This window comes from Cynocephalus volans, chromosome 7 (assembly GCF_027409185.1).
Source record: "Cynocephalus volans isolate mCynVol1 chromosome 7, mCynVol1.pri, whole genome shotgun sequence".
Classification (NCBI taxonomy): Eukaryota; Metazoa; Chordata; class Mammalia; order Dermoptera; family Cynocephalidae; genus Cynocephalus; species Cynocephalus volans.
The window spans coordinates 91,291,345-91,363,433 of NC_084466.1; positions in this window are offsets into that span (position 1 = coordinate 91,291,345).

Here is a 72,089-nt window from a genome sequence, read left to right on the forward strand (position 1 = left end):
TGTGTTCACAGAATGGTTGCAAGGCAACTAAGAAACGGAGGCTCAGAGATCTACCTGAGCCTAAGAGATCTACCTGAGCCTAAAAAGAAGTGGCAGGGTTGATCTGATCATTTCCAGAGCCTGTACTTTGGGATTTGCCAGCAGCAAAACTTAAGTGCCCCTAGTTCTGACCCTTCACCCCATTGCTCAGGGATGTGTGTGACGCAAGATGCCAGCGGCTTCTCCCCCTTCCAGTCTATAGCTGTGCAGACTGCACTCCACCTGCCAAACCTATGAGCCTCTATTTGTTGTGACATTATAGATTTTTTTGTTTGTTTGTCTGTTTTTTTCCTGTGGCAAAGGATTCTGCTATCACAGCAGCATGTTATGACTCTGGCTTGGGAACGAGTGGTTGGAGTCCAGGAATCACCAGGGAAGGAAGTGCCTGTGGCAGGAGAGCCCGTTAACAGCAGCTATAAAGCATCCTGCAGACAGAGGAAGAGGGCAGAGCCTCCCGAGAAGGTGCTGGCTCAGGCACTTGTCAGTCACCCAGGTGGGCTGAAGCCTCTGACGCTGCCCTGGAACACGTAGGAAAATCAGAGAGCTGGTTCGATGGTGTGTGGCGCTCGGGGGATTCTTGAATAAAGAGGGAACGTTCTCTTTACCAAGCACCCACTCCATGCCAGAAGCTGTGCTAAGAACAGTATCTCGTGCCATTCTCACAGTGTTGTCTCTAGAGGAATTTCTTCAGGGTTACAAATGTCGTATATGTTCATTGAGAGGAAAAGGTAGAGACAGCCCAAGAACAAAACAAAGAAATCACCTCTAATTCTATCACTCAGAGATGGCAACTTATCAGTTTGCTATATGCACTTTCAGAAACTTTAATAAACATCATGGTTGGGGCATAATTGACATACCATTAAATTCACCCATTTTGAGTGTACAGTGTGATGAGTTTTAGTAAATTTATACTGCTGAAAACTTTTCAGCACGATCAAGTTTCAGAACACTTCTATCACCTCAGAAACATTCTTGAGTGTTTCTTTTTGTCTCTGTTCTCACCCCAACCCCAGGGAAACATCGATCTGCTCTCTGTCTCTTTCTTCCATTTTCTAGAAATTTCATATAAATGACATCGTCTGACATATAGACTTTTGTGTCTGGCATCTGATGTTTCTGAGGGTTACCATTTTGTTGCACGTATCAGTCATTCATTCCTTTTTTACTGCTGAACTGTATTCTATTGTATGAATGCAATGTATTCGCTAGTGGATGGACATTTGGGTTCTATCCATTTCTGGGCAATTATGATTAATGTTGCTGTGAACATTCTTGTGCAAATCTTTGCATGGACATATGTCTTCATTCACTTAGATAGACAGGAGTGAATTGGTGGTCTATATGGTAGGTGTATGTTTAACCTGTTTAGGAAACTGTCAAACTGTTTTTCAAAGTGGTGTACCGTTTTATATTCCCATAGCAATGCATAAGGGTCATTCTTTCTAACATTTGGCATTGTCAGTACTTTTGACGAGAGCCATTCTAGCAGTATGTGGTGATATCCCATTTTGATTTTAATTTACATGTTCTTAACACTAATGATGACGAGTCTGTTTTCATATGACTAATGGCCGTTCATGTATCTTCTTTGGTGAGAGGTCTGTTTAAATATTTTGCCTTTTTAAAAAAACTATGTTGTTTGCCTTCTTATTGAGTTATAGGAGTTTTTGAAATATACTCTGTATACACATTCTTTATCAGATGTATGACTTGCAAGTATTTTCTCTCAGTCTGTGAATCATCTCTTCGTTTTCTCAATCGTCCTTAGAAAAGCAAAAGTTTTTTATTTTGATGAAGTTTAGTTTAAGAATTCCTTTTCAGTAATTTTATGCAAATATATTTTATAGGATTGTAAAGGTACAATCGTGTTTTCTCTTATTTTTAATTTGATAAATTGTGCTAATAGATTTTAAATCTAGCATTCATTCTAGATTATACTCCACCTAATCATGGCTCGTTATTCTTTTGATATACTTCTGAAATCTGACACATACACATACTTATTTAGAATTTTTATATATTACTCACTGGTGATAGTATCGTGTAGATTTATTTTTTGTATATTTGTTAAACATCGTTTCTAGTAATATTCTTTTTTTTTTTTTTTTTTGTCTTTTTTTTGTGACCGGCCGCACTGCGCTCAGCCAGTGAGCTCACCGGTCATCCCTATATAGGATCCGAACCCGCGGCGTGAGTGCTGCTGTGCTCCCAGCGCCGCACTCTCCCGAGTGCACCACGGGGTCGGCCCGTTTCTAGTAATATTCTAACTTGTAGGTTGAATTGGGTATCATTTCATCTTTCTTTTTTTAAAAACATCTTGGAATAGTTTATATAGCTTAGAAATGACTTATTCCTTAAAATTTTGAAGGGAAAAAAAAAAACACTCTATAAAACTATTTGAGCTTATTGCTTTTTAAAAAGATGCAAATTGTTTAGAGCAGTTATTCATTAACGTTTACCCCTGATATCTTCCAGAGTTTTGTCTGATGAAATTTTCATTTTTTAAAGTTAATTTTAGCAACTTATATTTTCATGGTAAATCATAACTTGATTCTGACTTCACAATAGCTTACACTGCTGAGACACATCTTCTCACAATGTGTTCCGTACAGTACCGGTGGTCATAGTCCCTTCTCCAGTCCTAATTTTGAGTATTGTTTTATCTCTATTATTTTTCCTAATTGAGCTAAATAGTTGTTTTCCTGTTTTGCTGGGTCCCATGTTCTCCACTCCCCTCCTTCCCACCCCTGGCTTTGATCATCTCATTTGGTCTCTAAGACAGGGCAGTTGACAAATTGTTTTTTGCAAATTTCTGAAAGTCACAGCGGTACTTTCAAGGAGTTGTCATTTTACAGATGAAAATACCGAGGTTCAGAGAAGCCACAAAACAAGGGAAGTGGTAGAGCCGGGATTGGCTGCAGGGCCAGCGCGTCTTCCTCCAGATCGCGGCTCACCCCCAAGGAATGATGAGGTTGTTGGGGACGAAATGTCCATCCCTGCTCCCCCGCAGCACACGCTATGCCATCAGGAACAACCAGTGCTGGGGCAATTATCCTTCATCTCTGAGGGGCACGATCAATCCCAAAGCCCCCTTCCCTACGCGTGGTCTGTGATGATCATCCCAGCCTTTCTCTGTGAGGCGACAGGGACAGGACTGCTACTAAATCCCCAAGCTGTAAATGTGCAGATTGAGGCCCAGGAGCATCAAACCATGTTCTTTGCACTCACTGTCAGGGACACGACAGCAGGTGTGATATAGGTGTGCGCGGGGCTGTGTATATGAAGGGAAGGCAGAAGTCTAAGCCTGGACAGGTCCCCAGCAGCAATGCCCAGAAGAAAGAGGTCGGCCAAATCTTCGGCAACATCAAGTATCATGATCTCTGAAAAGCGTGCTCTGATAGGGGGCGAACCCTGCCGTAGCCTGCTGCTGTCTACCCCTCCAGCCCCTCCCACCAGTCCTGTGCTCTGATTCCAGGCACAGCTGGAAACCTGCTAATCACTGCTACGTCTCGCAAGTTTTTTGACACTTGGATAATGTGCACAGTCTGGTTGTTGTGGACCTCTTCCCCCTCTATGAATTAATATGTAGTCTTTGAACTTCTAAAGGACACAGGAAGACATCGCATAATTCACAGCCAGACAATCCTCAAAGCTCAGAAGCTTCCTCCTCCGTGATGCCGTCCCAGATTCTCGAGGTGGAATTAATGCTCTGGCCTCAGCCCTCCTGGGCTGTTTGGTCTGCCTTTCTGTTGACTGTCCTCAGGGTCTGCCTTGTGTTTATTCATTATTCTTTCATTCAGTATTCACTGAGATCCGCCTGCACTATGGGTGGGCTACAGTGGCGTATGAGTTGGACATGGTGCCTGCCCTGGTGGGCCTCGTAACTGGTGGCAGAGAAAGAACGTGCGTAAGTGCTGGAGACGAACCATGCGAGGTGCTCTGACAGAAGGAAGTCAAATGGGAGCTTTATCAGATGAGGTGACCGGGGAAGGACCTGAAGGATGGAAAGACCCAGCCGTGGGGAGAGTGTGGGGAGACCACGCCAGGAGGAAATCCTCAGGGAGGGAACGGACAGCAGGCCAGTCTGGCTGCAGCGCAGAGGGTCAGGGAAGGGTGGTTGGAGGAACAGAGAGCCCTGGCTCTCCAGAGTGTCTTGTCCATCCCTCGGGACAGCCCTGTCACCTACACAAGGAGGCCTGCTTAGGTGTCCTCCCCGGGCTGGGAAGTGAAGACTGCTTCAGCACAAGAACTGGGCCGAGTCGTCCCCAATCCCCAACCCTGAGCATGGCTCTGGCTCCGAACTAGACCACACTGAATGCATGAGCGGAGTTGCCGGGCATCCCTCTCCCTGGTGAAATAAACACAGCATTTATCTGCAACCTGGTTAGGACCACTTCAAGCCCGGTCAGAACCCACCAGGCAAACACGCCCAGTGCCTGTGCCTCTCTGAGTCCTGTCTCCTCATCTATCAAATGAGAGCAGCTCTGCTTGCCCTGTCTGCCTCCCAGGATCCTCTGTGAGCTCATGGTCCAGTGAGAGCATGTAGAGAGCCAGCCGAACCTCAGAGCCACATGACTGTGGCAGGGGATGGTCCATGCCCCTTATTGTCCCCATGGTGTTAGAGAGAGAAGCCTCCAGACCAGCTTAGTCTTTCTCTTGTCCCACTCAGGCTTCTGTGCCCTGGCACGGAGATTGTCAGGTGACAGTGGCCCATCTCTACCCTCTTCCCTGGAAAAGGTGTGGGGGACACCTGCACAGAGGGGACCCATGAGGAAACATCCTTTATGTAGGAAGAAAGCCTTTGAGGTGTGTTGGGAAGTGCACAGTTGACGCCCTTCCTCCCGGAGGACTGAAATGGAATCAGCAGCAGTGAACTCGATCACAACAGGAGTTCCTCTTACATCCTGGTGTGGCCACAGACCTGGTGAGCAAGGCTTCCTGGCCACTGAGAAGCACCCTGACGTCAGCAGGCTGCCTCAGGTCGTCGCAGCTGCATACACACTGGCAGCTGGATTCAAAGAAGGCATCAGGCTCAGATCGGGGCTGTGGCATGATCAAGGTTGGGCACCTGAGCCCCTCGTGCCTGACACACTGGGCGGGTCAGCTGGGGAAATCCATCTCTCCTGAGGCAAGGACAGGAAAGGACGTGTGCTCCAAAATGTGAAAGTATGATATGGCTACCTTCACAATGAATTATTCACCTATCGTGATGAATTAATAATCTACACTTTGAATTAATTTAACTGGGTTTCCAAAAAAGAAGTAGAGCATTTTAGAGGCCAGAAGGAAGCAACAGGACTCCCCTGTCCCCCATGATTAAGAGTGCAGACACACAGGCTCACGCACGCCAAGTCACTCAGAAGATTTCATTTTTTTTCTGTGTGGGAAGGTGATTCATGGGCTCTATTTTTAATAATAGAAATTACAATAGCCCTAATTGTCCCAGAATCTTCCCCTGTGATAGAAGTAAAAATTTCAAATTAAATAACTTGGCTTCTTCGCCAGGTTGGCAAAGACAGCCTTGTAGACACAATCCCTCTACACTTGGACGTGCTGAAAGAATCAAGGCAGACAGCCCCATCCTGCCTCGCCTGCCCCACACCTGCCTCCTCTGCTCCCACCCTCCTGGCAGGGTCCATGACAAGTTCATTGCTGCATTCACCAGAGAGTGGTCAGCAGAGTTTTGCTTCTGGAGAAGTTAAGCACAAGCCAGCAACTCCTCAGGGGCTCAGTGAATGAAAGGCTACAAAACAGGGTCTGGAATCACTTCACAGAGAGGGCCCACATCTACATATACATCAAGAGAAGTATTGTTTGGGGAAAACAAGTTGCATTGGAGGTTTTGGGAATTGCAGAGAGGTTTTGCAAGAATTCAAAGAAATAAATAGGGAATAAAATGCCAACATCTATTGAGTGTGTGCTATGGGGTAGGCTTCGTGCTAAGCCCTTTCAAGTCATTGTTTCGTTGAGTCCCTATAATCCTAGTGGACTGGTCACTCTTATTAACCCACATTAGAAGTTAAATCATTCTCTCAAGGTCACCCCACAGGTAGGAGAGCTGAGACTCAAACTCGGGCCTGTTTGGACCTTATAGCCCATAATTTTCATCTGCAGGCAGATCATGAGGGTCTGTAGAGAGGAAAAGAACACAGGCATATGCACACAACACACACACACACACACACACACACACACAACTGCAGTAACAGCAGCAAAGAATAGAGAGCAAAAAAACCAGGAGCCCGGGACTCACATCCCACCCTATCAGAGTGTTGGGACACTTTAGAAGGGCCCCTTGTTGCACTGGGCCTCAGTTTTCTCACTGGTGAGATGGGCAAGTTGAAGTACAAGGTCCCTGAGGCCCAATCCCGTACCCCCTCCTCTCCCAGGCCACATATGACCACAGTTTGGCTCAGGGACAGAGCAAAAGAATTTTGTGGCCAGTCTGGTCCAGCCAGTCCCGGGGGCCTTGAAGTCCTTAACAATGTGCCCAGGAAGTCCAACCCTGCTGTCAAGCCCCCCACATGCACATGAACGAGGACCAGGGCTGTTCATGCCTCCTTCCAGGAGGGTGGAAACAAAGTCTGCTCCCTGCTGGCTTGAGCACCACTGGTGTTCAATAGTTACTTATTGAGCAAATGAAGTATTTTTAGCATGACTTCCCTAAGTCCTTGCCACATGCTGGCACTGGCAGCAGCACTAAATTCCTTGTCACGCTGTATTCTCTTCACCCAGGGTCACCAGGATACTCTTCCACAGCCAAACACTTGACCACCTCTGTCCCTGAGACCGGGGGATTCAGGACAAGTCTTGACTTAGTTTGATGGAAAGAAACATGTGTCTAGAAGTAAAGAGTTGGAGGCAGAGGAAGGGTGTGGGCTGGAATAAATTGCGTGCAACATGGTGTTTGGTGGTTTGAACCGTTTCTAATGCTTACTGGCTGTGTGATCCCAGACACAACTGCTAACATCTATAATCTTCGTTTTCTTCTCTGAATAATAGAGGTGTAGAAATCCAGCCTGTTGAATAAAGCAGTGGAAAGGAAGGGTGTGTGTGTGTTCTGGATGCTTATTGCACTGTCGTCTGTCGGTGGGTAGACGCTGAGACGGCCAGGTGAGTGCCCAGCGGGAGGGGACCGGGAGGAACCATAGCTGTGCCTCTTTCCCACAGTGTGGAATGCTGCGCAGCCTTCCAAAAACATACACCGGCTGACACGGATGGGTTTCTAATGCAGAGAAGGGTGTAAAACGATCCCATTTCATAAAATTAAGAGTATCAGGAAGTATATTTATACATGATTATATGAGCATTGAGGACAGTATGTGGGGGACGCACTTCCGATGATTAGCTCTTGTGGCCTGGGGTTTGGAGAGATGGTTTGTGAAGTGAAGTCAGAAGGTAGGAGGAAAACAGAGGATGGAGAAAGGAAATGATAAGTAAAAAGGAAGAGTGAATTAAGGTGTCCACGAGCCAAGTGGCATGTCTGTTATGGCATTTGCATGCAGCTCTGCCCAAAGAGATTGATGAAAGAATGTTCGATAAAATGTGACTCTCCTAAATAGGACACAATAATATCTGTCTCAGAGGGTTGTCACAGGAGTCAGATGATGTCATCATATGTCAGGATGAGAAAACTGTCCAAAGTCACATCTTAGGAGGAGATGCAAGACTTGAATTCCAGTCTGCCGACACGCAGGCTGGTGTTTTCCCTTCATGCCACAACTGTCTCGCTAAATAATCATGAACCAGACATAGTACAGTGATTGACTTGTTGAACATGGGACATTGATTATTAGTCATTCTCTCAGACTAAGAGCGTGAATCAAAACAGATGACAATCCCCTCACTTTAGGTGGGAGAATGTCACCCAGTCAACCACTAGCGCTGTAATCACAATGTCAAAGCAGCAATCACATTTCAGTTTTAAAATAACTGAAATGCCCACTTGAAGTAAGCACGTGACAAGTGCGAGTCTAGCGGGTGGTACCAGTTGGATGATTTCTGACACTAAGCCGTGGTCAGACATGTGAGCCCAGGCCTGTGAGAGCCGGGGAGAGCCTACTCTATGCTCGCTGCTCACTCTGTGCAAAGCATGCTGCATGCATTCGTGGAATTAATGCTGCCCAGAATCCCACATGAGCTCTGCATTTTACAGATCAGGAAGCTGAGGCTCCGTGAGGTTAGGCAACTTGCTTAAGGTTTCAAAGCAGGTGTGTGATAGGACCAGGAATAAAATCCAGGGCGGGTTGACTCCAGAACTCACACTTGCAATCCTATACTACAACAGGGCGACTCCAAATGGGAGATTTTCAGGCTTTATTCATTTAGATTGCTCTGTGTGTCCATAGTGATTCGAACACATCTTTTCAAGACATCAGTGGTAACTTAATTATGGTGTGCCTCTTGGTATTGCTGGAATGTGACATTATTCAGTGTATTCATCTGCGATGGGATATGACTCGTAGGTGTAATTTATGCGTCCTTTGGTGTGTTATTAATGTGTGCTCTCAATGGAGGTTTAATTTTGGAAGTGATTTTCCATACCATTATGGAGACTTGAGAGAAAATTGGAGCAGCTCCCCTTGAAATGACGACAAATGCCCTTCTGCTCTCTCAAAGGTCACCAGTGGCTGCTGAGACCCCAGGCCGTAGACTGGCCTCATTCCGTTCCTTCTTCACTTCGATGCAGCATGGGACACTGTGGCTGTCCCTTCCCTATTACTATCTCTCCCCCTCCCACCTTGGGTCTTCTGTGAATGTGTTTGTCCTGGACACAGACGTCTGGAGGCAGAGGGGATCCTGGCACAGTCCTTACCTCCCACGCTCAGCCAAGGCCCAAGCCTCCTTGGGGAAACCCCTGGTAAGCTGGTGGTCGGCATCTGCTGGGTCACCTCTCCTGGTGGGGACCTCACCTCCTCACTATCTTCCAATACAGTGGCTCCAACTTTGTTTTTTTATTTTTTATTTTTTAAAAATTTTTTAATTTTTAATTTTTTTTTTTAATTTTTATTTTGTCGATGTACAATGTGGTTGATTATTGTGGCCCATCACCAAAACCTCCCTCCCTCCTCCCTCTCCCCCCTCCCACCCAACAATGTCCTTTCTGTTTGCTTGTCATATCAACTTCAAGTAATTGTGGTTGTTATATCTTCTCCCCCCCCCCCCGTTTTTTTCTGTGTGTGTTTGTGTGATTTTATTTATTTATTTTTAGCTCCCACCAATAAGTGAGAACATGTGGTATTTCTCTTTCTGTGCCTGATTTGTTTCACTTAATATAATTCTCTCAAGGTCCATCCATGTTGTTGCAAATGGCAGTATTTCATTCGTTTTTATAGCTGAGTAGTATTCCATTGTGTAGACATACCACATTTTCCGTATCCACTCATCCAATGATGGACATTTGGGCTGGTTCCAACTCTTGGCTATTGTAAAGAGTGCTGCGATAAACATTGGGGAACAGGTATACCTTCAACTTGATGATTTCCATTCCTCTGGGTATATTCCCAGCAGTGGGATAGCTGGGTCGTATGGTAGATCTATCTGCAATTGTTTGAGGAACCTCCATACCGTTTTCTATAGAGGCTGCACCATTTTGCAGTCCCACCAACAATGTATGAGAGTTCCTTTTTCTCCGCAACCTCGCCAGCATTTATCGTTCAGAGTCTTTTGGATTTTAGCCATCCTAACTGGGGTGAGATGGTATCTCAGTGTAGTTTTGATGTGCAATTCCCGGATGCTGAGTGATGTTGAGCATTTTTTCATATGTCTGTTGGCCATTTTGTATATCTTCCTTTGAGAAATGCCTACTTAGCTCTTTTGCCCATTTTTTAATTGGGTTGCTTGTTTTTTTCTTGTAAAGTTGTTTGAGTTCCTTATATATTCTGGATAGTAATCCTTTGTCAGATGTATATTTTGCAAATATTTTCTCCCACTCTATTGGTTGTCTTTTAACTTTATTAATTGTTTCTTTTGCTGTGCAGAAGCTTTTTAGTTTGATATAATCCCATTTGTTTATTTTTCCTTTGGTCGCCCATGCTTTTGGGGTCATATTCATGAAGTCTGTGTCCAGTCCTATTTCCTGAAGTGTTTCTCCTATATTTTCTTTAAGAAGTTTTATTGTTTCAGGGTGTATATTTAAATCCCTAATCCATTTTGAGTTGATTTTAGTATATGGTGAGAGGTATGGGTCTAGTTTCATTCTACTGCATATGGATATCCAGTTATCCCAGCACCATTTGCTGAAGAGGCAGTCCCTTTCCCAGTGAATAGGCTTGGTGCCTTTGTCAAAGATCAGATGGCAGTAAGTGTGTGGGTTGATTTCTGGATTCTCTATTCTATTCCATTGATCAGTGTGTCTGTTTTTATTGCCAGTACCATACTGTTTTGGTTATTATAGCTTTGTAGTATAGCTTAAAGTCAGGTAGTGTTATGCCTCCTGCTTTATTTTTTTTACTCAGCATTGCTTTGGCTGTGTGTGGTCTTTTATTATTCTATATGAATGTCTGAATAGTTCTTTCCATTTCTGAGAAAAATGTCTTTGGAATTTTGATGGGGATTGCATTGAATTTGTATATCACTTTGGGTAGTATGGACATTTTCACTATGTTGATTCTTCCAATCCAAGAGCATGGGAAATCTTTCCATCTTCTTGTATCCTCTCTAATTTCTCTCAGCAGTGGTTTGTAGTTCTCATTATAGAGATTTTTCACATCCTTGGTTAACTCAATTCCCAAGTATTTTATTGTTTTGGTGGCTATTGTAAATGGGCAGGCTTTCTTGATTTCTCTTTCTGCATGTTCACTATTCGAGAAAAGAAATGCTACTGATTTTTGTGTGTTGATTTTGTATCCTGCTACTGTGCTGAAATCATTTATCAACTCCAAGAGTTTTTTTATAGAGGCTTTAGGCTGTTCGATATATAGGATCATGTCATCTGCAAACAGAGACAGTCTGACTTCTTCTTTTCCAATCTGGATGCCCTTTATTTCCTTCTCTTCTCTGATTGCTCTGGCTAGTACTTCCAACACGATGTTGAATAGGAGTGGTGAGAGTGGGCATCCTTGTCTGGTTCCTGTTCTTAAAGGAAAAGCTTTCAGCTTTTCCCCATTCAGGATGATATTAGCAGTGGGTTTGTCATATATGGCTTTAATTATGTTGAGATACTTTCCATCTATACCTAACTTATAGAGGGTCTTTGTCATGAATGAGTGTTGAATTTTATCAAATGCTTTTTCAGCATCTATAGAGATGATCATATGGTCCTTGTGTTTGAGTTTATTAATATGGTGTATCACACGTATTGATTTGTGTATGTTGAACCAACCTTGCATCCCTGGGATGAATCCCACTTGATCATGGTGAATAATTTTACATATGTGTTGCTGTATTCTGTTTTCTAGTATTTTATTGAGGATTTTTGCATCTACATTCATCAAGGATATCGGCCTGCATTTTTCTTTTTTGGTTATATCCTTACCTGGTTTTGGTATCAGGATGATGTTTGCTTCATAGAATGAGTTTGGGAGATTTGCGTCTGTTTCAATCTTTTGGAATAGTTTGTAAAGAATCGGTGTCAATTCCTCTTTGAATGTTTGGTAAAATTCTGCTGTGAATCCATCTGGTCCTGGGCTTTTCTTTGTTGGGAGCCTTCTGATAACAGCCTCAATCTCCTTTATTGTTATTGGTCTGTTCAGATTTTCTACGTCTTCATGGTTCAGTTTTGGGAGCTTGTGTGTGTCCAGAAATTTATCCATTTCCTCCAGATTTTCAAATTTGTTGGCGTATAGTTGTTTATAATAGTCTCAAATGACTCCTTGTATTTCTGATGAATCAGTTGTAATATCGTCTGTTTCATTTCTAATTTTTGTTATTTGAATCTTCTCTCTTCTTTTTTTTGTTAGCCATGCTAATGGTTTGTCAATTTTATTTATCTTTTCAAAAAACCAACTTTTTGATTCATTGATCTTTTGTATTGTTTTTTGGGTTTCAATTTCATTCAGTTCTGCTCTGATCTTAATGATTTCTTTCTGTCTGCTAACTTTAGGTTTGGATTGTTCTTGTTTTTCTAGTTCTTTAAGGTGAAGTGTTAGGTTGTTCACTTGCCATCTTTCCATTCTTCTGAGGTGAGCATTTAATGCAATAAATTTCCCCCTTAATGCTGCTTTTGCAGTATCCCACAGGTTTTGGTGTGATGTATCATGATTTTCATTAGTTTCAATAAATTTTTTGATTTCCTGTTTGTTTTCTTCTTGGACCCATATGTCATTAAGTAGAATGCTGTTTAATTTCCATGTGTTTGTATAGTTTCCAGAGTTTCGTTTGTTATTGATTTCTAGTTTTAATCCATTGTGGTCTGAGAAAATACATGGGATAATTCCATTTTTTTTGAATTTGTTGAGACTTGATTTGTGACCTATTATGTGATCTATCCTGGAGAATGATCCATGTGCTCATGAGAAGAATGAATATTCTGAGGTTGTTGGATGGAATGTTGTGTAGATATCTGCCAAGTCCAATTGGTCTAGAGTATTGTTTAGATCTTGTGTTTCTCTGCTGATTCTTTGCCTAGATGATTTGTCCAATATGGACAGCGGGGTGTTCAGGTCCCCTGCTATTATGGTATTAGTGTCTATTTCCTTCCTTAGGTCTAATAGAGTTCGTTTTATAAATCTGGCTGCTCCGACACTGGGTGCATACATATTTATGATTGTTATGTCTTCTTGATGCATCAGTCCTTTTATCATTACGTAGTGTCCCTCATTGTCTCTTTTTATGGTTTTTAGTTTAAAGTCTACTTTGTCAGATATAAGAATAGCTACTCCAGCTCATTTTACTTTTCTGTTTGCATGGTAAATCTTTTTCCATCCTTTCACTCTTAGTCTATGTGAGTCTTTATGGGTGAGGTGGGTCTCTTGAAGGCAGCATATAGTTGGGTCCTCCTTTTTAATCCAGTCAGCCAGTCTGTGTCTTTTTATTGGGGAATTTAAGCCTTTTACATTAAAAGTTGTTATTGAAAGGTGTTGATTTATTCCTAGCATTTTATTGGTTGTTTGGTTGTCTTAGGTGTCTTTTGTTCCTTGCTCTCTGATTTACTGTTTGTTTTTTGTGTTTGTTGGTTCCTTATGTTGTAGATAGCGTTTTTGTTTGTTTGTTTTCTCTTCATGAATGCCATTTTTATTATACTACTGGGTTTTGATTTTTCTTGGGTTTTTATGGCAGTGGTAGTTATTTTTCAGGAAACAAACCCAGTAATCCCTTGAGAATTTCTTGTAAGGCTGGTCGTGTGGTGGTGAACTCCTGCAGTTTTTGTTTGTCTGAGAAATATGCTATTTGCCCTTCATTTCGGAAGGATAGCCTTGCAGGGTAGAGTATTCTTGGCTGGCAATCTTTGTCTTTTAGTATTTTGAATATATCATCCCATTCCTTTCTAGCTTTTAGGGTTTGTGATGAAAAGTCTGATGTTAGCCTGATTGGGGCTCCCTTATAGGTGATTTGATGCTTCTCTCTTGCAGCTTTTGAGATTCTCTCTTTGTCTTTGAGTTTTGCCAATTTGACTATAACATGTCTTGGAGAAGGCCTTTTTTGGGTTGAATACGTTTGGAGATCGTGGAGCTTCCTGGATCTGAAGATCTGTGATTTTTCCTATACCTGGGAAGTTTTCTGACACTATTTTGTTGAATATGTTTTCAATGCAATCTCCGTTTTCCTCCCCTTCTGGCATACCCATGACTCGGATATTTGAGCGCTTAAGGTTGTCTGATATCTCTCTCAGATTTTCTTCAATGTCTTTGATTCTTTTTTCTTTCTTTTTGTCTGCTTGTGTTATTTCAAACAGCCCATCTTCAAGTTCAGAGGTTCTCTCTTCAACTTCCACAAGCCTGTTGGTTAAACTCTCCGTTGTGTTTTTTATTTCGCTGAATAACTTCTTCAGTTCGGCAAGTTCTGCTACATTTTTTTTCAGGACATTGATTTCCTTGTACATTTCTTCTTTCAGGTCCTGTATACTTTTCCTCATTTCATCATGATGTCTAGCTGAGTTTTCTTGTATTTCATTCAGTTTCCTTAGAATTATCACTCGAAATTCCTTGTCAGTCATTTCAAGGACTTCTTGTTCTATAGGATCTAGAGTTTGAGATTTATTAACTTTTGGTGGTGTACTTTCTTGAGTTTTTGTATTTCCGGTATCTTTTTTTTGATGTTTATTCATTGTGGCAGGGGGTTTCACAGTCCACAGGTTTTACACTATTGACTAACTAAGGTGTTGCTGTGGTTGCCAAATTGGTATGGCTACATCCGTGACTGCTCAGTTGGCCTCTAGTGTCTTGTGTGTGTGGTTGCCTTGGGTCTTGGGCCTCTCCGGGGAGCCACCTCTCTAGTCAGCTTGGACTCTGCTGGGCTGCTGGATCACGGGGCGGTACCACAGGGTGTGTGGTCTCTGCTGAGCTTCCATTTCCTGTGCCCGACTTCTCCCTGTTCCTTGAGCTCTGGCCCGGGCTGCTGGGATGCACTGAGGTGCCGCAGAGTGTGTGGTCTCTGCAGAGCTTCCCCTTCCCCTACAGGATGTCTCCCTGCTCTGTGCGCGCTAGGCCAGGCTTGGGATGGTGCCAGGTGGCAGAAGTGAAGCCTTCCTGCTGGATCACGCGGTGGCAGCCCCACAGGGTGTGTGTTTTCTGCCGAGTCTCCGCCTCCCTAGCCACAGTGGCTCCAACTTTGGGCAAATGTATTGTTATTCTTTGACTCGAAATATGGAAGGACCCCAGATAAGGAAGTTTTCTGCTTCTTGATGCTAATACCCTCCCTTGGGAACAGGTGCTTTGTTTAATCCCTTTCACTGGACAGTCCTCTAAAGAGTTGAAAATATGTGTTCCAGGCCTTCTGAATTTTCTCTAGGCTGAGCAGCTACCCTTCCTTCCACTCCTGTACTGCTGTTTCAGCATGTTCTAGATTGTAAGTTTCCCCCCAAGTCTTGGGGCTGAATACAAGACACAAGGGAGACTCAGGAGACCTGACTAGGCAATCCTTGAATGGAGTTTGACCTTCTTTGTTCTACACTCTCTACTTCTGTTTGTGCAACCTCAAGTTGCTTTTTCCCAGGGAGAGCTAGAGAGCAATGCTGATGCATATTGAGCAGCTTAGGATCAAAACTCTTTTTTCTTGCTCAGACTGCTCCCAAGACAGCTCTCACACCCTGTGCTCATATAATAGGGGTTTGGGACACAATTGCATGAGCTTGCTCTTCCCCATTATGTTTTCTTGCTTTGTAAATTTTGTTGCATCACCGTCGCCCATCGAGAGCTCTTTGGATTGGAATTCTCTTATCCACCTTATTTTCTCCTGTTCCTTCCTAGTTCAGTGGCATCCACAGTTTTGATAAGGAGCTTTCTATGCCTTCATTCAAGTATTTGAAAAATTTGTTTTAACAGGAGAGAGTCAAGGACAAAGCCTTATCTCAGGTCCCCGGAGAGCTCCTGAACTGACAAGCTGAACAGGAATGAATTAATCAGCAAGTACTGAGTATGGTTCTTGAAGTGGTTATAAGTCCACCTTCCTGATTGTATTATTACCTTGACTAGTGCTTTTTATGTTACCCTAAAGGATATCATAAAAACTTTATTATCTACATTTTGGATATTCAAATATACTGTGCCCAGTTGCATTTTCCTGATCTAATTATCTAATAATTACGACACACACACAAAGGGAAGGAAGAAAGAACAAAAGGAAGAAAGGAAAGAAAGAAGGAAGGAAGGAAAAGAAAATCCGACTGCTTTGCTAGGACTAGTTTTTAAGTGGATACCCTGATTGAACCAATGTAAGTTTGTGCACAATGCGAACCCGTTCCTTTCATTGCTAGATTACTGCTCAGGAGCATCCTCAGGCCTGGGCCTTTAAATGTTACCTTCATGTCATTTTTGAATTCTGGATCAGCCTGGCTCGTCTCCATCCATCCCTCAAACTTTTTCGGGGACCTACTCTCTGTGTGGCACTGGGCCAGCAGCCGAGGTTCAGAGGAGGGGAATTCACAGGCCTGCATCAAGATACCCAGTGTCTTCGCTTCTCCCGACTTCACAGCTCCTTCAACATCTTCAGCCACACATGAGTGACTTCGTGTTCAAGCTCCCTTTTTGCCCAGTGGCCAGAGGTCTTGAATTAATTTAAAACTGCCACCCACTCAGAAGAAAACCGTGTGTTCTTCTCTTTCCAGAACCCTGAGCTCTCTCTCCAGTCCAAACAGCATTGTCTTGGGCTGGAAAGAAAAAGGTCACGTCCATCATCAAAACTGCACTATATCATTCATCTTGAGCAGCAGGTTCATTTCTTCCTCATCCTTCTTGCTCTGAGTATAAATTTTAAACTCATTCCCCCCAGATCTCAGTTTGCCCTGGATGTGGCCTTTTGACACTAGTGTATTAGGATTCTTTTACTTGCAGTGATAGCAAACCAAATGCAAAAGAACTTAAGCCAAATGGAAGTTATCTGTTCGCATAACTGAAAAGTCTGAGGACAGACCATTCTTCAGGAACTGTGTTCAGGGGTGCAAACAGCATCTTCAGCACCCGGTCACGCTCTGTCTCTTGGTGCTCCTTCGCTTCATTCGGGGCATCTGTGGCCTCCCAGAAGCTCTGGGCTTATATTCTTCACTGCTGTAGAGCACAAAAAGAAAAGTCTCCTTCCGGATCATGTAATTAAACTTACCAGGGTTAACACTGGTTGGAACCTTTTTGGGTCACATGCCCACCCCTGAAACAGTCACCATTGCAAGGAAATGTTGTGCTCTGACTGGCTGGGGAAAGTCACATGTCCCCTCCTGGAGCTGGAGTCAGAGCCAGATCTGCCTGATGCTTAAACTGAGTGTGGGTCTGCAGAGGAACATTCGGTACTGCTACTGAAAGAAAGGGAGTAAATGCTGAGTTGCCAAAAAAAAACCCCAAAAAACCAAAACCTAGAAGAGAACCTCAATGCTTATAAGGTGGCTGGCATAGAGTAGTTCCTCAGTAAGTCTTTGGTGGATGATTTTAAAAGATCCTGGCATTTATGATACTTTTACATATCCATCTTCCTCTGATGTCCTCACCAATGGTGCCCCAAAGTCAATCCTTGTGGCTGTCTACAAAAGAGCCACTCTCCCTTTCTCTCTTATAAATAAAGCCTGATTTACACGAGGGCTTGAGTTCTCCATGCCTCACGGAAGATGATTCACTGGGGTAAAACCCGACTGATCTAAACTCCTGGTTCTCAAACTTCGGTGAGCTCAGAAACACTTCGAGGGCTTGTTGAAACAGGCTGCTGGCCAGTTCAGGGCCACATTTTTACAGCCGCATCCTAGAGAGACGACTTTAGTGCCAGGATTGAGGACAGCTAGATAGTGGGAAGGGACACCAAGTGGGAAGAGCAGATAAGAGGCCGCCATCATCACAAGGTTCAAAGTGAGGGGGAAGAGGAGGGAATGGGAATGGTGGCCATGGCGATGGACCAAGGGCTACATGGGAGGGTTGACATCACAGAGGCAAAGGCAGTTAGGCTTGTCAAAAGATTTTCTATGGAGGCTGAGAAAGGAAACAAAGATGACCCCTAAATGTTGACCTTGGGTAAAGGAGAATGGAGAAGCTCACAGAAACAGGGGACAGAGAGAGAAGAGGACTTTAGTGGGAGTGAGCTCAGTTCTGTGCATACAGAGCGAGAGGTGCTGGTGGCCGCCTTGGTGGAGTGGCCCGGTAGACTCATGGGCGAGTGGCAGAGAGAGAGGTCTGGGTCAGAGAGACAGATATGACAGATTGAAACCAGCCTGTCAGTGACCGTCGGGAGGCAGGGGTGTTTGAGAGGCTAGGAAAATGGTAAAAGAAAAGGAGAGGATTCAGAATAAATGACCAATGTTTAAACAGCAAGAAAACAAATCATGGCATGTATACTCTATCTGTTAGAATGGCTTTAGCTACAAGCAGCAGAAAACAAGGTCTGAATGGGCTTGGACAATAAGGGACAACCATTGTCTCACTTACTAAGTCCGTGGGCTTGGGTGCCCAGGGTTGGCTGATTTCATGGTTCAGTGACACCAGAAAGGAACCAGGGGCTTTCCATCTTTTTTTTTCCACAATGAGCTGACTTGGTCCTGCTGGTCCCCCCCACAACTGCAAGGTGGCTTTAACGGTCCCAGGCATCACACTGGACAAGAAGATTTCCGGACAGAGAGCACCACCTTCTCTTGGGGTCTCTTCTTTAATGTGAGGGATCCTTTCCAGAAGCCTGCAGCAGACTTCCCTGACTGCACAAGCCTACCCCTAGTCCTATGCTTGTGGGGTCGGGGCAGGGGGGATTTCCATGTTAGACCAAGTATTGTCTAAGAGTGGCCACAGACCAGCAGCTCCAGCAGCACTTGGGGACTTGATAGAAATGAGGACCCTCTGGCTTCAACCCCAAGACTTACTGTATCATCGGAATTGCTGGGGTGGGGCCTAGCAATCTGTGTTTAAATAAGCATTCTGGTGATTCTGATAGAGCCTAAAGTTTAAGAACCTCTGCTCCAGAAAAAATTCAAACAAACCAACAAACAAAAAAGTCTAGGTTGGATAGTGATGATATATCTTGGCTACAAAAAGCTCAGCAAAAGCCCTTACACAGTCGTAAAATAAAACCCAGTCCTCCCTAACGGGGATTTCTCAGCCACCGCTTACTCTTCAGTGCCAGCTCCCTCTATTGCCTGGCATGTCGTTCTCTCTGGCCACATAGAACCATGATGTTGCATGGATTTATGCCTTTGCTAGAGTTCTCGCCCATCTTGTCCACCCACATACCCTGCACGGTGAATCCTTCCCTAGAAGCCCATCCTGACTCCCCGCGGCCGTAACCCAGTGTCTGTTCCTCTCCCGTGAAGCCCTTAAATGGGTAAACCACCACGGCTGCACCTGGGTGTGTCTCCCTGCCCTGGACGCAGCTTCTGGGCAGATGTCTGTCTCTTCTGATCATCCAGTTCCCAGGACAGTGCCCAGGACTAAGTTGACCCCCACTGAAGATTAGTTGCATGAGAGGAGCTCCCTGAGGGCAGGAACAATGTCTTTCACCTGCGTGCCCTTCATCCTCCAGAGCATGGGAAAGCCCTGTACGAACAACGTCTACAGAGTCAGGCAACTGAATGGCCACCGCACTGGAAGTCATGCCAGGAAGCAGAAGGCCAGGAGCTTCAATGTGAACATCGGACAAAACAGTGTTTGATCCCGGTTCTGCTGGTTGCTAGCTGTGTGACCCTGGGCAAATGATCCATGCTTGCTAAGCCTCACTGTCCTCATCTGTAAAATGGGAGTATTGGTGGCACAAAACTTAGTATTATTATGATAATGTGAGTCAAGGCACCTAATACCCTAGGCACCAGGCTGTCACACAGTAAGTCTCCATAAATGCCAGTGTTCATTATTACTTTGTGACAATTGTTTAAGTATTGCAAAGAAACAAGCACACCAACATGGTCAGCTCTGGTTCAGTGGTCTCAGTTCTAGGAGGGAATCAGCACAAGATGAGGGGTTCATATAATGTGGCCAGAGGTTTTTAGACACTGTTTGACATAGCTGGGTGGACCCAGATTCACCAGGAAGTCATTAAGTGGTGCCCAAAGTTGTTCTAGGCCATCTGTGTGTATGTTGAGGGGGAGAGGACCACAGACACCAAGGAATGAGGGAATCTCTATGGAAACACCTCTGCCTGCTTGGCAAGCTCTTCTTCATCCCTCAAAATGTAATCAAGACATCCCTGCACCTCAGAAGGTCACTCGGCTTCTATGTCACCTCTGTCTCTGGTTGTTATACCTGCTTTAGCCTCTTCCCCACTGTGTGATGCATAGTTGAAACTGCATCTGTCTCCAGCAGTACACTGGGAGCTCCCCGAGCCTAGCCCAGGGCCTGGCATAAAGGTGGTGCCAAGCTGGCAGTCTCACTCCTCCTCTGGGGAGCTTTATGTCTCTTTGGAGGAGTCTCTATTGACCCACAAAATAGCCACAGTGGTGGCTTTAAGTGGTGTGGTGCTTATTAAGGAGCCTGGGCTCAAGGGCCCATCAATCCTGTCATCAGAGCTTTGTGGATGACAGGGAAGGCCTGGGTGGTCAGAGGAATTGGATGCCAGGGGATGAATGGATTTATGGAGGGGCAGGAGATGGGAGGATAGCCAGAAAGAGAGCATGGCCCAAGAAAAGGCAGGGAAGTGACCACAGGACAGTGAGGTCTCTGCCTTCTGCCCAGGCTCTGTCCCAGCTCCAGGGCAATCGAGGCACCTCAATCCTGTGACACCTCCTTCCTCCCGTCCCATGTGGTTGGGGCCCAAGTCCTAGTTAAAGTCATCTGGGGCCTTTGTTTACTGGATTCAAGCCCTAGCATCCTCTAGCTGGGTGGCCCAGGGCAGCAGTTTGCCATCTCTGATGGCCAGTTTTCTTATGATTTCTGTCCTGTGTCAGAGAGCAGCTGCAGTGTGGCGAGGAGCAAAAGAGGTGGAATCTGACAGGATTCGAGTGCTGTTACTCAGGCGCCTTAACTCTTAATCCTGCACGCTGGGGAGGGAAAGAGGGGCATATTGAATGGAAAAACCAGTAATGAGTTTCTCATCATGGCAGATCTTAATATACTCACCTGAGCCTTTCCCTAATCCTTCCTGCCCGGCCTTTTCTTTATTTCAATCTCTAATACTCATAGGTGACCCAAACTGCCAGAAGTCCATGCCACCACAAAAACCAATAAAAGGAAGAAGAAAAATGGGCCATTTCTTCTTTTTGTTAACTCAAAAACCCCATGACCCACTGTATGTGTTGTTAGAAAAGGTATCACAGAGGCCAGTTCACACATCCATGATCCCGATGTTTCCATCACTGGAATCATTAGAAACGGGATCTTCAGTTTGTTTGGGCAGAACCACGTCTGCACTGCTCACAATAAAAGTTGCTATGTGTTTGGAGGTGAGAAATTTCTTATCACAGCAAAGGTATAAAGCTTCTGCTCCACCAGCTTCCAGCTTTTTGCTTAGTTGTAATCAATTCTCCTTAAAATGAGAGGGAAACTGTGTGTAACCAACTTAAAAAATAAATAATGCCCAGTCCAGTTTCCATGGTGGAAAAGTAACACACTCACAAGCCACAAAACGCCAGTTGAGGAAGCACGAGGCTGACTTCTTGCCTGTCGTGTCTTTTATGTTCTCTTTCCTCCCTCCTGTCCTTCCCACATACCAGGATGGTTACAGACACAGTGTCACTTGTACAGATCAAGCTCTTCTTGTAAGTTTCCAGTTAAACATTCTTTTGTAGCTGACACTTATTAATAATTTAAAGTGCTCGCTCGTTTGAACAATGATCAAAATTAAGCTATTACCCACAGGGGGATATTTACATACAGTTAGTCAGCAGCTGTTTAACAGCCTTTCCACTCAAGATTTCTCGTGACCCTCACATATCATTAGTAAGCAGAAGAACATTTGGTTGTCGTATGAGTTTTTTCTTCTGTACATTTGATAAACAGCCACTGGGAATCACTCAGGAAATAAATAAGGTAATTCTTTGTGATTTCTGCAGGCTGCTGAAGTTTCAGGAGAAAGGCAATTACTTTTAGATCTCTCTACACGCAATTTACTAATAAGCCACAGAATGTGGAAACATGTAATTAGTAATTACTATAGTATGTAGTGATTCGGGGCTTACCCAGTCAGTCTATGGGCCTATAATCTAGTGGCAGAAAATGAAATTAGTTTAGTACGCAACAAGTAAACCCTGGTATATTTGAAGAGAGTCGCTGAGGACCAATTTAACTGATTTTTATAGACCGCATGTGGAACAGGAAACATGGTTACATCCAGCCTCTTACCTGACCCTCACCCCAAGGTTGATGTGAAATTACCTCCTTGCCTCCATTTTTAATGAGAAGACAGACCCCCAAAATGTTGAGCAGCTGCCTAAGATCCTGGACTAATGAGCGTGGACCCGTCCCAAATCCTGAGCTTCAGGCTGCAGGCCCACCCCTGTCAGTCACACCATGACATTGCTTATTCGTGATACCAGAGAAGTATCCACGTCCTAGGACAGACGTATGTAGGACTCAGAATCCAAAGGAATATAATCACAATAGAGTTGCAGGCTGTGAAGAGAAGGGAAAAGAAAAATGGATCTGAAACAAGTATCTAATTTTGAGGGGTGGGCACTGGACATTTTATGTGTGTTATCTTCTTTACAATAGCTAGGTATTATTGGGCCCATTTTTATAGGACAGAGAATTACGGTTCAGTAGGGTCATGTCATCCGGTCAGACATAAGTGGTGGTGCGGAAATGTGACCCTGGGTAAGTCTGACTTCAATGACATCGATCTCTCCTTCACGCCAAGTTCTTCTGGTGGATGTGACTCCTTATTCCAGCAAACAAAGTGTTTCTGCATCAAACTTCTCAAAAAAGGTAATTTGGGGCAAATGAGGGAGCTCACAGACAGCAGGATCTGAGGGTGACTACTTTCACGCAGTAATTCCAATTTTAGGAATTTACTATAAAAAAGGGTGATCCACAAAAGTGCAGATAAGAGTTTAGACACAGAAATGTTCAACAAAGGTGTTATCTATAACAGCAATACCTGGGGACAGAATTTGAACACCCAATCACACAATAATAGAGAAGCAAGCAAGTTACAATAATAGCCATGTAATGGAATATTAGGAAACCATGAAAAATAATGAAGAGTTTTTAGTAACATAGAAGAGCCTTAAAACCTAATGGAGAGTGAGGCAAGATACAGAATTGAATTTACAGTAAGCACTCATTTATGTAAAATGATATTAATGGAAAGAGAGATATAGAATAAAACTTTGTGTGGTAGGTTCATGGGTGACTACTTTTTAAGTAACAGCTTAATCGAGATATAATTCACATATCAAAAAATTCACCCATTTAATATGTAACACTCACAAATTTCAGTGTAGAACTGTACAACCATCACGGCTATCTAATTTTAGAAAAACTCACAACCCCCTACACATTCACAGTCTATGCCCATTCCTCCCACCTCCACCCCCTGATGAGCAGGAATATATTTTCTGTCTCTATAAATTTGCCTGTTCTGGACATTTCGTATGAATGCAATCATACAATACGTAGCTTTTTGTGATGGGCTTCATGCACTTACCATAACGTTTTCAACGTTCTTTCATGTGCCAGTGCCTCATTCCTTTCTAAGGCTGAATGACGTTCCATTGCATGGATGTTCCACATTTGTTTAATCACTCATACATTGACAGACATTTGGATTGTTTCCTTGTTCCCATTTTTTGGCTGCTATGAATGTTGTTGAGATGAACACTGACATACAGTATGTTTCCAGCTCTCTTGGGTATCTACCAAGAAGCAGAATTGTTGGTAACTCTATGTTTAACGTCTTGAGGAACTGCCAAACTATTTTCCAAAGTGGTTTCACCATTCTGTATTCTTACCAGCAAAGACTGGGGGTTCCAATTTGTCCACACCCTTGCAAGAGTTGTATTATCTGTCTTTTAAAAATTTTAACTATATTAGTGGGTGTGAAGTGGTATCTCATTAATGTTTTTATTTGCATTTTTAAATAACTAACCACGTTGATCATCTTTTCATGTGCTTGTTGTCCATTTGCAAATCTTCTTTGGAGAAATGGCTATTGAAATTCTTAGCCCATTTTTTAATTGGGTTATTTGCCTTTTTTCTTATTGAGTTGTAAGAGTTTTTTACATATTCCAGATACCAGACCCTTATCAAATATATGACTTGCAAATATTTCACCCACTCTATAGGTTGTTTTCTCACTTTCTTGATGATATTGTCAACAGCACAAAAGTTTTCAGACTTTAGAGAAAGTCCAATTTATCTATTTTTGATTTTGTTGTTTGTGCTTTTGGTCTCATAAAAGAAACCATTGCCTAATCTGAGGGCATGAAGACTTGCTTGTATGCTTTCCTCTAAGGGCTTTACAGTGTCAGACTTACAACCTGTTTTATACAGTGTGAGGTAGGGGTCCAGCTCCATTCTTTTGCATGTGGATATTCAGTTGTCTTAGAATCATTTATTGATTTGACTGCTTTTCCCCCATTGATTTGTCTTGGCATACTTGTCAAAAATCAATTGACCATCAATGTACGGATTTTATTTTTGGACTCTGAACTCTATCCCATCGATGTAGACGTCCGTCCTCATGCCAGTTCCACACTGTCTTTCAAAGTTTTGAAATCAGGAAGTGAGAGTTCTCCAAGTTGGTTCTTCTTTTTAAAGATCGTTCTGGCTATGTTGCAATTTCATATGAATTTTGGGATTGGCTTGTCAATTTCCCCCAAAAGCAGCAGGTGGGATTTTGACAGGGATTGTACTAAGTCTGTAGATCTGTGCATTGGGGATTGCCATCCTGTTAACAAAAGGATCACTAGACCTACTTTAAATCCTGTGGCTTATTCTGAGCTGTAAGTGAGCACCTTCCTCGCCTGGCAAGAGCCCTGCAACTCCATGCAACGTTAAGGCGGGCTTGGAAATTACATCTATATGGAAATGACCTATTAGGGCAGGGCAGCTGCTCCCCTGACGCCAGTTCTCGGCCACTCCATACACCACGCAGCTCCTATTACTTAGTCCAGCAAGGCTTTAAATACCTCCAGGCACCCCCTCTGCCATTTCCTGTGGAATACTATTTCACAGTCTAATAGATCTTCCTAAGGGAACTTCCCCGGTTACTTAGCCCACATTTCCTTTTATGTTTAAGTCCATTGCTACCTCAGGACCACGCCATTCCAGACTGATGTGCCTGCTTGGGATTCCCATGTTTCACAGCCTCAGGGGCCATTCTCTTTTTGGGTTGGTCAGTAAATGCTGGGTTTCACAGATGAGGGATTGCAAAGGAGGCCCAGGCCCGCCTGGGCTCAGGAAGCCAAGAGCAAATGCAGTCAGTCCAAGGAAACCAAGGAGCAAAGTCTTCCTCACTGGGAATTTGGAAAGCCTTTTCTGCAGTTTGGGGAAGAATGACTCACCCCCACTTTTGTTGTATGGAAGCTGGGGTTCTAGTTCCCCCAAGGTCTAGCAAGGACAAGGTGTTGGGTGACAGTCTGGTGCCTGCTTGGTAAGCTCACAGGAGAGCTGGCCCCACAGCCAAGAGGAGCTCATGCGTCACTCTAGAGAGAGACCAAGGGGGACTATAAGGAGTCTCCAAGGAGCAAAAGGAGCCAGAGAGGACGAAGAGGAGGAAGGAGCATGTCCAAGTGCCTTCTGTGCCCAGGATCTGTGCTGGGGCTTTCCTACGTTGTCTACTAGATCCTGCATCAGACCACCTGGCTGAGGGTCCTATGGGGGAGACTGCACTGCACAGAGAGGAAGCTGCAGCCTGAGCCATGCAGCAAGCAAGGGCTCAAGGCAGGGGCTCAGACCCATGCTGGTTTTCTCCAAACCTGACGCTCTTTCTGGGGCATGGTTGCACCTCGTTGTCCTCATCTATGAAATGGAGCTGATGCAATATCAGAGAGCTGCTGAGAACCCAGTGGGAGGATCGAGGTGAAAGAAATCAGGCTCCATGAATGTTATATTGCTTCCCTCCTTCCTTGCCCCTGGATGGCTGATCAAGGCCATTTCTCCAAGTAATTTAGCAAGACGAGTGTCTGCAGTCTCTCTCCTCCCTGCCTCCTGCCCTGCACTGATAAGTTTTATTAGCAAAGAGGGAAGGGATTTTCTATGACCAAATTTCTTCGGGGCTTTTCGGGGGAAATTGATGGAGCTGCCTGGTTCCTTGGCCGGCACGTCATCCTGGCGGGATCGCCTGGCCTGCGCGGGGGCTGAGTGCTACAGAACCTTCCAGCCCGGGGAGTGCAGACCAGACAATGTTATTCTTCTGAAGGGGAAAATCATCATTTGGCTTCTTGGGTTTATGCACCCTGAGTGCCAGGGAAGCAGCTGGAATTTGCCTGGAAACCACAGTGCTGTCTGCTTGGTTCTCAACAGGCGGCTGGGGACATGACTGCGTTTGACAGTCCCTCACCTGCCTGTCTGTTCTGCATAATGAGAACCAGTTCTTGGGTCATCGCCGTGGCTCTGCTGAGCTGGCTGCTATTGGGTTTCCTGAAGAGGGTGTGCGTGCGTGTGAGTGTGTATGAGTGTATGGATACATATGTGCGTATGTATGCATGTGAGGTATGTGTATGTTTATGTGTGCGCACGTGTCTATGTATGTGAGCACATCCATGTATGTTTGTGGGTGTATGGGTACATGCATGTGCATGTATGTGTGTGACGTGTGTGTGCACGACTGCATGCATATGTGTACATGCACATATGGGTATGTGCATGTGTGTTTGTATGTGAGGTATATATGTCTATATGTGTGCACATGTGTGTATGTATGTGAGTGTATGTACATGGGTGTGCACAAGTGGATGAGTATGTATGTGCCTGTGAATGTGAATGCATGTGTGGGGAGCACATGTATGTTTGTGTGTGTGTGGATGTGTGTGTGTGTGGATGTGGATGTGTGTGAATGTGTGTCTGGGGCACAAGTATGTGTGAGTATGTGAGTGTATTTACCTGAATGTGTTTATGTGTGTGTACATGTGTATTTCTAGGTGCTAGATGGGGGTCCCAGGGACATCCTGAAGAGTGAAAGCTTGGGGAGATGGAGACACACAGATGTGGATGCCCTACTCATCATGTGACCTCGACCTGCCTTGAGAAGCAGCGGGGTGCAGCCACTCTGAGTCCTGCCTCATACAAGCTGTATCTCAGGCAAGACCTCCTGTCCCCTCCCCGCTGGTCACCACAAGTTCCCTCTTACTCATTCTTCACAGTTCAACTTGTGCCCATCTTCCACCTTCTCTGGGAAGCCCTCCAGTTCTGACTCCCACTCCATGCCTGGATTGAACTCCTTTCTCCGAGCTTCCGCCTATGTCAGCACTGTAGATTCCATCCTGGATTGGCACAAGGCTCTGTCTACACATCTGCTCCCCACCCTGGGCTGTGAGCTCCCTAGGAAGCGGGTGGTGGTTGGCTCTTCTCTGCCTCCCAGGGCCTAGGGCTGAAAGGCACCTCTTAGACACTCAATCCACGTGCGGGGAATGTGTAAATGAACCAACAAAAACTCTTGGTGTCTCAGTGCCCTCTTTTCTAAGTTGCAGGTAAAAATATGTCACATAGCTGCTGGGAGGATTATCTGAGATGAACTATGTGAAAGCAGGCTTTAAAATGTCAAGCAACACAGCAAATCAGCCCTGTTGGGGTCTAGGGCACCCAGTAGTTGAATGGGACAGCAGGCAGCAGGCCCAGGAGGAGAGCAGGCTCTGTAGTCAGAAGCTCCTGGTTTAAGTTCTGTTTCCACTACTCAGCATCTGGTGTACCCTGGGCAAGCCTTTTCACCCTCAGCCCACATCTGTGCAGCTGTGGAAAGGAGCTATTCACACTTTCCTTCCACGTATAAGGGACAGCCTTACAAATTGCATGACACATGGAGGCATCCAATAAATGTTGGATAAACAGAGGAATATGCACAGGAGCGTGGGCACTGATAACAGAGTTGGAGTATGTGCAAGGAAGTCCCAGGAACCTTGAGCAGGAAAAGCAGGAGAGGCGTTGGGTGGGTGGGCCCGAGTGAGCATGTGGTGGAGGATGAATGAGGGCACATAAGTCTTGGGGTTGTATTAGTTTGCTATTGCTGCTTAACAAACTACCGAAAGCTCAATGGTTTAACCTAGCTCTCATTTGTGAGCTCACACTTCCTGTAGGTCAGAAGTCTACAGTCTAAACTGGATTTTCCACTCTGGGTCTCACAAGGCTGAAATCAAGGTGTCAGCCAGGCTGTGTCCTCATCTGCAGGTTCCACTAGGGCATGATTTGCTTCCAACCTCTCTCAGGTTGCTGAAAGAATCCTCCTTGGAACACTGGAAGTGAGGTTTCCATTTCCCTGCTGGCCATTGGCCAGGGGCCTCCCTCAGTTCCTAGAAGCAGCTCGATTCTAGTTGCCTGTCTGTGTCCCAGCACAGCAGCTTGCTCCTGCCTGGCTTCTTGCTCACTCTACTGATTCCCTCTGTAAGCACTTGCACCTGTTTAGGTCGGGCCCACCCAGGATAATCTCCTTTTTCCTGAACCCAAAGTCAACTGGTTTTGAACTTTAATTACATCTGCAAAATACCCTCACCTTTGCCAACTGTAGCTTAATCATGGGAGGGATAGCACATCTTCCTCACAGGTTCTGCCCAGGCTCAAAAGAAGATTACCCAGGGCTTATGCCCGAGGCGGTGGGAGGTTTTCTTATAATTCCATGCAGCAGAGGGTGGCCAAGTTGTCTTGTCTGGCCATGCCATGAGGCCAGAATTCTGCGAAGAAGCAGTTTTGCTGTCCATTCTCTACCAACCCCCACAGCTGACAAGACCCACAGTGGAAAAGTGACACTCCATCCCTCCTGGCTTCTATAGTCCCGGTTTATGCCTGTTTTTTAGGTGTGATTACTAACAGTACCCTTTTTTGCTCTCAAAACTGACCCAGATTGGAGGAAGAAGGATATTGTCATTGGAGTTAAAAGAAGCTTCCCTCTAGTGTCCCAGGCTCTTTTGGAGGCATATAAGCTATTATCATGGGCAACATGATTATACATGACCCAGCCACAGAAAAGCTTTAAAAGGAGAAGGTCAGAGGTCAGCCTGTACAGAGGCTGTCTCGTTGCCAGGTGATCTGGATTAGGTGTCCTATTGCACCCTCACCACAGTCCTGTGAGAAGACAGCATAGCCCCAAACTTACAGCTGAAGAAACAGGCTCAGAAGGTGGCATTGACCAGTCTAAGGTCCCCCCCCCCTAAGAAGTGGGGGAGTTGGAGTTCAGCTTGACCTGCCTGGAGCTCATGTCAAGTTGGCTGCACCTGCCCCACCCTGCTGCCTCCCCCTCCATGGCTATTCCAGCAACTTGCACAGGACCCCTCCTTTTACGGTCATCTCGCTCTTTTTGCATTTTTTTCCCACTGAGAGACACCAAGATACAACACTGAATTCTGAGATGTAAGGAACTCATATCATAGATACTGGGATCTGTTCTGCTATAGGGAAGATCCACCAACTCTCAAGCATCGGATTTTCTCCTGAGAGTGAAATAAACAGACCCTTTACACCTTAGAATGGATTGTGAATGTCGGCTCCACAGGAGCAAAAGCTACGTCTTCCTCATCTCTGCGTCCCCGGTGTCTAGCATTGCTCTAGTATAGTACGTGATACTCACTAAATATTTGTTCAAAGGATGAGTGAATAAACCCTTGACTCAAGGGAAACTTAACTTTAATATCAAAGCCAACTTATCTCTTTGAAAATGCATTCCGACAAAGAACCAGCAGTGCCCAACGGTTATTCCACCTGTCTGGCTAAACCTTCCTTTCGTAAGACTGGGTACCATGAGAGTGAAATAATACACATTTTCAAATGACGGCTAAGACCATCGATTTACATGAGTTCTTCAGGTCTGAGAGTGAATTAACCGTCAACGACCACTTCAATCAACTCCATGGGTGATTCTCGTGAGAGATTTGCAGGCTTTCTGAACAACACACGTGGGTGTGCTGGGTGTGTGCTGACTCAGAAGGTTCCACGATTTGTGCAGCATGGCCTGCATAGAGCTGGCAGGTCAGGAAAGCTCCTGGGAGATACTTTGTATGGGATGACGTGATGGTGCTGCTTACTGTCTCACTTTGTGTTCTCACAGGTGGTCCTGATTGCAGGATGACGCAAGGGGAGCAAGGGCCCCTCCCCTGCTGAAAGCGGATGGCATTTGTCACAAAATCCCTCCTGATTAACCAGGCAGCTTCCATCTGTGAGCCAGAGTTTCTCCAGGAGAGAAATCTTTCCTTGAATGGAGTTTTCCTGAACTCCGACGCCACTGCAGGTAAACTCTTCAAAAAGCAGAGGCAGCTCCTGGGAAGCCAGGCTTCTTTGTGCTGGGACACATACTTTGTGAGAAGAAAACGGCTGCAGAACAAAGGTGAGAAAGAAAGAGAAAGAAAAGCTCAGGGAATTTGACTTCCAGTTCTCAGGGATTGGGGAAGCCCTGGAAAGGACCCTGTATTTTGCTCTTCAAGGCAATTTTATGTAAAGGCAAATGTATAACCTCTGGGCTCTCTGGAACCCAGGTTCGACACCATTTCTGATACTTATTAGCTTGTGACCTTGGGTGAGCTGTAAATGCTCTGAGCTTTCGTTTTCTCATTTTTCAAAGGGAGAAAATAATAACTACCCCAAATCCCAGGGTTTTTGTAGAATGGCATACGGCATGAAGATACCTGTGTCTCATAGTGGGCTTTAAAGGCATCTTAAAGTCTTTTCCCATTAGGCAAAACAAAACAGCATTAACAACAGGTATTATGTAGCCTGACGAAGACTATTTTTAGGAAATGTTACAAATACATTTGTATGAATAGTCTTACAGAGGTATACAAGTGAACTTACATTGAACATGTTATTTTTATCAAAAATAATAGGGTTACACAAAAAATTTCAGAAATCCAGAACACGTAGGGCTGCCCTGCCCGCATGGTCTGCTGTCCTTACAGTGCTGTGGCCATACATTCCCAGACCTGTGTCTGCAGATGCAAGCAAGCAAGCCAGCCTTCACTCTTTAGCAGAGCCAAACTGCTGTGCAGCCAGGCCCTGGGCTTTTCCACCAGAAAACCCCGCCGGGCTGCAGGGATCTTGGCTGGGCTCCAGCATCTGGGCTGGAGTCTTTTCCCTACCGCTTCCCGGCTCCCTGCTTCCTGACCAGTTGCTGGTCTCTCCCATTAGTGACCCTCTGCCATCCCTGTACTTCACCTCAGCTCTGCCGTTTGGAATATCCCTGCTTCTGGTTCTTTTGGGAGCTCTGCCTACTCCATTCAAGGAGGGGAATCAAACCATCCAGGGTGTGTCTTCCCGGGGACAGAACAAAAAGGACATTGCTCTTTGCATTGACCACAGGTCAGAACCTTCTATTTCTTCTTAAAAAGCATGAAGCACAGATCTGAAATCAAGGGAATTGGAGAGTCAGTGGGCTCTGAAAGGCAAGATCCCTCCTGGCCCCATAATAGTCACAGCTAAGCCACCCAGAAGCCTGCCAGGCAACTGAGTATTTTTTTAATCATTATTTCTCTCTTCCAGGGGGGAAAAAGAGTCATTTGTAGCCTGGCAACAGAGATCTGCATGTTCTTCCTTCATGCCAAGCTATAAACACAGCCTTCCCTCTGCTCAGCCTAATGATGCTAAAAGGCCAGTGACCAGGAGAGATTAGGTGGTGGCATTGATGGCTGCAGGCATGGGTGGTGCAAACAGGCCAGGAGGGAAGGTCGCAGAAATTGGCACCGTAACCTATAGGCTCCTGGTAGAAACCCAAGAGGTCATCGGAAGAGTCCCAAGTTCAGGGCGACAAGGTCCCACCAGAGTTGAGACTGTTTCCTGCCCTAGTCAGTGATGAGGTTGAGGAGCCCGTTGTGGGGAAGCATGCTGGGGAGAAGGGCTGCGAGTGGTGGGGTCGGCCCTGGCAGGACACTCTGAAGCCCTGCCTCTGCTCGGGAGCCCCTCCTGCTCCCTCCTGGCGCACCCCCACTGATTGCTGCCAATACCACCCCCCCATACATATCCATTCAGTTTTCTTCTCTTGGGGTTGCTGTGTGGCTAAATGAGATTGTGCACTGGACTCGTTTAATACAGTTCGTGGCACAAAAGTGGTTCTGTAATCAGTGATACCTATGAGTCTTTCAACGGGCTAAGCCTGCGAGGGATGAGACTGTTCCTTGCAAACGATTGTACTCTGTTCCCCACATGGAGCCAGGCACACAGCAGGTGCACAGGAGGACATGTGCACAAAGAGTGCCTCCCCACAAATTAATTCCTCATCACAAAGGGAGAAACACTAATTTAAGAGTGGAGAGAACAAGCAGACACCACCTTAACCAAGGGGTCAAAGCAAACAGAACCGACATCATGAGCCCTGATGGTGTTTGGATGTTTTGTCCTCCCAGAACTCATGTGGAAATCTGATCTCCAATGTGGCAATGTTGGGAGCTGTTGGACTTGTGGGGGTGGATCCCTCATCAATGGATTAATGTTCTCTCTAGGTGGTGGTAGTAATGAGTGAGTTCTCTCTCTATTAGTTCCCACTAGAGCTGGTGGTTTAAAAGACCCTGGCACCTCCCCTCTCTCTGTCTTGCTTCCTCTCTCCATGTGATCTGCCTGTACCCACCAGCTGCCTGTTGCTTTCTGCCATGAGTAGGAGCAGCCTGAGGCCCACACCAGATGCAGATGTCCTAGAATCCTAAGCAAAATAAACCGCTATTCTTCATAAATTACCCAGTCACAGGTATTCGGTTATAGCAACATAAAAAGACTAATACAAGCCCCCTGATCAAATGCACTGGGAAGGACACTATGGCACTGTGGTGGGATTCCAGCCAGGACTGTGAAAGCTGAGTTTGACCTTGAGAAAACATCTAGTGGACCAACTGAGGGACAACTGGCTTGTACTCAGAACTATCGTGGTCAAGAAACAAGAAGAAAGGCTGAGGAAGTGTTCCAGATCAAAGAAGATTAGAAAGACATGACCATCAAATGCAATGCTGGACCCGGACTGGATCTAGGCCTGGGAAAAAGTGGGCATAACTGACGTTATTAGGACAATTAATAAATTAGAATGTGGGCTGTGGATTAGGTAATGCATTAATGTTACGCTTTCTGATTTTGATCACTGAACTGTGGTTACATAAGAGACAATACTTAGTCTTAGGAAATACACATTGATATATTTACATATACACTGAAATATTTAGGAATAAAGGGGCAGAAAGTCTCAAATTTTCAATGCTTCAGAAAAAATTGTATATATAAAAAAATTATGTAGAATATATATAATTTTTTTCTGAACTGTGTACATATATCCAGAGAGAGAGAAACAGAGACAGAGAACTATCCCAACCCAGTTATTATTACTGAAGCCCCAAGGACATCTCCTTTCTTGCAATCATTTTCAGTTTTGCCTGTTTGGGGACTTTATTTAGATGAGATGTAATTTCTTCTGTGTCTCATTGCTTGACTCAACAATTCTGAGATTTATGTGTCACTGTTTAGAGAAGTGGTTTGTTCATTTTTGTTGCTTATAGAGTTCCATTTTTCTGTACATTCTCCCCCTGATGTGAATTTGGGGTGTTTCCTCTGTTTAGCTATTAGCAGTGATGTGGCCTGGAGCATTGCCACACATGTCTTTTGGTGGACATATGTGTACTTTCATGCTGTGTCGATTCTGGGAAGTACAGCTGTGGACTCCTGTGCTATGTGTATGTTTCACTTTAGTAGATACTGGCGGTTTTCCTTCTTGGGGAACATTTTACACGTCCACCAGTAGTCTATGAAAGTTCCAGTTGCTTCATATCTCTGTCAACACTTGGTATTGTCAAACTCTTTGAATTTTAGCCATCTTAAAGGGTGTGTAGTGGTATTTTCTTGTGAGTTTAATTCGCATGTCTCTAATGACTATTGAAGTCGAGTCCCTATGTTTATTGGCCATTTCAGTATACTGTTTTGTGAAGTGTTTATTCAAGTGTTTTGCCCATTTTCCTGTGGGCTATTATTTCATACTGATTTGGAAGAATTCCTTACATATTCTGGATAGAAGTCCTTTGTCAGATACATGTATTGTAGATGTTTCCTCCTGCTCCGTGGCTTGCCTTTTCCGGCTCTTCATAGTATCTTTTGATAAGCAGAAGTTTTCATTTTAATGAAGCCCAAATTATCAAACTTCTCTAGAAACCCATATTCTAGCCTTTATTCCCTTAAAGGATTAAATTGAAGAGATTATAAAAAGTAAAATCAGGAAATCCCAAATCTAGGTCCCAGCTGAAAGGGTCCTACCCAGGAGGTGTGAGGTTAAACTAGGCGGATGCTCTCCCTCCTCAGGTCCCCCCAGGTATGTGTGTGGTGTTGTGGGGGTTGGAGGCGAGGAGACCAGGGGAGAGAGGCACGACTCCTCCTCCAGGAAGTACATAAAATCTGGGATTCAGAAGTCCCACTTTCTCCTCCCCAGGCACAGTCCCCTCCAGGGTCAGGCGCAGTCCTGCCAAAAGGGAGCCCTTGGTGTGGACAGAGACAGCAGCAATATTGCAGTTCATGTCACAAGGTCAGGGCCCCAAGGGTGAGGGATCTTTTTGCTGGTGGGGGGTGAGGAAGGGGAGTAGATCAGTGAGGAGGGGACTATTGGGATGGGTTTTGACAGGTACACAGGGACCTGCCAGACAGACAGAGGACAGAAACGCATTCCAGGTAGACAAGCACTCAGTGCCCAGAAGGAGCTAGAACACTTGCAGAAACTGTAGGGTGTCAAATAGAGAGCAACCATGGCCCTCAATTTCCCCATCTACAAGTGGGATGTTTGAAATGACCGATCTCCCTGTGACATATCCATTCTTCACCGGCCAGTGTGATGGCCATGGAGAAGATTCAGGTATAGGCCCTGTCTTTGAAGAGGAGATAGGAAACAGCATAGCTAAGAACTCTGAAAGTAGGGAGGTCAAATCCTCCAAGGTTCCTTAGAGGAGGTGTCACTGGAGCTGGGCCTGGAGGATTCCACTATCCCCTCAGCTGTGGAGGATGCATGGGCGGCGGGGTGCCATGCTGCAGGTCACCAGGAAATGTTGAGATGGTCCCCCCATGTGGCAGTGAGGGCTGTAAACTCTCCTTCCAATTCAAAGTCCCCAAGTGGGGACCCAGGAGGGAAGGGGTGGAAGTCTGGGCAAGATGGGTGAGCTTACCTGAGAGAAGCAACTCCCATGGACTGTGCAGACCTGGCCGCGTGTCAGGAGCTTGCATCGGCTTCCTTTGCAGAGTGGTAGCCTCAAGTTCTAGCCGCTCCACAGAGAGCTTGCTGAGCAGAGACGTGCTGATGGGCCTCTCAGGCCTGAGCTGGGAGTCTGATGCAGGTCAGCAACAGCAAGCCCTGCATATAGAAGTCAAATGCTGTTTCCCCACAGAACACAGCCCCCCACACATGTGCACATATGCACAGACACAAACATGCACACCCCTGCCCCTGCACTGTCTTCCTCCCCCAGCTGCCCTAAGCAGCTAAAGCCTGAAATTGGAGTCACAGTTAAAGACTAGAACGCTTTATCATCCTTTCTCCTCTATCTTCTAATGACGCTGTTTTTTTTTTTTTTTTTTAAGTTTTTCTAACTGGTTTAACAAATCATTTTCAGATGCACAACCTGCCATCAGAGTGTAATTTTTTTGCTTGTCTGTCTGTCTATGTGTATATGTCTCTCTCTCTCACTTCCCTCCAGGTAGTAGAGATGGGACCTGGCCCTACACATGGGTGTTGCAAGTGTGCACTGAAGCCAACTCATACAGATTTGCAAGAGCTCTACTCTTCAACTCTATAGTCAGTGACATCAAGTAGGGAGCTTGAAGTTGACCTGTGCTGAGTGTTTACACTACAAAAATTGGCAAATGCTACACCTCCAGCCTTTTCATTTTTCTGGGAGAGCTGGTTCTTCAAGCTTCACCAGCACACCAGTGGGACAGGTGGCTGGCTGTCACCTGCCTCACCACCAGGAGAAGCTGGGCCCAGGTTTGAGGTCTACCCCTTGGTGCCCTTGTGTGTTGCCAATCCAGATGTTTTGGGTTGAGCACAGCTCTGTATGACATTTACTGGAACTATGCGGAGGTGGAATATGCAGAGAGCGAGTCTGGGGTGACTGATTCTGTGGAACCCTGCTTCTCCAAACATCCCTGAGCCAACTGGGAGCCCCAGGCAGGCCACAGTGCAGCATAATTTCACACCAGTGTTTTCCAAATATTGGTTTAATGGGAATTTAGAGGCAAGGCAGAGGATGCAGAGTGGGGAAGAGAGAGGCTGTCTTAGTTTCTGGGACTCTCTGTCCCATGCTATCAGCTCTGGTCCAAACTTGCACACTGCACGTAGCAGTCAGAAGTCCTGCAGCCAGTGCTGTGCCCGCCCTCCTCAGAAGGCAGGGGAGCAAGGGTGCGAATACTCAGGCCTACCCTGGGGGTCTCTCTGTCCCAACTCCTCCTGCAGATGCTCAGAGTTGTCTTCCCAAACCACTGGCGCTAGCCCCAGGTGGCAGGATTTCCTCGTCTGGTTGCATTTCCGGGGGTGTTTTAGGGCTCCTCACCAACTGGCACCCTATGCTGTTATCCAGCTGGCCTGGGCCTTGAACCAGTCTTGTAGACTTGGAATGGATGGAGTGGCTCTGCCCTCTTGACCTCTGGGTCAGCCCAGCTGACCCCAGTCTGTCCCTCTTCTCCTTGCTTCTCACTTCCTGCTCCACCTCCTGACTACCTGCTTCTGCCCTGTTCTCCCTGCTTGGATTAGTTGAGAACATGAAACAAGAGGGAGGGCTCTGCTAATCCTGGCCCTGATCAGGCCCTCTGGCTGGGCCATTTGGCTTATGTCCCCAGCTACATCCCAAGCCCCTCATGTCACCGTGGTGCCAGGAAAACAGCCCAGTGTGATGAGAGAACACCCATAGGAGTGGTCTGAACTCAAGGGTCACTGTGGCTTAGATTTGAGCCGCAGGAACTGACTATAGAACTCCGGGCAAGATGCCTTGCTTCTCTGAGCCTCAGTTTCCCCATCTTCAAAGTGGGGCTGGTAATCCACCTGTTGGGTTTACCAAGAGTCTTCAATGAGATCATGCACTAAAGGCATCTACTCTTTCATTCAATAAATATTTTGGGGCAACTCTATGTATCAGGTGCTGAGCCAGGAGCATAGTAGGTGCTTAATTGATAATTAGTTCTCCTATGCCCTTCTCTTCATCCAGAGAGATTGCAGAGATGGCAAGGAGCTGACAGAATGGCCCTGTATTTTCTTCTTCTGGGCAGTGCTGGAGGAGAAATGTGTCCAGCATAGCTCTGGTGTCACTGTCCGAAGTGTGCAGAGCAGAGTCTCATGTTTTCACTGCCAGGAGAGGCATCCCTTGAGTGACCCAAGCCTCCAGTCTCAGCGGCCAGCCACTGGGTAGCAACAAGGTGGGGAAAATAGCTGCAGATTCCTTGAAAGTCTAAACTCTCAGCCACCACTTTACCAGTAGGCTAAGGTCTGGCCTGAGTTCAGAACGGAAGGTCTATGCAGGTTCCAGGGCCTGAAGGCTTGAGGGTGGGGCCTGGTGGGGCAGCAGGTAGGTGAGCAAGGACGTACTGCACAGGACAACCAGCCCCACTCATGGGGTTCTAACCAGCGCTGGGGCCCAGGCTTCAAGGGGTGGGAACATTTACTGTGCTTTGCACTTTCTGCACATGATTTTATCAAATCGTTAATGAGCCCATTTTACAGATGAGGAAGGTGAGGATCAGCTGGAGTCAATGACTTGTCTGATATCACCTGAAGTGTTTAGAGATGTGATGAGAACTCAAACTGGCCACCCCTGTCTGCTACTCAACACTGACCTGGACCGCTGAGGAGGTATTTCATCAGCACCTTAATGAAAACTGGACCCGGAGCCAGAACCTAGACTGATCCATATCTAGTCAAACAATGTGAACAGAACCAGTCCCTTGACCCTTTCCCAAACACCTAATTAATCTGCATAGACAAGAACCACACCCACATCTTTTATTATTTAACTGGAGTGTAAGTATTATTAAGGTGCCAGTGCCCTGCTGGACTCAGAGGGGAAATCCGTAATCCTTGCACCCCAAAGAGCACACGGTCAGGTCATTTGGGCGGAGAATGCTCATAGGGCTGGGCTTGTGGAGAGAAAGTGCAGAGAGGAATGCCAGGGAGGGAAGTACACAAAGAAGGGGTGCTGAGCTCAGAACTAACCAGCTCTGCGTTCCAAATCGGAACATCGTCATCAGCATGTTGAAACCCCCTGTGGCCCACGGTTCGTGTGCCAAGTTGGGCAACAGCATTTTTATTTAAAGAAAATCACTAGCATGAGCTTTTCACCAAACCTAGCTCCCAATGCATATTTGATCTCACAGAGATCCAGCCCGGGGACCCCCATGCCCAGCCCGCCACGGCCTGGGGCTGCACAGCTTTGCTGGTCCCACCAGCTTGTGTGGGTGTTGGCACCGGGGGCTGGCAGTGGCTCTAGAACTGGAAATCCCAGGTGTATCCAGGAGCTGCAGCCTAAAGACAAAACGTTCTCTGGCTGTTCCCTAGCAACCCAAGCTTCTCACAGCAGACTGCAGTTCCACAGCTGACGCCCTTGCACCCCTTTGCACAGAGGCATTCGGTTTTAGGTGCTCCGGGACGCTTCCTAATGTCCCTTCAGTGATCCACGAAGCCATTTGCTTATACAATCTTCCTCCCCCCTCCTCCTGCCCTACCCCCTGCCCTTACGCCAGCATTTAGTGCAGTGAACTCTCTGCAGCAGATGCAGGGAATGGAACCCTAGGTGGCTTGTTGAACAAAGCCCTTGTTCCACGGTGGCAGCAGCAGTGTGGGGCGACTTCCCTCGCGGTGGTGCTGCCCACTGGGGGCTGTGCTGCTGCGGGTAGGACAGGATGGATGGCATCTGGAAGACAAGAAGCAAAACAAGCCCAGCACCGGGCAGGGGAGGGGAGGACGGAGGGGGATGGGGAGGGGGAGGAAGGAGCGGAGAGGGAGGGGGAGGAGAGGCCACTTCATTTATTTATTAGGATGCCAGTTGTAGTGTCGGTCTCATGTGTGGGGAGCAGACTGTATTTTATGTTTTAATCCTCCAAGCTGTGTGTGTGGGCTGGGGATAATTACATTGAAAAATGTGTGTAATATGTGGAAGGTTCTTTTTGTGGGGAATGGGAATGCTCCAATGGAATATCTTCCTCATGGCAACCAATGCCTTTTCCATAAGCTGCTCAGAAGGTGCCAGTAATTGGGAGCACAGTGGAAGCCCGGGCTGGCCCAGCCGGCCGGGTCCTCCTCTGTGGTAGGGGAGCCGGCATCTGAGGAGCAGGGCCTGAACCTTCCTTAGCCCTGCCTGCCCACAGCCTGGGATGACAGGCAGGACACAAACGGGGGGCCTGATTTCTTTCCTGGCAGCAGCCTTGGGGCTCTTGCTGAAGAATGCAGGGGGTGCCGACAGCCGGCTGCTAGGAGGCAGAGCCACCGCATGCATGCTGTGAGCAGCATACACGCTCACAAATGCGGGCACACATGCACGGGGCACACGCATGCAGTCCCAACCCTCATACACACACCCTCACACAGCCGCACATCCACATGCCACACCCACGTGTGTGTGCTCACGCTCACACCTTCACACACAATGCATACACGCATGCGCACAAGCACATTCGCACACACGTGAACGCACTTGGATACCCACAAACTCACTTTCCCGTGCATGCACATTTATACAAATTAAAACCACATGTTTTCACCCATCGTTGAGCATGTGTACGTGCACGCCCTTCCATTCTCCCACACACTCAGACATAGCATCACATGTATTCACATACACACAAGCACATGCACTGTTGCTTGCTTGCATGGGCTGACAATTGTAAAGTGGTATCAGAAATATTGCCAGTGACATTTTTATTTGGAATTAAAAAAAGAAGAAATTGACATCTGCCTTCCTTAAAAGGCCACAAAAGAATATCCACAACCCTGACATCCTAAATGCTTATTTTTCAGTACACATGCTTTAGTGACTGCACCGCTCACCTAATTTAAGCCACATGGCGAGTATGCAAACTTTCCTTTGGCTCATGCCGACTGCTGATTTGATGCCTGTTTACCCAGAAACTGTAGATCCAGTGGAAAAAATACCCCAATCCATTGAGATGCCAATTAGTCTCTCTTTCCACAGTGGGCCAGAATCCCCACAGGAGGAAATCCACAGGGTGGATGACAAGGTCCTCGGAAAGCCCGGCCATGATGAATAGGGCTTCTGGCTCCCTTGGGACTCAGCTGGTTATATTGTAGGAAATTGAATTTCTTGGTAAGTTGGAAGATGTGCTAATGAGCATTAATGTGGGCTCAGGAGGGTTGGGGTGGGCTCCAGCCTAGATATCAGCTGTGTCAATTTCCACTTCTGCTTCTATGACCCCTGGATCCTTCTCTCCCTGTCCTTCCTTTCCTGGCTCTGACAGCCAGACCAGCACAATTGCACATAACCCCCCCACACCCAAAGCAAGCATTTCTCCCCAGGCACTGGACCGCTCTAGTCCAGGTCCTTCTTTTCTCTCTCCTGAGAGTCTATGTTGACCCCAAACTGCCTTCCCTACTTCTGGCAACACCCAAACCTCCCTGGGCAGAAGCAGCTGTGACAACCTACAGCCTACAGAATCCAGCCACAATTTCTCAGCCTAGTACTTACGGCCTCTTCACTGTAGCTGGCCTGCCTGTCTAGCCTCTACCTCTACTAGTTCTCTGCTCTGCCCTCTTCGCTGGCCAAACAGCACCAGTCATTGTTCCCTGAGCTCACCTTGTCCTGCACCTTGGACTCCACTGGTCAGTCAGGGAAGGGTCTGCACCCTTCATTAACTCCTGTCACAGTGAGAGTAGAGGTCTCAGTCCCTGGGTGGTGGGGGATTGACAAGGCCTGCAGGATCTGGCTTTCTGTGGCTGCTCTGTGTTGCCTCTGTCTGTGACTCACCACACTGGCCATGCTCAAATGCTCCAGGCATATCCCTGCTGCAGGGCCTTTGCATGTGCCCTTTCTGCTGCCTGGAAAGTTCTCCACCACATATCCACATGACTCACTTTCTACCTCGCTAGGCCATTCTTGTACTGTCACCTGCGTGAACCCTGCCTGGCCAGCCTGTTGCAAGTGGCACCCTGCCCCATTTCCTGGTCCTCATATCCCCCTTCTCTCTAGCCCTTGCCACCACCTGACCCACCGTTCCTGTCAGTAGAATGTGAGTTTGAGGAAGGTGCACACTGCGTCTGTTTTAGTCACTGCTGTATCTCCCGCACCTGTTGCAGGACAATGTACTTAGAAGCTGCTTCACAGCTGTCTGCTGAAAAAAACAAATGGTGAAGATATGTCCAGCCACCAGTGTCCCCAGCCTTCCCGGCCCATCTCCAAGATGGCCTGTTCCTGGGTCCATTGTAGGCTGGCAAGAGGAGCTTAGCTTTTCTTCTTTCGTGCTCTGAACGTATGTTGAAGGTTCTTGCTACATGGTGACCCAGATACAGACCCAGATTTTTTTTTATTGAACATATACTGAGAATTTATATTTTACTTGCATTATCTGATTTGCTATTCACAAAAATGCAGTGACTTAGGTACTATTATTATCTCCATTTGACAGATGAGCAAACTGAGGCTCAGAGAGATGTGGTGACTCTCCCACGTGACACAGCCTCTACCTGCCTGTGCTCTTCCTGCTAGACTCCACTGCCAACACTATTTAAACCCTGCTCCCAGGTGGATGGTGATGTCTATTCCTCAGCCAGATCCAGCTCTTCACATCAATCTAGGCCGTGTCTAGAAGGCCCTGCTCATCAGGCGAGGAGGGTACCACCATGCCTGCCTCACAAGCAGAACATTCATTCCCACTGAAGGGTGGGCTTCTATGTGAGGGTCTCTGATCTGGCACTTCCTGGCCATGTGACCTTGGGCCTATTTCTTTACCCTTTGAGCCTCTGTGTCAATATCTATAAAATGGGTTTAATACCTGTCTTCAGGGTGGTTGTGAAACAGCACGGTTTATTTGTTGCAACCTCCAAATGATCTCCTATAAATAATTTGTGAATTCCTGACTCAGGGAAGTCCTCCCTAATAACTCTTTCATCATCACCCAGGATCATTTCTGTTTTATGAGACAGCCACCCTACCCTATGGACCATGGTATTAGCAGCCAACTAAAAGTGTCACTCCTTTTTCCTAGAAGCTGCCCTATAGCACAACTAACTTCCCCACCCTTGAAATGCTGCTGGGTTTTAGGATCCTCTCGTAGGATCCCACAAGCATCCCCAAAGAGGGATGTGCAGGGTGGTGATGGGGTTGAAATAAAACCCAAACAGTAGGAAGGGGATTGAGGACCAGATCCAGGCCAGGGCGGGAAGGCAGCAGTGGGGAAATCTTGCCCTGGGGGCCGGCAGAGCCCCCTGCACCTCCAGCAGGGAGAAGGCTCAGGGCCCAAGGAAGAAAGCTGGTGGGAGACTCATGCCTTCCCAGCCCCAAGCCTGGATCCTGGGGAGGTCTCCACGCCGCAGCCTCCCAGCCACTGTGTAGCAAACAAAGCCAGAGGTGCTGCTGCAGACATCGCACTCGGAGGCTGGGAAACCGGGGCCGTCTGTACCTTTCAGTGCTCTCATCTCATTAATCTTGTACCTCTGCAGTCCTTCTGAAGAGCGCACTCACAGCGGCTCATTCATTACGGCTCTAATAACAGCGGCAGGCATTAAAGCACCAGGCTGCCGGGGAACTGGCCTCTGCAGCTGCAGAAAGCCAATACCTTTTTAAATACATTTACACAGCAATAAATAAAAGCGGTCTCAGTTTACCTCTTTATTAAACTCTATTTGTTCGTCAGAGTTAAGGGCCGCATTTGTGTCTTGCTATTCAAATTTATTCGTGTGCATTTCCTAGGCTGGTCGCATTTATTCCATCTCCCAATAATGGTGGCTGAAGCTTAAGGGGGCCTTTCATCACCAAGCAGCCCTCATTAAAGGCTCTGCTCCAGGCTCCTGGGCTCAATTTGGCCACATGAAGACCACTCCCATTATCCAGAGGGGAAAACGAAGGCCGACTATTATCATGCCTTCATTAGTCTCGCTCAGCAACCAGCCAGCTGATGGCCAGAGGCTGAGGAGATCAGCGTCCTCCAAATTCTGGTGCATAGAGATGGTCCCCTAAAGGGGTTGCTGCATCTTACTGCAGCCCCACTGCCAGGACTGGGGATTCACGGGTGTGCAAACATGGTAAGGACTGAGAAAGCATGGAATCTGTTCAATCTGAGTTTGACCTCGGATCTTCTCTCCCTGTCTACAGCTGGTCTGTTTCAGGACACTGTGTACCAGTTTGTAGGAGGTGTGTGATTTACAATCCGGAAGGTTTCCCCCATCGCAGGCATCCTCACTGCTCCCATCATAGACAATTTCTTTCCTAAACAGGCAGTTCAAAGAGTTAAGTGAGATTCCCTTGCCTCTCCTTCAGGAACTTGACTTCTTTGAGAAACCTGGACTGTCTGAAAAAGACTCCAGTGGATGAGCAAGCACCGGCGCTGACAGTAAACCCCTTTCTTGAAGCTCATGGGATTCCTCTGGCCTTCTGATTTTAGTGTCCAAAGCCTACAGGGCCCAAGCCACTATTCTTAGGCTCAGACCAAAGCAAGTGGGCACCTGGGTGGGTGCTGGCTAGCTGTGACCAGAAGACCCAGAGGGGTGGCACTCCCTGGGCCGTGCTGACTACGGGGTTTTGTAGCAGCAGGATGGGCTGAGCCCCAGGAATGCCAAGTGAGGGTGCCTGGATATGTGGATCTGGCCATTTGTGCATACCAGTGGTGCCTTACCCCCCCAGCGAGATGCAGCAGTGCATAAACTGTTCCCCAATTCATCTGGGGAGTTCTTACTCACCAGCAGTCAATGAAATGGCTCACGTGTACTGAGTAGCAGGACATGCCAGGAACACGTCACCTCCAATGGGACAGTCACCTCCAATGGGACAGCAGACCCACAAGGCAGCAGGATGATCACCCCCATTTCATGGTTGGAAAAAGTAGGCACAGAGAGGTTGCATGCCTTACCCAAGGCCACACAGCTAGTCAGGATTCCAACTCAGGAAATCCATTCGGATTCCAATCTCCACACTGCCATCTCTCCAGAAGCAGCGTCGGGAATCGTCTCAGCACTGACAGTCCCCAGGAGCTTCTGAGGGATTCTTGTGTTATGGGGTGGGGGATCCTCTGAAGGGTAGGAGTGCTGAAGGGCCCCCCAGATCCTGCAGCCACTTCATAGCTCCAGATTATGCTGAATATTGGAGCCTCTTTCCCTGGGGATTTTCTACTATTTCCTGCCCCTTTCCTGCTACCCACCGCCATCACATCCGCAAGTGAGCCATCCTTGCGTAGTGGGATGGACGATGATCAGGAGACCAGCGAGTGCGGGGTCTGGTCCAAGACTTGCTAATCTCTGGTTGAAAAGCCCTGGGTGGCCGCTTCACCTCTCCGGGCCTGCTGAGTCAGAGCATGAATCTATGTTTCCTGCATTATTCCAAGCCTGGTGCTGTGATTTCTTTTGAAAGAAAGAGCGCAGAAGATGGTCTCGGGCTGGCCTTGGATCCTGGCTTGCTGACTTAGAGGCTGTGTCATTTCAAGTGAGTTGCTTTACCTCTCTGGATCTCAGTTTCCACACCTGCGAAGAGGCTGAGAGAACGCACACTTCATATACCACACAGGGCCACCGTAAGGACTGGTGGGTCACACAGGAGGCACCCTGCACCCAGCAAATAGCAGGTGTGTAATAAACGTGATGACTTAGTTCCTTTCCTTTATCTTAGCCTCTGGGTAGTCGAAGCAGCAGAGGGAGTAAGTTATTTTAAGTTCGGGCAGCGAGGAGGGTAGCCTACCCATGTACTGATGGCACCAGAAGTGACGTAACCAGGTCATGCCAAGAAAGTGGCTGAGAGTGCTGACGGCCAGCTGCACGGCGAGGGGGTGGGGCTGTTCCGCTCACTCTTCTCTCCCCAGCTCTGGAGCAGTAGCCCAACATTCTCCACCAGCGCCCTCTTCCCTTATGTGCTGGAAACCAAAGTACAAATTTCCCAAGTGCCCTTGCAGTGGCGAGTGGCCACAGTCTTGAGTTCTGGCTGATAAAACATAAATTTTTAAAAAAATATTCAGGGTGGAGGGTGGGCTTCTGGATTTTGTGGGGGTAGAGGAAATGCTCACCATCCTGAGTGTGGTCATGATTTCATGTGTGCCTATCTATATCAAAATTGGTCAAATCATACACTTTAAATGTGTGCAGTTCATTATATGTCAATTACACCTCAATGAAGCTGTTTTAAAAATCTCCACCAGGGGTTTTGGGAAAAACTGGCTTTTCTGATCTAAGGGGCTTTCACGGGAGTTGCCTCTAGTTTCCTTTTATCCTGACTCAAATGTGGATGGATGCCTGCAGCCCATGTAACCAGCTCATATAACCAGCTGTATAACCGGCCCATATAATCAGCCCTGATAACCAGGTGTGACAGATACGTTGGAAAGGCTAAGAGAGTTCCTGAGATGTTGAGCGTAAGCCCAGCCAAAGGTCACCTTCTCATTACAGGAGGAAAATAAACACCTATGTGTTTAAGCCCCTATAAGTGAGGCCTTTGTTTCCTTGCAGCCCAAAGCCTCCCTACATATATTTGAGCACTCAGTCAATATTTGTTGAATTAATGCATTAAGGGTCGCATAAACCAGGAGCTGAGAGGAAGAAGAGGATTCTATGGGCTGGAGTGACCAGGATGTTTTTTCATTTGGCTTTCAGATTGGAGCTGGCCCTGGAAGGATGGGTGGAATTTGGCTGGGAAGAGACAGTGCAGGGAGAGGCTCAAAGAAGGAAAAACAGCAGGAGCGAAAGGCACAGAGATGGGGCAAGCAAGGCGCCTCCCCCAGAGAAACCCACTCTCTGAGGCGAGGCTGGCTTTGCTCCCTCCCTCTTTCTTGGCTAATAAGCCAGCCCATGTTTTGCTTTCCTCCCCACATTATTTTTCTTTTTTCAGTAGCAGAAAATTACAACTGGCAAGTGGCAATTGATCTCTTCACATTATTTTGAAGCAATTATATTGAAATGGGAAACAATGCTTCCAGGAAAGAGCCCGATAACAGAATCGAACACAAAGCTCCCTCCAAGATAGACAGGGGAGGCCAATTTGCATTGCATAGAAACTGACCAAATTTCCTTCCCCTGAAATTACAGTTAATTATTGCCTGGAAGTCTTCGAAGATAACTTCTGCTTCAACCCAAGGGGCAGAAGACAGAACAGAGTCTGCAGGTGCCCTCAGAGGGGCTGGGATCCTTGGGCCTGCCATGATTCCCCACACGATTTCCCAAACCCCCACCTACCAAGAGGGCCTCTAGACCCGAGTCCGGATACACAAAATCAGCATCTGCAGAAAGCATTATGCTATAATTCTCCAAACTTAGAATAGCCTAGGACCTTTAAAAAAAGGCAGGTTCCCATGGGCCCATAATCTTGACTTAAATGGTTGTATTTGAATGTTACTTAGATCTGTACAAACTCAAGTTAGGAATAAGTTTCCTCTGCTTATAGTTTATATACGGTGGGAAACAAAGATACCATTACAGATTTTAAAATGAGCTGTAAAACCAGAAAAAAGTGAATTAACAGCATCAATTTAATGTGAAAGATTTAATGCCTCCTTCGCTGCACCTGAACTCTCACCTGTGATCTGCATATGATGACAGCAGCAGCAGCAGAGCCTGTCCTATGAGTTTTTCATGGCCCTGTTACTGCGACCAGTGTGACGAGGTGATTTCCCACCATGTCTCTCACTGGAACTCTGCAAAGCATCCATTCGCACAGCATGCCACCATGCCACTGGAGCCTCACCCAGTGGGGGAGCATAGCTGTGCCTACCTCTGTTCTTTCCTCATAGGTCTGCAGCAGTTAATGTGGTCCTGCATGATTGTAACACAGACAGGACATCTGAAAATGTAAGGGGACCACTAGATTAGTGGTCCTCAGACCTGGCTGTGTGTTGGAATCATTTGGGAAGATTTTTAAAAATGCCCATGCTCAGGCTACAGCTCAGGCCAATTAAGTAAGGATCTTTTTAAATGCTCCAATTCCAATGTACAGCCAAGTTGAGCACCACTAACCTCGATCAGCTCCTCAAACTTGAGCATGCATCAGAACCATGTGGACAGCTTGTCAAAACCCAGATGACTGGGCCCCAGAGTTTCTGATTTTGTAGTCTGGGGTGGGACTGAGCGACTAGCATTTCTCACACCTTCTCAGGTAATGCTGACACTGCTGGTCAGGGGACCACATTTTTAGAACCAATGACTTAAATGATCTGAATAAACTTATATTCATTTATTACAAATTATCATTAAAATTAAAGTGTTTGCATCAAGAATCCATGAATCCCAGAAAGTACATCTTAGAATCCCAGTATGAGAAATAGCCATGTAGTGGACCCAGCCCTGGATTTGGAGTCCTAACAAGCAGGACTCTGATCCTGTCTCTACTCCTGCACCGTCGGTATGGCCTCCAAAAATTGTTTGCCTCTCGAGTCCCAGTCTAAGACTTGGTGAGACTGGTATAATGTCCACCTTACAGAGTAGCCTGGAAAATGCTGTGAAGTGCTATGCAAAAGTCCGCACTGTTAGGTGAGGAGAAGACTCATGTTTGGTTCCGGCTCTACTGCTTGCTAGCTGTGTGGCCTTAGCTGGGGTGCTTATGCACACAGCAAAGATGAGAGAAGGGCTAATAAGAGCTGGCAGGCTTGTTATGAGGCTCAAATGTACACAAACGCACTTTTTAAACTGCAGAGCACTAAATGGCTTATTTTGTAAATTAAAACGTATTTTAAAGGTAGTAGGGACACCTGCAAAACAGTTTATGATGGAAACAGCTGTATTAATTTATCTCTTCTGTCCACGTTTAGGATGAGTTTTCCTAAAGGGGGACCCTACTAGCAGCTTATTGAGAAACCCCCTGTGTTTGCAAAGCTGAAACATGATCTGAATCCCAAAGATGGTTGCTAGTGGGGGCCCTAAAGGAGGGGATCTGTTCAATCTCTCAGCATTTACTCTCAAGGGAAACTATCGGAATGAGCTCTTCTTCATTATCTGGCTTTAAGAGGAAACAGAACTTGCAGTTGACCCACAAGATGTCAGGGGAAACTAAGATTTTAAAAATGAGGTAAAGAAGCCCTGGAAATAGGCCTCCTAGTCTTCAAAGGACAGAGCTGCTGGCCAGTCCCTTCTCCGTGCTCCAGCTGTCCTTTTCCCTCTGTTACAGCCTTCAGCCAGGATCATAACAATGGGATCTGCTGTCACAATGCCACAAGCTCTCTGAAGACAGCTCTTGTCCTTATCTTATTTGCAGCCCAGCTCCTGGTCTTGTGCTTGACACATAACTGATGCTCAATACGGGCTGAATAAGCACTTGGGTGAATGAGATGAATAGAGGATTTTAAAGGCAAACCTACACAGCACAGTTAACTTACAGCCCCAAAATGTGCTGATGCTTCAACACTAGTAAGATAGCAAATGGGAGAGTATTTTATGAGGAAACCAAGGAGGGTCTTGGAAAACCAAATAACTGAGGAACATGACAGCACATGAATTTCAGCTAAGGGAATAATTTAAAGTGTTCGCATGAGCTTATGGATTTTGAATTAGTTGTAACCTTTAAGGGAAAAAAAGAAGGAAAAGATCTTGGTGTCACCTTGGACAACTCAATGAAGAAGCCAGAACACAGTGGCTGACTTTGCAATGAAGATGTTCAGTCTGACTGAGGAAGGGAGAAAGGAGGTGGAAATTATCTTAATGTCTGCAAGAGAAGTTCCACCGAGAGTCCCCTCTAAAGGTACCTGGAGCCCAAACAAGAAGGGAGAAAGAGTGAAGACCCAGGTTCGCGAATAGTAGCAAGCTCAGAGAGCTTTCCCCTTTGTGGAAAACTGAAAAATAGCAGCTGGGAACAGAGCAGGGGCAGCCGAGTAAGGAGTTCCCATTTATCTTACTCCGTTTGGCAGAAGGCAACAGCCACTCAGGATGAAAAGCCCCAAATTTAAGGCAGAAAGAAGGAAATCACTTTTTCTGGGCCATGTCTAATTAACCCATGGAGCAACACAACAATTTTGTTTTACTGCGACTTCTCACTTAAGAAGACTCAAAAATAAAGATTAAGTATGGGGTGTTCTTGAGTGGTTATTCTCACCAGGATGTAACTAGCAGAGGCCATTAATCCTCGTACCCAAAGGAGCTAACTGGGGCTGAGCAGCACTGCTCAGCACTGCTCCTTGCAACACTGCTCTACATGTAGAATTAGATGCATTTAACAGAACAATTTTGTTTTCTGGAGCTGTTGCCTATGGTGATAGTGGGGAAAATTACATAAAAAATCAACTGTGAACTCATTTCTACCCATTTTTCAAGGCAAATGAGAATTTTCTTTGTCTGGTACATCTTGACGATGACCCCAACTCTCCTGAAACCAGACCTTGTAAGTAGATGCACCTTCTTAAGGTTCTCTCTCCCTAGGTTTTTGGAGGGATTTCTTAAATTGTTGGAAAAGCTATTTGAAGAAAAAAAAAAAAAAGGAAAAGAAAATTAAGAAATCATTAGCCCAAGAGTGATCAATTACCCTGGGCAAAAACCCATTTGAAAGTCTTCACAAATAAGCTGTGGAGCTGGTTTGAATGCTTAAACAGACATGACAGCCAACTTTCAAGTGAAAGATCTGCTTTGGCTCCCAGTATAAATAGCTGCATTAGCTTCATATGCAGAGAATAATACAATCCCCACCTTGAATATGCTAAATGTCCTCATTATTTAAAAGGCATGCAAACTGGCCAGGTGCTCTGTTTAAATGAAGAGACACTATGCAAGCCAGCTGCATGAACGTCAATGACAGATGCTCTTCTGTTTAAGAAGATTAATTTTACAGAAAGTCTAATTTCCAGATATGATAAAGCAGAGAATTATGTATAAGACCTATTTGGACAAAATGATCTTTAAGATCTCTTCTACCCTTAGTATTATCCTGTGGTTGAGTCTTTAGATTGTATATATCATGCATCAGAAAGTGGCCTCTACTGGTGAAGTGTGATATTGCAGCCCAGCTCAAGTAGACATGGTAGAGCAGCATGTAAAGGGAGTGCTTCATAGGTTACCAAACTGCCTATGTGAAAATCCTTGGCTGAGGACAAAGAGAAAAGAAGAGGCTCAAATGGCTGTGCTGGAGCAATCCTGAAATTAGAGTTGTGTTAAGGTCTGTGGAGTTCTGAAAAAGTGGCAAAACATGACCAGCACATCATGACTCAACCCCACAACCCCATATACCAGACAGTGGATGCGGGCACAAAGCCTTTCTTTAAGAAGTATCTTCGATTCAGTATTTTGAGATATGCACCTAACTTTGTAATGGAAGTGAAGGGAAAAGTGATTTATTTTGTCATCTCATACAGCCAACTTAAGAAAAGTTTTCTGTCATCCTATGGGCATCCTCTGAGTTTTAAGACACTTGGAGCTGGTCTCCAGAGAACAAAGGCTGACCTGTATGGATGATTTAAAACCTCACATCAGAAGGATGAATTGTGATGGACAAAAACAGCATGTCAGAGTTTGGAGGGTCTGGGAAGGCCATCTCACCCAATTTCCTCATTGTACAGTTTGAGAAACTGAGGGCCAGAGCAGGTGGTGGTGTCCCAACAGCCTTTCAGCAAGAGGCTAGTCTAGCCATGGATAGACTGAAAACTTATTGCTACCAAGCCCAGAGCTCCTTACAATTTGATAGCCCAGCTCCTGGATTTTCCAGTGACATTTCCATGTAAACGGGTTGTACTAATCCCTCCAAAAATGATTTCGTACTGGAAATTTCATAAATTTTGCACCAAACTGTATTTCCCAGACTGTCTCTCCCCCAGGAAGTAGTCCTGACTTTTGATTCAGAAATTATGGTTCTGGTAACATTACATCCCTCCAATCATGTTAATCCAGACAACTGTGTCAGCTTGATAAGGTGGAAGGCTAAGCATGCCAGAGCGTGAAAAAGAGGAACCCACCCTAGCCCACTGTGAACCTCTTCTGGAAGGAGGAGCAGCTCCTATAGCCCAGACCCCAGGACTTCTTGCCGGAGAGAACTTCATTGCCTTTCAAGAGACAATTAGAGTCATCTTAAGGATAGCTGAATTAGAGGGAATGAGGCTCCATGGACTCAAGAGCTTCTTCCCTCCCAATGTCCCTTATGTTCCTCATAATGGATCCTTTCTTTAAACATTACACCCCTCAATTAGCTCATAATTGCCGTCCATGCCATATGAATTATGCATCATGCAATGTAAATCTGGGTTCCCTGGCACTGGACAAATCACAAGCTGTTGCGGAAGCTGGAATGATTACCAAAACAATCCCAGAAGCCCTGGGGAAAATGATCATTATCTTGTCGACAGGCCATTTTTCTGCCCTGCCTTCCCCTCTTACAGCCGGCTTCACCCCATTCTACTTGGCTCTGATAAATAGCTTCTAGGCTCTGAGCATGAACTGTGTGCCAAACAAGGAGCTAACACATATCATGCTTTAACATTTCTATTCCTCACAACCCTGTGAGGCAGGGACTACTATTTTATACCTCATATAATTTAGCATGAAATACCCTCTCCTTCTGGAGTTTCTGGGTTTCACAATGCTGTGGCTTGGGTGAGGTGCACCTTTGTAGTATAAATGGAAAAAGGGCTTGTTTTGGCAAATGACAAATGTCATGACAAAGGATGGCTTAAAGCTCAGTTTCCTCATCTGTAAAATGGGAGTAGCAGTACAAACATGTGGTGTTATAAGCACTCTGTACATAGCATTTTGGAATCCATTTATACTTTTCAAACATCAGGCACATATCAGTTTGAATGTTTGCTTTAAGAAAAAGTCATCATTTTGAAATTAATGCAGACAATATCCCTGACGGGACACCCAGGGACTTCTTCATCCTGCTTTCTGCTCAAGGACAATTTACCTATCTTGTCTGACTCCTACTTTCCTCACTGGACAAAGGATGAAATTGGACAAATGGCTGTTAAGTTAGCTTTGATGTTGCAAAGTCAATGATTTTATTTGTAAGTAACAAATCACAAACCCCTCTGGTGTTTTTCCCATCTGCAGGGATATGACTGGGGTCAGCCCGATGCGGTGGGTGGTGAGGTGGGTCATGAAAGTTTGGGTGGGCGTGAGCGAGCCGTCTGTGAGTGATGTGGCTAACAGAGGCAGCAGGATGCCGAGGCCAGGCCATGAGAGACACAAGCTCATGTATCGAACTTGAAGGGTGAGATGGAGTTTAAATAGAACAGCAACATCAAAGTTGGTAGCAAAGGAGCTCAAGAGACTGCTGTAGGGCCCAGGCAGACAAGGCCTACTTCTCTGCATGGAAATTAGTTCATTCATTCACTCACCCGACAGATATTTCTTTAATGCCTACTGTTAGCCAGTCTGTTCTGGGTGCTGGGCATGCAATGGCCCCCATCCTCATGAGGTTTACAGTCCAACGGGAAAATCTGACATTAAAAAAGAACCACTTAAATATATAATGATCAGCCCCAATAGCTTCTCTCACAGACTACCCAGGTTGTCGTAGAAGCAGAAAAAGCACACCAGATTTAGCCTGCAGTCAGGGAAGCCGTCCTTGAGGAAGTGACATTTAAGCTGTGATATAAAAGAAACATTGGAATTAACCAGGTGACATTGAGGAAACACTTCCATAAATGACAGGCCCTATGGCATGCCCTTTTAAGTGCACATTGGTGTTTCCTGCTTGGAGTGGGGTAGGGGAGAAGTCCCTTAAAAGGATTGATCAAAACAGAAAAGCAACCAGACAGCATCAGAATGTTCCTTGCATCCAAGTTTCAGAAACTGCTATAGCAACATGGTTTCTTGTGGAAGAACTGGATTTGAGACCAGGTTCCTACTTTTCATGAGTGAACGCTTCCAGGGCTTTAAGAGCTGTGATGGGTTGTTCTTCCAACAGGAGCGGACATGAGCTCTGTGAGCCTTAAATGGACTCTCTCCTCTCATTCCCATTCCTGCCCATGACCCTTCCTGAGGGCCACTGCTCCTCTGTCCCCAGAAAGAGGATGGAAGGCAAGAAATGGAAGAAGTGGGGATTCATGAACTTTGCAATTATTCCAGTGCTTTCCAAAGTGTGCTTGGAAATAACAAAGTAGTTTATTCAAGTGTTAATGAGTGTCACAGAGGGAGAATAAAGGGTTCAGAATCTAATAAGTCTGGGAAATGAATCAGTTACACAGGCTTTTATTGCAGAACTTATCAGAGCCTCCAATACTGTGATGGGCATTGTCATTCTGTAATTGGGGATACAATTCATAATATTTTCCAAACATGTTTGACCACAAAACATACTTTTCCTTGAACATTTTTTGGATAGGCTGTGCTTTAGAACTTATTTTGGTAAATGCTGTTTAAATTAGCAACCCAAACTTAGTTTAAAAGTGCAATGGGGTGGGCCTCGCCACCACCACCTGACTCCATCCCCAGCCCGGCCGAGTGTACATGGAGCAGGGAGGCATCCAGCCAGAGAGGCGGAGGCTCCACAGAGACCACATGCCCTGTGGTGCTGGCACACGACCCAGCAGGTAGGCCTCGCTGCTGCCACCCAACTCCATCCCCGGCCTGACCGAGTGCGTGTGGAACAGGGAAGCATCCAGCAGGAGAAGCGGAAGATCTGCAGAGACCACGTGCCCTGTGGTGCCAGTGTGTGACCCAGAAGGTGGGCCTCGCCTCTTCTGCCTGACTCCTTCCTGAGCCTGGCCAAGTGCATGCTGACCAGAGAGGCACCTCCCCAGAGAGGCCCAAGACCTGAGGCAACCACACACGCAAGGCACTAGTGGCCAACTGAGCAGACACTGAGGCAGCCATACCAAATTGTCAGCCCAAGCAGCATCCTAGCCAGACAATAGTGCCAAACCAGTGGACTGTGAAATCCCCTGCCACAATGACTAAACATCAAAGGAAAGATACCAGAAATACGAAAAATCAGGAAAGTACACCACCAAAGGGTAATAACTCTCAAGCTCTAGATCCTATAGAACAAGAAGCTCTTGAAAATGTCTGACAAGGAATTTCGAGTGATAATTCTAAGGAAACTAAATGAGTTACAAGAAAACTCAGCTAGACAACATGATGAAACAAGGAAAAGTATATGGGACCCGAAAGAAGAAATGTACAAGGAAATCAATGCCCTGAAAAAGAATGTAGCAGAGCTTGCCGAGCTGAGGAATTCATTCAATAAAATAAAAAACACAACAGAGAGTTTAACCAGCAAGCTTTCAGAAGGAGAAGAGAGAACTTCAGACCTTGAAGATGGGCTGTTTGAAATAACACAGACAGACAAAAAAAACAAAAAGAAAGACAGAAAAAAGAATTAAAAAATTGAAGAAAATCGAAGAGAGATATCAGACAACCTTAAGTGATCAAATATCCGAGTCATGGGTATTCCAGAAGGGGAAGAAAAAGGAGATTGCATTGAAAACATATTCAACAACATAGTGGCAGAAAACTTCCCAGGTATAGAAAAAGACACAGATCTTCAGATTCAGGAAGCTCAAAGATCCCCAAACGTATACTACCCAAAAAGGTCTTCTCCAAGACATGTTATAGTCAAATTGACAAAACTCAAAGACAAAGAGAGAATCTTAAAAGCTGCAAGAGAGAAGTGTCAAATCACCTGTAAGGGAACCCCAATCAGGCTAACATCAGACTTTTCATCACAAACCCTAAAAGCCAGAAAGGAGTGGGATGATATATTCAAAATACTAAAAGACAGAGATTGCCAGCCAAGAATAGTCTACCCTGCAAGGCTCTCCTTCTGAAATGAAGAGCAAATAGTATATTTCTCAGACAAACAAAAACTGTGGGAGTTCACTACCACACAACTAGGCTTACAAGAAATTCTCAAGGGACTACTGGGTTTGGTACCTGAAAATTAACTACCACTGCCATAAAAACCCAAGAAAAATAAAAAACCACTATTATAATAAAAATGGCATCTATGAAGAGAAAACAAACAAACAAACAAACAAAAAAGGCTATGTACAACCCAAGGAACCAACAAATACAGAAAACAAACAGTAAATCAGAAAGAAAGGAACAAAAGACACTTAAGACATCCAAACAAAAATCAATAAAATGCTAGGATTAAATGAACACTTTTCAATAACAACTCTTAATGTAAAAGGCTTAAATTCCCCAATCAAAAGACACAGACGGGCTGACTGGATTAAAAAGGCAGACCCAACTATATGCTGCCTTCAAGAGACCCACCACACCCATAAAGATTCACATAGACTAAGAGTGAAAGGATGGAAAAAGATTTACCATGCAAACAGATATGAAAAATGAGCTGGAATAGCTATTCTTATATCTGATAAAATAGACTTTAAACTAAAAACCATAAAAAGAGATAATGAGGGCTACTACATAATGATAAAAGGACTGATCTATCAAGAAGACATAAAAATCATAAATGTATACGCACCCAATGTTGGTGCAGCCAGAATTATAAAACAAACTGTATTAGACCTAAAGAAGGAAATAGACACATACCATAATAGCAGGGGACCTGAACACCCCACTGTCAATATTGGACAGATCATCTAGGCAAAGAATCAGCAGAGAAACACAAGATCTAAACAACACACTAGACCAATTGGACTTGGCAGCTATCTGCAGAACATTCCATCCAACAACCACAGAATATTCATTCTTCTCATCAGCACATGGATCATTCTCCAGGATAGATCACATAATAGGTCACAAATCAAGTCTCAACAAATTCAAAAAAATTGGAATTATCCCATGTATTTTTTCAGACCACAATGGATTAAAATTAGAAATCAATAACAAACGAAATTCTGGAAACAATACAAACACATGGAAACTAAATAGCATTCTACTTAATGACATATGGGTCAAAGAAGAAATCAAACAGGAAATCCAGAAATTTATTGAAACTAATGAAAATAGTGATACATCATACCAAAACTTGTGGTATACTGCAAAAGCAGTACTAAGGGGAAAATTTATCAGAATAAATGCTTACTTCAGAAGAATGGAAAGATGGCAAGTGAACAACCTAACACTTCACCCTATAGAACAAGAAAAACAAGAACAATCCAAACCCAAAGTTAGCAGACAGAAAGAAATCATTAAGATCGGAGCAGAACTTAATGAAATTGAAACCCAAAAAACAATACAAAAGATCAATGAATCAAAAAGTTGGTTTTTTGAAAAGATAAATAAAATTGACAAACCATTAGCAAGGCTAATTAATAAAAAGGGAGAGAAGACATAAATAACAAAAATTAGAAATGAAAAAGGTGATATTACAACTGATACCTCAGAAATACAAGGAATCATTAGAGACTACTATAAACAACTATATGACAAAAAATTTGAAAATCTAGAGGAAATGGATAAGTTTCTGGACACACACAAGCTACCAAAACTGAGCCAAGAAGATGTAGAAAATCTGAACAGACCAATAACAATAAAGGAGACTGAAGCTGTTATCAGAAGGCTCCCAACAAAGAAAAGCCCAGGACCAGATGGATTCACAGTAGAATTTTACCAAACATTCAAGGAGGAATTGACACCAATTCTTTATAAACTATTCCAAAAGATTGAAACAGAGGCAATTTCCCCAAACTCATTCTATGAAGCAAACATCACCCTGATACCAAAACCAGGTAAAGATACAACTAAAAAAGAAAACTACAGGCCAATATCCTTGATGAATGTAGATGCAAAAATCCTCAATAAAATACTAGCTAACAGAATACAGCAACAGACATGTAAAATTATTCACCATGATCAAGTGGGATTCATCCCAGGGATGCAAGGTTGGTTCAACATATGCAAATCAATAAATGTGATACACCATATCAATAAAACCAAACACAAGGACCATATGATCATCTCTATAGATGATGAATAAGCATTTGGTAAAATTCAACATTCATTCATGACAAAGACCCTCTATAAGTTAGATACAGATGGAAAGTATCTCAACATAATTAAAGCCATATATGATAAACCCACTGCCAATATCATCCTGAATGGGGAAAAGCTGAAAGCTTTTCCTTTAAGAACAGGAACTAGACAAGGATGCCCACTCTCACCACTCCTATTCAACATAGTGTTGGAAGTACTAGCCAGAACAATCAGAGAAGAGAAGGAAATAAAGGGCATCCAGATTGGAAAAGATGAAGTCAAACTGTCCCTCTTTACAGATGACATGATCCTGTATATCGAACAGGACAGTAGCAGGATACAAAATCAACACACAAAAATCAGTAGCATTTCTATTCTCCAATAGTGAACATGCAGAAAGAGAAATCAAGAAAGCTTGCCCATTTACAATAGCCACCAAAAAATAAAATACTTAGGAATTGAGTTAACCAAGGATGTGAAAAATCTCTATAATGAGAACTACAAACCAGTGCTGAGAGAAATTAGAGAGAATACAAGAAGATGGAAAGATATCCCATGCTCTTGGATTGGAAGACCAACATTGTGAAAATGTCCATACTACCCAAGGTGATATACAAATTCAATGCAATCCCTATCAAAATTTCAATGACATTTGCCTCAGAAATGGAAAAAACTATCCAGATATTTATATGGAATAACAAAAGACCACACATAGCCAAAGCAATGCTGAGCCAAAAATATTTATATATAAATAAAGCTGGAGGCATAACACTACCTGACTTTAAACTATACTACAAAGGTATAATAACCAAAACAGCATGGTACTGGCATAAAAACTGACACACTGATCAATGGAATAGAATAGAGAATCCAGAAATCAACCCACACACCTACAGCCATCTGATCTTTGACAAAGGCACCAAGTCTATACACTGGGGAAGCATCTGCCTCTTCTGCAAATGGTGCTGGGATAACTGGATATTAATATGCAGGAGAATGAAACTAGACCCATACCTCTCACCATATACTAAAATCAACTCAAAATGGATTAAAGAATTAAATAGACACCCTGAAACAATAAAACTTCTCAAAGAAAACATAGGAGAAACACTTCAGGAAGTAGGACTGGGCACAGACTTCATGAATATGACCCCAAAAGCATGGGCAACCAAAGGAAAAATAAACAAATGGGATTATATCAAACTAAAGAGCTTCTGCACAGCAAAAGAAACAATTAACAGAGTTAAAAGACAACCAACAGAGTGGGAGAAAATATTTGCAAAATATACATGTGACAAAGGATTAATATCCAGAATATACAAGGAACTCAAACAACTTTACAACAAAAAAACAAGTAACCCCATTAGAAAATGGGCAAAAGAGCTAAATAGGCATTTCTCAAAGGAAGATATACGAATGGCCAACAGACATATGAAAAAATGCTCAACATCACTCAGCCTCCGGAAAATGCAAATCAAAACCACACTGAGATACCATCTCACCCCGGTTAGGATGGCTAATATCCAAAAGACTGTGAATGATAAATGCTGGCGAGGTTGCAGAGAAAAAGGAACTCTTATACATTGTTGGTGGGACTGCAAAATGGTGGCGCCTCTATGGAAAATGGTATGGAATTTCCTCAAACAATTGCAGATAGATCTACCATACGACCCAGCTATCCCACTGCTGGGAATATACCCAGAGGAATGGAAATCATCAAGTCGAAGGGATACCTGTTCCCCAATGTTCATCACAGCACTCTTTACAATAGCCAAGAGTTGGAAACAGCCCAAATGTCCATCATCAGATGACATGGATATGGATATGGATATGGAAACTGTCGTCTCTACACAATGGAATACTACTCTGGTATAAAAAGAATGAAATACTGCCATTTGCAACGACATGGATGGACCTTGAGAGAATTATATTAAGTGAAACGAGTCAGGCACAGAAAGAGAAATACCACATGTTCTCACTTATTTTTGTGAGCTAAAAAATAAATAAATAAATACACAAACAATGGTGGGGGGGAGGGAAGAAGACAAAACAATTACAATTCCTTGACGTTGATACGACAAGCGAACAGAAAGGACATTGTTGGGGGGGAGCAGGGAGAGGAAGGAGGGAGGGAGGCTTTGGTAACTGGCCATAATAATCAATCACATTGTATATTGAGAAAATAAAATAAAATTTGAAAAAAAAAGTGCAATGGACCTTAGAGGCCACCTTGTTAAAACCTCTCACTTTACAGAGGAACGTTAAGTAAAAACCACTGATCTAAATCCACTTCTTTGACATTATTACATGCATATCTCTTACACTGTGGATGGTGTTAAGTTGTAGGAGAGAAAAGTGCCATATAGGAATAAAGGAATCCCTACACTTTACCATGTAACTTTGGGCAAGTCACTGCTCTGGCCCTCAGTTTCTTTAGGTGTTCAATGAATATGATGCGTTTTGGGGTTGCTGGAGATTCAGTGCTATATGAAAAGCACCTGGTACAGAGGAGATGGTAAGTAATTAGCTCTCCCTGCTTCCTACCCTGAGAAATAAGCATCATGCTTTATGTAAGTATTATATTCAAATATTCTATGTATGATATGCAAATATTCAGGATATTTTTTATAATGTTGGGTTTTGTCCCAGTCCCTAAGGGAACATATTAATGCAAAGTAAAACACTCTGTTCAATTCTGCTGGTTTAGACAGTGACTTGTTCTCCCAGGAAGATCTTTTATAACCTGGTGTTAAACTTCATTAAATACAAATACTTTGGAGTTTATCATCCTTTATAAGAACCTACACTTCAGATTTAGAGCATTTCAAAGTTTGAGCTCCCTTACATTTCAGAAAAGTAGAAATAGACTCTAGGAGGGGAAGTGACTTGTGCAAGGTTACTGCATGCAATAGCAGGTAAACTAGTAATGTCTCGCCTGGGGCTTTTTCCAAATCAGCAACCCGATTCTTCATTTCTTTTCTTGGAAACTTAAGCCCCAGTATGCTTAAGTGTTTGCTCTTGGATTCTCTTTACCTCTGTAAACCCAGGAAACTCCGAGGGATTTTTGTCTCCTTGCTGATTTGGGAAGATGCAGTTTGTTGAAAAGAGAAAAACCATCAACCGTCAAAGTTTGGTGTTTTGTGCCAAATAGAGGATTCAGTATGTTTTAGCAGGGTTCGAGCTAGAGTCCATGCTTGCCACAGACCTCTCTCTTTATGTAACCAATTAGTAGGGGAGAGAAAATGCTTGACAGAGAGAAAGCCTCCTTTCTGGTGTACACTTGGGGAAGCAGGTGCCAGGCCATAGACCCAATAGTTATGCAAATCAGTTGTGCATATTTTAAAAACAAAACCCCAAATTGAATATTTCTGAACACATATTTTGTACATCGTGAGTGTAAATAACATGACTTTTGATTCTGGTGCTCATCAGGTGACAGCTTGAGCAGCACTGCCCACAGAATGATGACAGATGAAGTTGTGGGCCTGGATGCTGAAGCTGCTGCTTCTACTCACTGGCTGCGGGACCTTGGCCAAGTCACACTTCCTCCTGCCTGATCCCTCATCTGTCCTTTGAGGATGACAGTTGCTTGCCTTTTAATAAAAATTAAATGGAAGACTGGAACCAAACATCCACTCCCATATCTCATTGCTACTCCAGGGCAGGAACCATGCTCAGTGTTGTAAGAAGAATAAAATGGTCCCTTGCCCACAAGGGCTCCCTTCTTCTGGGGCACTATCACCTGGAATCTGCGATAAGGACTCTTGTATGAAGACTCCCTATGAGGCGCTCATGAAACAGCAAGGAAGTGCCAGGCAGGCCTCTGAGATGCGCTGGGATGAGGCATCTGCTTATTCCTGGCCCACGTTGGAGACCTGGGTTCTGTAGCCATATGTGCTCTTGGGCCCATGAGCTGATGAGGGGATTCTGTGAGTGACATCTGATCTGCTTGAGCAAAGATCTGAGAATCTGCTGGGTAAGTAGGTTTCAGACAGATCCCTTAGACTATTTTAAAAAAGAAGCCACCCTCCCAGTTGTAGGTCCTGGATCCGATCTCTAAATGTGCCATAGGAGCTTCAGGCAGCTGTCAGGGGACACTGTGTTGCAGTTAACACAGGCAAACCTGAGGAAGGTCCCCTGCCTGTTAGAGGATCTTGAAAAGTCCCTGGCTTCCTCACGTCTATGATTACACTATAGAAGGCAACCAGGTTTAGTCTTCTTAGAGATCAAATCACCCAAAGAATGCTCCTAGAATATTTTTTTCTGACCCGGAAAGTAAAATCCTAAATCCAAGGAAGACCCCTGCTAGAGGCAGCAGAGCAGGCTTGGGATGGGCTGTAGACATTGTCTGGCCCATCTCTAAGATACAGATGAGGAGGCTGAGGCAGGGAGGACTTGTGAGAAGACACACAGTGAGCTAGTGATAGGGCTGGTTCTGAAACGCAAGCTCCTGACTCTGGGGGTAACCTGGGGCTACTCAACCCTGGGACTGAGCTCTCTGAACACCAGCCAGTAGGGGGAGTTCTGTCTCACAGGTGGTGCCAAGAGCTTCTCCTGGCAGGAGACAAACGTGGCCCTGGTTAGGAAGAGGGTTGAAGCACATCTGTAAAGCCCAGGCTGGCAGATAAGGCTCTGCTGTCCTTGATTTCTCTGTAACAGCCTCTGCCCACCCACCCCCATCCAGTTCCTCCTGAGTCCCTAGGAGCCATAAAAAAGGATCCCATCCAAGATAAAGACATATGCATTTTCCCTAAAACTTGTACAGGAGTTTGCTAATTTTGCCTGGAACATTGACAGGGCAATTACCTGTCTAAATACTTCTCAAGGAGTGCGTTGGCAGAGGGTATCCCTGGGTTGGAGGGCAGGTGGAACTGGGAGTGGAGATGGGAGGATGCTTTTAACCAGAGAAATGAGTCTATTCACCTTTGCAGACATTTATTGAGCACCTACTGGGTGCTGGGCATGGGACCTTCACGATGCCACGTATCTAATCCACCACATGGTGTACAACCTTCTTTCTGAATGTCAGCCGCCCAATCCTGGGCTTTGTGCTGGCTGTCTTTCTTCCTCACTCTTTCTTTCTTTCTTAAGCCACCAACAAAACTCTGACCTCTCCCCACACACACAATGCAGGCAGTCACTCATGCATTAACAACCACCGGGCCCCAAAGGTCGTTTCTATGACAACCCCGGGGTCCTTAATGACCCTGGCAGGCCAATGATTTTGTTTTGTTTGAGAGTGAAGGAATAATAAGTCAAGCCAGCTCGCTGGGCAGGCGCCCCTCTCCCCCTCGCCCCCCTCTGCCTGCGCTGATATACTGTTCATTATCTGGCTGCTGCATCAGCCCCAGAGACGGGGCGGCAGCCAGCTCTGAAAGACAAGAGCCTGGCTGCAGACAAAGGACCAGAGTGTGCCCTGCATACAGGCTGCCTGGGCTTCGTTAATTCCATCGCTGGCAGGGGAGTGGGAGCAAGGACCCTGGGGTGCCTGGCTCCTGGAGTCCAGTGGCACCCACGTGAACCCCAAATCCCCAAGCAGCTCTTTAGAAAGAACCATGTGCAGGGCCCCGTCGGGAGACCTCTGCACCCAGGAGGTGTACCCAACTTGCAGCCAGGCAGCACTGATCCTGAGGGCGAGACCTATCATTTTAATGATGGGATGAACGAGGCAATTAACGTGCAGCTCCAGCAGCTTGCATATGGATCATAAGTAACTCGGGAGGCTGGGCCCGATCACCTAGACAAAGGAGGGCAGCGTGGCTTTCCAGCTGACTCCTTTCCACTGTCCCTGGCTGGGATGTTGCCCTCTTGGTTCTCCAGCTCCAGTTGTCTGGTCCTACCCTGAGAAACTTCCTGGGGAGGAAGCTTTCATTGTCTTCTGATCTTGGGGAAAACAGGCCTCCAGCTTGTCACATTAATTTTCAAATGTGATGTTCGGCAGCATGGGATTTTGCTAGCAGACACTTGGAATTATTTTTGTTGTTTGTGCACGGCTGAAATCCCCTAGAATAACTCATTATCCTCAAAAAAAAAAAAAAAAAGAAAAAGAAAAGAAAAAAATCAGCTCCTACTGGCTGCCTGGTGACCCAATCAGCTGACTCGTTTTCCACACTTTCCCTGAAGTAATTAGCGTTTTCATTTTTCCCAACCTGCCTATTAGATAAACTCTAGGATCCCATTCGGTTGAAACACATTTTTTTGTGAGTTGACTTGCCTCCGCCTCTCCCCGAGAAACAAAAGGAGAAGTCTGGAGAAGGGCACAAAGGCATGTGTGATTTAGGCTCATGTTCTCCTACTGGGACTGTTGATTAATCAAGGAGGTCAGCAGGGACAGTGTGCTGTGGGTGGGGGAGTCCTGGGCAAAGGGTGCTGTGGCAAGTGGACTCCAGCATCTGCTGCTGACCCCAGCACAATATTGAGCAAGGATATTTGGTCACTCGACAGTCACTGAGCACTTGGAGCTCATCAATCCAAAGGTGCGGAAGCACGGTGCTGCTCCTAGCAGTGACAGCTCCCCCCATGCCCCTCTCTAGTGTCCATTTTTCCTCTGTCGAGGGAGGGCTAGATCAGGAATGCAGAACTCTGGAGTCATCAGGCCAGCAGGCAGCCCCAATGAAGGTGTGACGTAGGCCTGGGGTGGGTCTGGGCAGACTGGGGGGCTCATCCCCTGTCTGACGGGCAGGTGCTGTATCAGCTCTGCCTTTGTTGCCATGCTAGCATGTAGGCCCAAGATTGCTGAAGCTCCTGGTGGCTCCAAGAGAAGCCAGAGCTTGGGTTTTTTTATTTTAATGTGAAATCTTCGGATTTTTACACATTGTCAACTAATTCTAACATCTTAGGACATTATGCTGGTCCAAGAAAACCAGCATAAAGTGCTTTCTTAAAGCAAGTGGTCTCAGGGCCACCAGTCAGCTCCCTCCCTTTAGGCTTTTGTGACACCAGGTGTGGTTGGATGACCAGGCACATCAGCATTGCCTGGGAGCTCATTGGATGTGAAGACTCTCAGGCCTGCCCGGATCTCCCGCATCGTAAACTGGGCGATCCATAGGCACATTAAGGTTTGGGAAGCAACGCAGTGCATCTTGAAGGTCTTTGAAGTTAGGTGGGACGTTCTCTAGCATTTTTCCTGAGTATAGGTTTGCTCTCTGTTCCTCCTGTGCTTACCTTCTGTTACATCCCAGGGTACAAAAAAGGTCCACTCTGAATATGGGATACCAAAATGTCTGGGCTCACCCTGGGGGTCCTGGAGCTTGTCCAGTTCAAACCCCTTCCTCGGGCGGTGGAGGGATTAAGCTGTCCAGAGCAGATGGCTGTTTATTTTCTTCTCCATCAATGGGGCTGCTCAGTCTCATAATAAATGCATGCTTTTTCTGTTCTTATATTTTAGAATTTATAATGATCGACACAATTTACCGTGGTTCTTTCCTGAAATTCCTTCCTTCTGAGGGCCCCTAATCTGACGTCATCCTGGTTTGCATCCTGATTATTCTAACACCTCCAGTCTTGTGCTTCTCTTCCTTTTCTGACATTCTAAATGTGGCTGTCTCCAGGGTTCTGTCTTCTGCTCCCTCCACCACAAGACGTTCCTCTGAGCACTTGGATCTCCAAATCCACACTCTTTGCTTCCGTTTCTCTGAGAGATAGTGGCGCTTTTCCAGCTGGCTGCATCACTTCAGGCTGAAGTGAGCTGAAAGGAAAACATCACCTTTGTCCCAGAGCTCAATCTGTTCCTGGTTGCCGCATTACCTGGGCTTGAAACTGGGCAGCAGCCTGGCCTAACAGAAAGAGCCAGAGTCTTGACCTGATGTTAACCGTTCAGCCTAAATTTCAGATGGGATTGTTCTAGCAGTAAGTGATCTGCAGATTGAGGTGGGACTATTCTAGGAGTAAGCAATCTACAAGTTGACAAATCAGCAAAGGGATTTTATGAGCGTACCTTGTTTTCAACTCTCAATTATAATTAACATTTACTTCCCACCTTTCTCTGGTCCATATCCAAAAGTTGCAAAATCCTGTTGATCCAACCTCTTAGGCCTCTCTGGCCACCTCCCACCTCTGCTGCCCTAGCCTGTGCTCGGGTGAACTCTCACCCACATTGCTGCAGTCACTTCTACGGTTGAACCTCTTGGAGGACCTCCAGATCGCTCTGCCCGAGGCACAGTGCTCAATGAGACCTTGCTTGTCTAAAATCAGCAAGGTGTCTCCATGCCTCCTAAAGGAAGCCCAGAGTCATCCTGACCTTCAAAGCCCTTCATGCCCCTCTGTATCACGCATGCAGGGCTCTCCAGACAAATGGAAGCTGTGTGTTTTCCTAATTCTGGCTAGTCCACAACACTTCCTTTAGCTGGAATGTCCTTCCACTATCAATTTCACTTAAATCTAAGTATTCCTAAGTAGGTGTTCAAGGCTCAGCCAAGGTCACCTCCTCCTGTGAGTCAGTTCTGGCCCCCCCAGTCACATATATCTTCCCTCCTCCAAATACAATGCTACTTCATTCTTCCCCCTATGGCGCATTGTGGCTAACATATCAGTTAGCTCCAGCTGCTATAACAAAATAGCACAGATTGGCTTAAACAGAGGTTAATTTTCTCACAGTTCTGGTGTCTCGGCATCCAAGATCAAGGTTCTGGCCAATTTGGCTTGCAGATGGCCATCTTCTCATCAGATCCTTACATGGCCTTTCCTTAGTACATGCTCAGCAGGGGTGGAGGTTGGGAGAGCACTCTCTGATGTCTCTTCTTAAAAGGACACTAATCCTATGGGATCATAGTCCCATCCTTCTGACCATTTGACCTTAATTACTTCCTTAGAGGCCCCGTCTTTGAATACAGGCACACTGGGTGTTAGGGCTTCAGCATATGAATTGGGGTGGTGGGGAGACATAGACATTCAGTACATAACAGAAATCTTGTGTTAGTGGTTTGTGTGCACATCTTATCTTCCCTTCTAAGCCCTAAGCTCTCCAAGGACAGAGTCTGTGTCCTGTGTGTTTAATGGTACCTTCCATATAACAGGTGCTCAGCAAGTATTTGTTGGATCAGCTTGCAAGCAAGGCTCCCACTCTCCTCCTCTGAGTCATTGAAGCCCAGCAGTCACCTGAATGGCTCTGGGGCTTGCCCCTTCAGTGTCTTTGCCCACATGCTACCCTCTACCTAGATTTCCCCCTCCCCACCATCTACCTGGGATGCAGGTGGGAGCTTATCCAATACTTCTTTAAGAAACTCTTCCTGACTACACCAAGCAAACTGAAGGGTCCTCATCGGTCTGGCAAGTACCTGCATCTCTGTCTTTATTGCTTCTAGGCCCATCTCACCAGGTGAGTTCTTTGACAGCAGAGACTGGGGCTTTTTTTCCTGCATACCCTGTACCTGGCATGTTGCTTGACAACTAATAGTAGCACAATTAAGTATTTGTTGAAAAAAAGAAGGAATATTTAAAAATAGGAACTTAAAAATTTTTATTCCCTATCATTCCTATAACCTACCTGAAATTGTTTTTTAAAAGCAAATTTATCATAACATTTCAGATCATTACTTTACATGGCTATTCATGGGATATTCTGATTTCAGATCCCATGACAATGGAAAAAGATAATTAGTATACAGAAAAGATGAAAGAAGGGAAATTGGAGACCCATATCAAATTTGAAAATTCCCCAATAACAATAGCTCCTTGCCATTTATGAAAAACATGTTATAAAACCTTCACAAATACTCAGTTTCACTTATTTCAGTACAGCATGTAGTTTCCAAACAGGAGGATGTGGGTAAAGTGTATGTGAATCCATCCAAACCACAACCATTGTAATAACAGTAAATAAGGGGTAACATTAATACTTACTGAGCCAGGCACTGCTAAGCACTGTTAACATATTCCCATTTAATGTTCACTACAGTCATAGAAGGTCAAAATTATTATTAGTCCCATTTTATAGTTGAAGAAACTGAGACCCAAAGAAGTCAAGTAACTTTCCCTGGAACATGGAGCTTATACATAGCTAGGGTGACCGTCCATCCTGGTTTGCCCAGGATATGGAACTTTCAGTACTAAAACTGGGAAAGTCACCATGTCAGTGACAGAGGATAAGCTTAAAGCCAGTGTCTGATGCCAGAAGTTGAGCTATTAAATGCGATTGAATGTCTGTTTGGTAAGGGTTTCAGCGACTGTGTTTATAAACTAATAAAGTTTTTGAAGTTACTAGTTCTAAAATGTCATCTATCATTGTAAGGCATGCAGTTTACATTCTGAGACTGGAAGCTTCCTGAGGACAGGGACTCTGTCTTGCTTCTCCTCCTTTATCTCTCGATCCCAACATGAGACTTTGCACAGAACAGGCGTTCAGGAAGAGCTTCTTCAGTGTGAAGTTCTTTTCCCACCACCGAAAGATGAAAAACCCCACCCATCGTTAACTGATCACGGGGCTCTCCAAGCACGATACTCCACTTCAGCCATTCCTCTCTCTCGCCTCTTCTTTTTTTCCAATGTGCTGGCTCACACTGCTGCTTTTGTCCTTGGTGCTCTCCAGGTTCCCCGGCTTGTCTGCTGCGCTGGAGAGTGCGTGCCCCAGAGTGTTATCTCCTGCTTGCTTTGCCCCTTTCCTTTTTAACACCATCCTGTAAACCCTCTTTCAATCGTAACTTCCCCGTTTGCCTTCCCAGGATCCCTCCAACGTGGAATTACTTATCTGGTATGCCCACTCTGAGTACTGGACACTTAACCACAATTGCCAATTAGAATGCAGTTCAACACACAACGATGTCTTTGAGCTTTCCCTAATTTCGGGCTCTCAACCTGGCAGAGGCTGCTAGTTGTGGCCCAATATCAATTTCCCCTTCTCCACAGGAATAGATTGTTCACCAGGGTGCATGACTGACCTGAATCAAGACCACATTTCCTGACCTCCCTTGCATGGCCATGTGACTAAGTCCTGGCCCATGGGATATTAGTGGAAGTGTCTGTCCTATGATATATCTAGGACCTTTCCTAAAGAGACTTGGTGACAACTGTTACCCCTTCTTCTCCATTATTTTTCTCTCCTGGAACATAAATGCCACCATAGATTATGAGGGTGAGGGCCACACTGCAGAGATGGCAAGGTGGTGATCTAGAAGTTTCCCAGGTCTCTGACCCAGTGAGATCTTATATCGGTCCTTGATGTGCCTGCCCAGACTTTTATATATAAAGAAAATAGCTTCTATCTTAAGCCACTGTTGTATTTCACTTTGCAGTTTTAATCTCAAATGAAATAGTTGAGAATGATTGGTGGCACTGCATGAGATGAGGCATATGTTACCTAGTGCTCAGTCCACAGACAAAGCTCAGAGACGGTGCTGGCTTGGGTGTGCACACTGTGGAGATGAAAACACAAAGACTTCAGGATGGCCAGGGATCGTCTGCTCCTTGGCCTTGGTTTGGTATCACCTTCTTATCCCCTGCACACTGCATTGTCCCATGGTCCCTGCTGCTCTGTGTTGGAATGGTCGTGTCTGGGCTTTCACTCCAGCTGCAGATGGTGTCCTCATCATCTGTGATCACGCACAGTTTACACTTAACGTGGAAATTCTCTGCTGACTCCATGTCTGGAACTCTGGCTCTCCCATTGCTGCTGGTTAGCATGTGGACCATCAGATGCTGGGACTGAGGAGACCTGCCCTCCTGCAGCACATTTCACCGAGCATCTGAGGGGCGGTTTCTCCCCTGAGCACCTCTCCACTCTGTATATATTTGCACTTGGTTGCATATCTGAACTACAGTACAGTAGAAGAAAAGCTTTTCGTACTTCCTCACTTTTTAATGTTTCCCCTTGGGAAAGAAGCAACGTCCAGGGTAAAAAAAAAAAAAAACAGGAAAAAAAGCTCCCCAAGGTGCTGCAGTAAAAAAAAAAAAAACCCTGCCCTCCATCCCCCAAAACAACATGGACTGGAGGATTCTGTCCCAAGTCCATGTAAGTGACCAAAATTCCAGACAATGACAGGCTGGCCTAGAGCAGCACAGAGAACTCAGCAAAGTCAGCTGCGTCTGAGTCATGGTTTGGATCCCAAGTATCATCTTCTCTGTCATTTCTCCTCTCTTGGGTACATGCTGTCTCTTACCCTTTATAATATAAAGCTTCTATTAGCTTTAGCCGGTAGTTTGTTATGTAAAATGTTTCCTATGACAGCTGGGCTTTGCCCTGATTCTCCCATTTCCTGCAACCTCTTAAAGATCTTTCTTAATGTCCTCGCTCTGTAATCCATTAATTTCTATTTTATGAGTAGAGACTTCCCTCGATATTTCTTTGCTACTTATCTTTTTTCTCTTTTTCTTAGTGTCTTTCCCCCCTCTCCTTTTGACATCCTCTCTCAGTCAAGCTCTTCTTCGTAGTTGATCTAAACCTCTCTTATTTTAGAAGAGGTCTGTTGCCCAATAATTTTATTCTTCCATGGAAGGGAAAAACAAAGGACCAGATGGCCTTTCTAGAAATACGGCAAAAGCCAAAAAAAAACGTTTTCATATAGTTTAGTGTGGAGCTTAGTTCAAAATGCCCACTGTACCCTCTTGTGTCATCTCCTTTCTCTTTTTGTCCATGAATCTGTTACACGCTTTGTTCCTCTCTCACGGCACTTATAATGTGTATTTATGTAATAAGGTGTGCACTTTACCTCCTCTGCTGTGCTTTGAGCTCTGTGAAATTAGGCATCACGTCTTGTACTTTTTTCTCCTTGGGGCCAAGCAGTTTCTGGCACATAGTAGGCTCTGCATAAATGTTGAATGATTGGCTACTGTACACCACTCAGCTTTCTTTGTTTAAATTAATAATTTTGCAATGATGAAATAACAAATTGATAAACTGAACTTCATCAAAATTAAAAATGGCCACTTTTCAAAAGTCACCATTAAGAGTATAAAAATATAAGCCACAGACTAGGAATAAATAAATAACTTGTATTCAAATACTTAAAGCACTATCAAAAATCAATAATAAGAAGATAACCCAATAAAAAAAATGGGCAAAACATTTGAATAGACTCATGACAAAAGAGGATATATGGACAGAAAACAAATACGTGAAAAAATGGTCAGCATCCTTAGTAATTAGGAAAATTCAAATTCAAACCACAATAAGACAACTGTCTACTACAGTTGGAAAAATTAAAAAGCTGTGAGTATGGGAAATAACCGGAACCCGCACACACAGCTGGTGGGTATATAAAATGCACAGCAGTGTTGGAAAACTGTAAGTTTCTTGAAAAGTTGACCTTATGGGGGTACTTCAAAAAGTCTGTGGAGAAATACAATTGGAAGATGATATTAATCTTTCCATGAACTTTTTGAAGTACCCTCATACACCTACTGTGTGATCCAGCCCGTCAAGCCTTGGTATTTTGTCAAGAGAAATGAAACCATATGTTCATACAAAACTTGTAAACTAATGTCCATAGCAACATTATTTGTCACAGGCAAAAACTGGAAACAATCCAAATGTCCACCAACAGATAAATGGAAAAACGAACTGTGGTATGTCCTTACAATGAAATACTACTCAGTAATAAAAAGGAATGAATAATTTATATACATGGATGAATCTTAATTATGAGGAGAGAAAAAGCCAGACCCAAAAGTGTATATTTAATGATTCCATCTGCATACAATTCTAGGATATGCCAACTAATCTATAGTCACAGAAAGCACATCTGTGGGGCTGGGGTAGGAGGACTGTGGAAGGGGCTGGAGGAAGGGACCTCAAATGGGCAAGAGGAGACTTGGGGGAGGTGATGGATGCATTCACCGACTTGATGGCTTCATGGTGTATATGTTTGTCAAAACTTATCCAGTTACGTACTTTAAATAGTGCAGCTTATTGTATGTCAATTATACCTACAAAAAGCTGTTTAAAAAAATAACTACATAGATAAGTAAATAAGTAAATGCTTTTGATTACTATCCTCTATTATTTCAGATGCTTTTGTTTTTCCTGGGACCTTCTCTGATCTGTCTACTTTCCCCCCCCAAAAATGGAGATATTACAGAGCTAGAGTCAAGGGACAGATGTGGCCTTTTGTAAAACCGGCTGAAGGGTTTCTTGACTTTGCTATTAAAAATGTGTCTGGGAAGATGTATTACCGTAGACATATGTTTCTCATGTTGTCCTCACCTGCGTTGTCTTCAGCCACCATCAGGAACAGAGAAGCAGGAGGAGCCCGTAGCCTGGGCTCATTCTGCGACTCCAGGCTTTAGTAGTGAGTGCATGAATGATGCTGGTGGACAGACTTGCTATGGAGTAATAGCCTGGAACAATGTAATTGCCAGAAGCAAGGCGAGCTCCCTCTACAGCTTGTCGAGCACCTTCTTGGTGCCAGAATACAGAGATGAATGAGCACTGTCCAGCCTCTGGGCACTGGGTGTGGCTGAGGGGGTGAGGCCTTCACCCAAGGGGGCCAGCCCTAACGCATGGGCTGGGGGCCACAAGGAAGAAGGTACCTAGGGTGGAGGGAACTCAGGAGAGGCAGCCATGGTCACCCCACAGAAGCCAGTGGAGACGGCCTCTGCAGTGAGTCCTGAGGTTGTGTAGGGTCGACCAGGGAGAAGGGAGGGTACAGTCCATGCAGAACAAAAAGCATGTAGGATCCAGGGAAAACAGGCAGCAGGCTGGCCCAGACGGGGACATGCCAAGCATGACTCTCAACTAAATGACTTAATGAATTAGTCAGTGGGTGAAAAAAGGAATCAAGCCAAGAAAGCCCAACTCTGGAGGCCCTTGAAGACTATATTGAGTTGAATGGCGGCCTCTTACTATCCCCACCTGGAATCTGTGAATGTGACCTTATTTGGAATAAGGATCTTTGCAGATGTAATTATGGTAAGGATCTTAAGATGAGATCATCCCAGATTATCCAGATGGGCTCAAAATCCAATGACAAATGTCCTCATAAGAAAAAAGAAGGAGAGAAGACAAAGGTGCAAGAAGAAAGCCATGTGAGGATGGAGTGAGGGATTGGACTGATGAAGCTATGAGGACTGCCAGCGGCCACCAGCAGCTAGGAGAGAGGCATGGAACTTTCGCCTTCAGAGCCTCCAGAAGGAACAACCCTGCTTACACCTCGATTTTGGACTTATCGCCCCCAGATGTGTAAGAGAATAAATTTACATTGTTTTAAGCCCCGCAGTTTGTGGTAATTTGCTGCAGCAGCCCTAGGAAACTAACACAAAGACTGTGCTATGCAGTTGAGATTTACCCTGTAGAAAGCAGGGATCCACTGAAAGTGTTTGAGCTCCAGGCTGATGGAAGCACACTCTGAGAATGTATGTGGGTGGACTGCTCTCAGGATCCAAATGAGCCAGCAAGAACTGGAAGCTGGTTTGAGGATACCTCCCAGAGCCATGAAGCCATATTGATTGCATATCAAGCATGACACCCCTAAATCATCTCCCCAGTCCCAGATCAGGGTATTATTATTATTTCATGCCAAGGCTAAAAAGACCACAAAAATGAGAGGGGCACATGC